This window comes from Oryx dammah, unplaced genomic scaffold, assembly GCF_014754425.2.
Source record: "Oryx dammah isolate SB20612 unplaced genomic scaffold, SCBI_Odam_1.1 HiC_scaffold_3, whole genome shotgun sequence".
NCBI classification, from domain to species: domain Eukaryota; kingdom Metazoa; phylum Chordata; class Mammalia; order Artiodactyla; family Bovidae; genus Oryx; species Oryx dammah.
In genome coordinates, this window is record NW_024070187.1 from 61820259 (window position 1) to 61892347 (window position 72089).

Genomic DNA, 72089 nt, shown 5'->3' on the forward strand with positions numbered 1-72089 from the left:
TGTCTGGTCTCAGATACTTCTTTTATTTTAATTATGAATTATTGCTGGGCAAGTTCAGTATTTGGGCTGGATAGATATCATCATGTATATTATGGCCAGCTTACTTTGTATAGTTACTTGGTGTCCCTGGTCCAGAGATCTGGCTCTGTCTATGCTTAATTTATAGCCAAGAGCCATTTCTCAAAAGAAAATAGTTGCTTATGAAACATTATTTTGCTCCAAGAGCCCAGTGTCCTCTGATGTCATTCCTATGGTCTCTTACAATACAAGATCAGCTACAGATTTTTGGATCAAGATTTTCTGAGTTGAATCATAAGGATGCAAAAAGGTAAAGCTGCTTTTACTGCAATCTGAATGTGGAAATTCTTCCCTTTTTCCAAGCCCTATTATAAACTGGAAGTATATCACATGATCACCAAAGTTTAGAAAAACCAAGAGTATGGTTTTTTTTGTTCTTTATTAGTGATGAGTATGCAAAGTGTGCTGGATATTCTGACAAGTTCCAGACCACTGGGCCCCCAGAGGCTAAACTGAATAATAGTCTCCTTTATATTCATATGATTTATCTACCACCTTTTGATATGCAGATGTCTCAGGTAACATGCTATTTCTTTTACTCTCAATTCTGTTAGGATGATGTCGATAATTTAAAGGTATGAGTAACAGTCATTGTTTCTCTGGACTAATTATAGCACAGATCAAGACGATGTAACCTTGGTATTGAAGGATGAAGTCTAGTTTTCTTTAATAAAAAAAGATGAAACAAAGACTTTTTCTCAGAAGCCAAAGAAGAGAATTCATTACCAGCAGCTGAACTATAAGAAATAATAAAGTTTATCAGATAGAAGAAATATACCTGAAAGAAACTTGTATAGGCATGCAAAACAAAGATGACAGACTATAAACATGCTTAAAATGAAGGTAAATGTCAAAGACTTCGAAATTATTTTTAATCAATTAGAAAAATAATTGTCTAAAGCAAAAATAATAGCAAGTCATTATGAGTATATATACTATATAACTATAAAACACATGACAGCTATGGAACAGGAGACAGGAAGAAGCAATAATTTGTTAAGTGCAGCATAATCAGAGAATTCAATATAAAACTACATTTTTTTCTTCTTGTTCATGTACTTTCAGAATTTTTATTCCTGATAGAATGCACAAATTATATCTTTTAATAACAAATCTGTGAAATTGTTTTACTGTAAATATCTCTTTCTGGATTTACTTTGTTGTGCTGGCATTTGGCTTACATTTTTATTCTAGGAAGTTTTCACAGTAACTCTTTCAGGTGAAGAAGCCTCTGCCTGCCCTGAAAAGTGAGACTAGGTTGCTTTGGCAACCAAAAGAGACTCAATGAGTTTTGTGCTTCTTGTACTTGGAGTCTCCAAATCTTCCTTTAAATATCTATTCTAGTTCTCAAAATTCTCTTGCCTGACAGAGTACTAAATTTTACATAAAAAGCTTGGTAACTCTGATATCAATTAAAAGTGTAAATCCATAGAATAAAAAAATTACATGAATCCTTGAGGCTGTAACTGGTAGGTTTTTTTTTTTTTTTTTTTTTTTTTTTAGCACAATTTAAGGATCCTTGGCTTTCCACTAACATTCTATTCCACTTATGTATTATTTCCTAAAAGACAGCCTTCTGAATGGGAGAAAATAATAGCAAATGAAGCAACTGACAAACAACTAATCTCAAAAATATACAAGCAACTTATGCAGCTCAATTCAAGAAAAATAAATGACCCAATCAAAAAATGGGCCAAAGAACTAAATAGACATTTCTCCAAAGAAGACATATGGATGGCTGTCAAACACATGAAAAGATGCTCAACATCACTCATTATCAGAGAAATGCAAATCAAGACCACAATAAGGTACCATTTCACACCAGTCAGATTGGCTGCAATCCAAAAGGCTGCAAGCAATAAATGCTGGAGAGGATGTGGAGAAAAGGGAACCCTCTTACACTGTTGGTGGGAATGCAAACTAGTACAGCCACTATGGAGAACAGTGTGGAGATTCCTTAAAAAATTGCAAGTAGAACTGCCTTATGACACAGCAATCCCACTGCTGGGCATACACACTGAGGAAACCAGAATTGAAAGAGACACATGTACCCCAATGTTCATCGCAACACTGTTTATAATAGCCAGGACATGGAAGCAACCTAGATGTCCATTGGCAGATGAATGGATAAGAAAGCTGTGGTACATATACACAATGGAGTATTACTCAGCCATTAAAAAGAATACATTTGAATCAGTTCTAATGAGGTGGATGAAACTGGAGCCGATTATACAGAGCGAAGTAAGCCAGAAAGAAAAACACCAATACAGTATACTAACACATATATATGGAATTTAGAAAGATGGTAAGGATAACCCTGTATGTGAGACAGCAAAAGAGACACAGATATATAGAACGGACTTTTGGACTCTGAGGGAGAGGGAGAGGGTAGGATGATTTGGGAGAATGGCATTGAAACATGTATACTATCATGTAAGAAACAAATTGCCAGTCTATGTTCGATACAGGATACAGGATGCTTGGGGCTGGTGCATGGGGATGATCCAGAGAGATGATATGGGGTGGGAGGTGGGAGGGGGGTTCAGGATTGGGAACTCATGTATACCCGTGGTGGATTCATGTCAATGTATGGCAAAACCAATACAGTATTGTAAATTAAAATAAAGTAAAAATAAATAATAATAATAAAAAAAGAACAACTTCTAAGTTTAGTGGCATAACTACTCATTTATTGACTCTTTGCGACCCTAGGGACTGTAGCCTGTCAGCTCCTGCATCCATGGGATTTTCTAGGCAAGAATAATGGAATGGGTTGCCATTTCCTCTTGCAAGGGATCTTCCTGATCCAAGGATCAAGCTGACGTCTCTTGTGTCTCCTGCAATGAACATGTAGAGACTTTACCAGCTGCACCACCTGAGAAGCCCCATGATTTAGAGAGGGCTCAACAGGGATGTTGTATTAGTTGCCTTTCATTGCTGTAACAAATTACCAAACCTACATATCTTAAAGCAATGAAAATGTTCTTACAGTTTAACTTCCTTGAGCTAAAGTGCCAACTCAGCATGGCTGATTTCTTCTGGAGATTTTGCTGGGAGAATTTGTCTCTGCCTTTTTAAACTTTCAGTAGCCCCCTGCATTCATTGACTGGCTTATGACCCATTTCTCTTATCACACCAGCCTCCTGTTTCCACTGTGACATCTCTTAATACTATGTCTTTAACCGTTTTTGTCTCCCTCTTTAAAATTCTTGGATTGCATTTTGGGTCCAGCAGGTAATTCAGGATAATCTTTTACTCCCAAGGGCTTCCCTGATAGCTCAGTTGGTAAAGAATCTGCCTGCAATGCAGGAGACCCCAGTTGGATTCCTGGGTCGGGAAGATCCACTGGTGAAGGGATAGGCAACCCACTACAGTATTCTTGGGCTTTCCTTGTGACTCAGCTGGTAAAGAATCCACCTGCAATGAGGGAGACCTTGGTTTGATCCCTGGGTTGGGAAGATCCCCTGGAGAAGAGAAAGGCTACCCACTCCAGTATTCTATCTTGGAGAATTCCATGGACTGTACAGTCCATGGGCTCTCAAGGAGTCAGACATGACAAAGTGATTTTTACTTTCACTCCCAAGAAATGATTTGATTTAATCACATTTATAAAGTGTTTTTTTTTTTTAACCATGTAAAATGTTGTTCATAGGTTCCAGGGATTAGATTGTAGATATCTTTAGAGCATTGCTATTCAGCCTACCATTGATGATATGTCTCTTTCCTACCTGGTGTTGGCTGGAGCTGTAACTAGAGCTGAAGGATCCAAGATGGCTTCACTCATGCTTTTGGAGCCTCAATCGGAGTGGTTAGAATTGCTGGGGATTGGCTGAGCCTTTCTGTCTCTGTGAATTCTGTCTTCATTCAAAGGTCTGACTCATGCTATTTTTTCATAGAGCTGAATCTCAAAAGAGGAAGTTACTATGCCCTTCTAAGCCCAAACTTTATACTGCACACTTATATATATCACTTGCAGTTCATTCTGTTGGTCAAAGCTAGTTGACCAGCCTAGAGTAAAGGAGAATCAGCCTAGAGTAAAGGAGAAAAAATAAAAGAAATGACCTCACCTCTTCATGAGTGAATTGGCCTGAGCATACAAAGATGAGAGGAATCATTGGTGTCCATTATTGCAATCTACCACATTTTGAGCTAAGAATTTAGGAATTTATTCATAATATTTTTTTCATTTAATTTACTTTAATTTTTCAGTCCCATTACAAGCAGTCATCACACTATAGACTTGAATTCATGGTACCTGTTGTTCTGTCTTAAAAAACCTATGTCTCATTAGACCCAAAGCCTTCCTTGGCTTGGGTCAATGGCTACTTGATTCTCAGGGATTACAGGGTCTTTAATTAGCTAAATTATCACTGTACACCATGTGGTATCAAGTTCCTATCTTGGAATACTAATGGAGTTTTCATGGTCTTCAGACTCATCTAGGCTCAAATGAATCATATATTTCTGCCATTTCCCTAAGGATTTGCTCTCTGTCATATATTTCTGGGCCAAATTTCAATATTAGTTTAAGTTCTTTTGTCATAAACAACAGAAATTGATTCACATAAGCAGAGAAGCAATTTATTGGAATCATGACAAGCATTTTCAAGGTTTAGAAGGAAGCCTGGAAACAAAGAAACTTAGTTATAGAGAGCATAATCAATGATTCCTTTAGGAATTTAGTTGGTGATGTTGATAGCTCTGACATCACAGCCACTGCATTCCTACCACTGTCATTGGTGAACTCTAGATTCTGCTACCATTTTCCATGAAAAGCCCTTGCTGCTGCTAAGTCACTCAGTCGTGTCCAACTCTGTGCGACCCCATAGACGGTAGCCCACCAGGCTCCCCCGTCCTGGGATTCTCCAGGCAAGAACACTGAAGTGGGTTGCCATTTCCTTCTCCAATGCATGAAAGTGAAAAGTGAAAGTGAAGTCGCTCAGTCTTGTCCGACTCTGTGCGACCCCATGGACTGCAGCCTACCAGTCTTCTCCATCCATGGGATTTTCCAGGCAAGAGTACTGGAGTGGGTTGCCATTGCCTTCTCTAATGAGAAGCCCTTAGCTGTACTTACATTTTTGCTTCTCTCCCTTTAGATATAAGGAAGAATCTGATGAAGCCTAGGTTATGTTCTAAGATGCTGGTTTCCAAAAAGAGACAATGTCTAATTTTCTGGATATGTAGTGGGAAGTGTGGAATTGCCTTGTTGTAAGAATCATACTTTGTGTGTTAACCCACATGTAAGACTGGGCTTCCATCTCCGGATAGTTAAAGAACTAAATCTTGGCAATGCTTATTGTAAAATTAAATTTAAAAAAATCCAACATCAGGTAATTCCCAGCAGTCGAGTGGTTAGGACTCCGTGCTTCCGCTGCAGGAGCATGGTTTCATTCCTGGTCAGGAAATTGAGATTCCCACATGCTACGTGGGAAGGAAAAAAAAAAAAAAGCCTAAAAGTTCATTTGCTTTTTACTGCCTCACCCGAATAGGGAAACAACTGTTTTGACTTGTTATAATTATCACCATCTTTCTCTTCTAAATTATTCATCATCCTCTAACTTTGAAGCACACACACACACATGTATACACTTTACTCAAGGGTACCTCAGTATATGGGTTTTAAAATTTATTTCTTCTTGGTGCAAGTCTGTCTCTTTTTTATGAGTCCCACTACCAACTACTCTCTTGTAAGAATTCAAATCATGAATCAAAATGCGGAGGGTGGAAAGGAATCTGACTTATTATTCTATATGATATTGCAAAAACATCAGAACATTATAAACCTGTTTCTCTATTTAATTGTAAGCTGCCAGTCCACCATAAATAACCTTAGAATTCTAAAGGTAGGTTTCTTGGAAAATATCAGTGATTTATATATTTCTGTAAATCAAAGAAAAAAGATTAGTTACTAAGTATAAGCCATAATCAAACAAATATCATGTTTGATGCACTATTATAAACATTTTTAATTTAAGAAGACATTTCATAATTGACTCTTGATAAAAACCTGATATTAGAAATTGGTAGGAATTTGTTTTTTCCAAATTTCCTTTAGATGTCCCAAAGAAGTCTATTTTATGAATTTTTGGAATATGTTGAAAGTAAAATTCTATTAATATCTAGATGATTTTAGAATATAAAACTAAGTAATGCACACTACAAGTCTTTAAATAAATACAATTTGCTTCAGAAAAGAGCAGTGTAAATAATATGTAGTTCTAAACATGGAAAATAGTCATCAAAGTCTTTTAAGATACAATTGCAGGAGCATATAAAACACGTATTTCAAGAACCTCAGTGAATTTATCTTAAGCTGCTGAAGTATTTTTAGCAGATTTTCTAAAATGTATTAAATTACATTTGCATATGGATACAATTTAAGCATATACTTCAATCTCTTTATCCTTAGTGAATTACAAAATAACAAGAAATGCTAAAAGATGTTTTATCTTTCTGTAAAGCAGAATTTGATTATTGAAGTGTACTTTATTGAACTGATTTGTTTATAGAACATAATTCTGTAAAATGTGTGCATATATTTTTTAATTTAGATGCATGTTTAGCTGACCTAATACTTATATTTTAAAAGATATTATAGAAAATTTCAATTTAAAATCTATTGATTTGAAAATCATGATATCATAAATTCTTAGATTTAAAAGGGACTTTGAACTCTTTCAGTACCTACTAAGTTAATCAGTCACTGGAAAGCTCAAAGCTCGTGTTTTTAACTCATGCTTTGGTAAGTATTTAATTGGAATGGTGTCTAATTCTCTTGTGTTTCAAGCTACTCACTTTAGTTCTCTCAAATATAACTATTGTAAGGTATAATTAAAGTCATATCTTTTTCATTTTCTGGAGACTGCCTGCATTCCTTGGCTAGCAGTCCTTTCTTTACATCATTTCAATTTCTTCGTTCAGCATCACATCTCCACTTTAATCCTCCTGCCTCCCTTTTACAATAACTTTTGTGATTACACTGGATTTACCCAGATAATATAGGATACACTTCCATCCAAAATCCTTAAGATTTGCAAGTTTCTTTTTACAATATAACGTAACACTCAGAGGTTAAGGAGATTAGGATGTAGACATTTTCCAAGGGGATGGGAGGAGAGAGAGTGGCATTATTCAGTCTACCACAGGTGCCTAATATGAGCCTGCAATAGGCAGGAAGCTGATGATACAATACTAGAGAAACACTTGAGTATATGAGTCTTAAATTCTAGACAATAAATAACATTAGGTAAAGTCACAACACAATGACTAAATTTAGAACTCTGAAGTTCTATGTTTGATGTAGGAAGTTTCTAAGATGGCTCTCAAAGATCCCCACCTCCTGGTATTCAAGCCCTTGTATAATCCCCTCCAACTCTATGTGAGTCAGACTTGGAGTCTTACTTGCTAAAAACAGAGGGTATGGCAGTAGTGATAGAATACTATTTTCTTATAATGTTGCAAAAGGACTGTGCCTTCCAACTTGTTGCCATTTCACTCCCTCACTAGTTTGCTGTAAGGAATGCAAGCTGACATGTTGTGCGCTTCCCCACAAGGAGGCTGGTGTGGCAAGAAACTGAGGGAAACTTCAGGCCAACAGGTAAGGAGGAACAAAAACCTTAGTCCAACATCAGTTCAGTTCAGTTCAGTCGCTCAGTCGTGTCTGACTCTTTGCAACCCCATGAATCCCAGCACGCCAGGCCTCCCTGTCCATCACCAACTCCCGGAGTTCACTCAGACTCACGTCCATCCAGTCAGTGATGCCATCCAGCCATCTCATCCTCTATTGTCCCCGTCTCCTCCTGCCCTCAATCCCTCCCAGCATCAGAGGCTTTTCCAATGAGTCAACTCTTCGCATCAGGTGGCCAAAGTACTGCAGTTTCAGCTTTAGCATCATTCCTTCCAAAGAAATCCCAGGGCTGATCTCCTTCAGAATGGACTGGTTGGATCTCCTTGCAGTCCAAGGGACTCTCAAGAGTCTTCTCCAACACCACAGTTCAAAAGCATCAATTCTTCAGCGCTCAGCCTTCTTCACAGTCCAAATCTCACATCCATACATGACCACTGGAAAAACCATAGCCTTGACTAGACGGACCTTAGTCAGCAAAGTAATGTCTCTGCTTTTGAATATGCTATCTAGGTAGGAAAGATTAAATCTTGTTAATAACCACGTGAGTGAGTTTTTAAGGCTTCTCCCTCAGTTGCAGCTTTGCCAGCAACCAAGAACAAGAGACACCCAGCTAAGTTGCACCCAGATACCCAAGTCACAGAAATTGTGAGATAGTAAAATTTTGGTGTTTTAAGTCACCAAGTCCTGGGTCATTTGTTACATAACAGTTGTTGTTGCTATTTAGCTACTAAGTCATAGGTCTGACTCTTTTGTGACCTGCCAGTCTCCTCTGTCCATGGGATTTCCCAGGCAAAATTGCTAGATTGGGTTGCTATTTCGTTCTCCAAGGATCTTCCCTACATAACAGTAGATATGTAATTTTTATTTAAACTTGACTTTGAATGCTGTTGAGAATGGCAGGTACTCTATATCATACATAGTTTATACCCATCCTAGTATCTGACAATAGAACACATATAACAAAACCATTAAATAACAATTATCCAATTTTGTGTACTTTATTTTTTGTTTCAATTTTTACCTTTTTAAATTATTAAAATATAGTGGATTTAAAATGTATTAGTTTCATGTATACATCAAAGTGATTCAATTATACAAATATATATAAGTATATATATATATTTTACATTCTTTACTATAGGTTATTACAAGATACTTAGTTCCCTGTGCTATAACATAGATTACTTAAAAGTGTTTTAACAGCATTTAATTAAATGATTTAAATAGTGTTGCAATAAATACAATGAAGTAAAAGAAAAATGTCCTATGATAGCAAATAACTGGGAAACCTCAAGTACAAATATCAGAGAAAATCTATCTGTGGATACCCTTGTTAAGGACCTGCAAAAACAGAAAGAACAATGCCAGTAAAGAGCAGAAAGAGTGTTCCAGGTAGAATAAATAATCATGTGTAAAGGTGTATAAATGGTCTCAGATATTAAAGTCAAAATAAAGAAAAGCAAAAAATGTTTTCCATTTGGTTCTGGATATCAGTGGGTAATAATGAACAAGTCATAGACAATGAAAGTGAGGAAGGAACATTAATCTACATATATGGCTTGGAATATCATGATAGAAAATAAATTTTAAATTCAGAGCAATGGAACTTTCCATAGAATAATCACAGATAAATATTGGCTTCAAAATGATATAATGGATGACCAATTTTCTCTATCAACTTGAATGAGTCACTGGGTACCCAGATATTTCGGCTAAACATTAATCTCAGTGTGTCTGTGAGGATATGTCTGGATGAGATTAACGTTTGAATCAATAGACTGAGTAAAGCTGATTGCCCTCCCCAATGTGGATGGAGACCACATTCAATTCACTGATGACCTGAGGAGAAAAAGCAGGCTGAGGAAGGGAGAACTCGCTTTGTCTGTCTACCTTTGAGCTAGAGCATTGTTCTTCTCCTGGCTTCAGATTTGGGCTTGGACTAGAACATACGCCATCAGCGTTTTTATTTCTCAGGTCTTCAGACTTAGATTGGAACCACGCCGCTAGTTCTCCTGAGTCCCCAGCTTGCTTAGTGCTGAACTTGGACTTCTCATTCTCCACAATCTCGGGAGCTAATTCTTTGTAATCTCTTTATATATATCCTATTGATTTTGTTTCTATGGAGAACCGAACACAGTGGATGTTGTTGTATTTATCTAAAGCTTATGCGGGAGGAAATAAGTCCTAAAGCAGGGGGCATAGAATTCATAGTGCAGATTTGACTATACTATACTGGATTTGAAACATCCAGTTGTAGATGTCAATGAGAGATTTTGTTAACAGAGATCACATTTTTTTAAATTTTATTGATTATCTAATAAATAATCATCTTGTACCAACGATATGACAGCTCACATAGGTCTTAGAAATGTAGATCAGAAAGCCAACAGAATATAGCTGGCGTATCAGTTAGATATGCTATCTCAGTAAATAACAAAATGCCTAACAAATAGTAACTTAAATACTGGGAATTAATTTACTCATATAGCAGTAATTCTGAAGGTAAAGTCTTATTATTGGTAAGTGAAGGTAAAGGCATTAGTTCATGGCAAGGTAAAGGTAAAAAACAATGTTGAGAATGTGTGTGCGTATGTGTATGTTTAATATTCTCCTTGTGATTGCAAGTTCACTGTGGCAACTCTAACCATCATGTCATGCTCAAACATAGGAAAACAGGGAACAGCGTCGGTGAAGTCCTTTTGGCACACACCACCCTTTTATGAGAGATCCAAAATCATTCCCAAAAGCCCCTCAAAAAATTCCTTTTCTTTTCATTGGTGAAAATTAACCATAACCTCACCTCTAGACAAAGTGCTGGATCTACTTTCTTACAGATCTAGGGATTTTTTTAAAGTCTTTATTGCATTTGTTATAATATTGCTTCTATGTTTTTTGGCCACAAGGCATATGAGATCTTAGTTTCCCAACCAGGGATTAAACATCTCCTGCACTGTGCCGAACCTCGGTGCCTCCAGGGAAGTCCCTTAGAGCTAGGATCTTGATACATAAAAAGAAAAAAAAAATTCTATTTCTAAAAATCAAGAGGGAAATGACTTCAGGTTAGGCATCTAATAGAACTCCAAATGTATTCAGAAACTGTTTTAAGGCCCGGAAGTTGAAATAGTTTGATTTTAATCAAATGATGGCAACTATTTTCACATTAACAATTGGTTTTGAATGAACGTGACCCAATTCTGTTCAATAAAACACAAGAAATATTTCTGAAATCTTCTACTGTATTAACGTTATTTTTCCTGTTATACAGAGACATCAGGGAAAAAATTTTTCCAGGCTTCTTTCTTACTTTCAGCTCAGGATGCTATTGTATAAGAATAGAGTATTTCAAAATGTGGCAGCTACTTTGCAACCATGAGATAAAGATTGAAACAGTATCAGTTACAAGGTAGCTTCTTGACTTGATTAATTCACTCAACTAATCCTCTATTATTTAAACTAATACCACTTGGGGACTCTGTTATTTGTAGCTGAAAGGACCATATATAATACAGATTTTATTTAAATCCATAGAAATTAAGGTATTTAATGCAAAGGGAGAAGCTGCTAAGAGAAGAGAGGAAAAGACTCATTACTGAGGGTAGGGGACATTTAGGAGTAAATAGATGAAAAATGTGCAAAGGAGACAGAGAAGTGGTTAAAAAAAAAGAACCAAAGGAGTAGTGTGTTCTGAAAACAGGATATTTCACAAAGGAAGACATAGTGACTTTTGTGGAATGCTACTGAAAGTCTAAATATATTGAAAACAGTACTTTCAAAATAATTTTTTTCGATATGAAGGTCTTTGTAAACCTTGAAGAAGTTATCTTTGATTACTGGGAGAAAGAAGGTTTATTAGAGCACTGAAGCCTTGAGGAATTGTGACTGTAATGTTCAGAAGAAAATCCATCAGAATGCTTGGCCATAAAGTGATACTGATGAAAGGGAGCTTCCCAGGTGGCACAAGTGGTAAAGAGCCTGCCTCCCAATGCAGGAGACATAAGAGACATGGGTTCAATCCCTAAGTCCAGTAGATCCCCTGGAGAAAGTCATGGCAACCCACTCCGGTATTCTTGTCTGGAAAATCTCATACACAGAGGATCCTGGAGGGCTACAGCCCATAGTGTCGCAAAGAGTCAAACTTGACTCAAGCAACTTAGCACACAATACTGAGGAAAGAAGCAAATGAAGTGTGTTTAGTCATTATCTAGTGGATGTACTGAAGGAAAACGGCATAGTGATGAGGTTATAAGCACTAGGAGAAACTGATGATACTGGAGAAAGTAGAAAACACACGAAAAGAACTCTTAAGGAGATAGTCTATGGAGTGCAGAAGAATATATTAGCCTCTGATGGAGGAAGAGTCATTTTCTTTATTGAAACAAGGAGAAGATGCCATGAGGAGGCAACAAAGTTTCTTAGTTTGTGACAAGGTGAGACACCAATTAACAATTGGTCCATTATTCTCAGAGAAGGATCATACGTCTTCTACCAGTTCAAATGTTAGTCTAATTAGAAAAAGCCCTTGCAAACATACCCAGTGATAATGATTAACCAAATATTCTGGGCACCTCATGGTCCAGTCAAGTTGACACATAAAATTAAAGATCACAGTCATCGTGGAAGAGGGATGAAAGCCTGTTGAGAATGTGTGAGGAATCATCCTTGGCTTCAGGTCAGTTCAGTCACTCAGTCATGTCCAACTGTTTGCAACCCCATGAATTGCAGCCTGCCAGGCCTCCTTGTCCATCACCAGCTCCCAGAGTTCACCCAAACTATGTGCATCGAGTCATTGATGCCATCCAGCCATCTCATCCTCTGTCGTCCAATTCTCCTCCTGCCCCCAATCCCTCCCCATAAAGTCTTTTCCAATGAGTCAGCTCTTCGCATCAGAAGGCCAAAGTATTGGATTTTCGGCCTCAGCATCAGTCTTTCCAATGAACACCCAGGACTGATCTCCTTTAGGATGGACTAGTTGGATCTCCTTGCAGTCCAAGGGACTCTCAAGAGTCTTCTCCAACACCACAGCTCAAAAGCATCAATTCTTTGGCACTCAGCCTTCTCCACAGTCCAACTCTCACATCCATACATGACCACAGGAAAAACCATAGCCTTGACTAGATGGACCTTAGTCAGCAAAGTAATGTCTCTGCTTTTGAATATACTATCTAAGTTGGTCATAACTTTTCTTCAAGGAGTAAGCGTCTTAATTTCATGGCTGCAGTCACCATCTGCAGTGATTTTGGAGCTCAAAAACATAAAGTCTGACACTGTTTCTACTGTTTCCCCATCTATTTCCCACGAAGTGATGGGACTGGATGCCATGATCTTCGTTTTCTGAATGTTGAGCTTTAAGCCAACTTTTTCGCTCTCCTTTTTCATTTCATCAAGAGGCTTTTTGTTTCCTCTTCACTTTCTGCCATAAGGGTGGTGTCATCTGCATATCTGAGGTTATTGATATTTCTCCCGGCAATCTTGATTCAAGCTTGTGTTTCTTCCAGTCCAGCGTTTCTCATGATGTACTCTGCATAGAAGTTAAATAAGCAGGCTGACAATATACAGCCTTGACGTACTCCTTTTCCTATTTGGAACCAGTCTGTTGTTCCATGTCCAGTTCTAACTGTTGCCTCCTGACCTGCATACAGATTTCTCAAGAGGCAGGTCAGGTGGCCTGGTATTCCCATCTCTTTCAGAATTTTCCACAGTTTATTGTGATCCACACAGTCAAAGGCTTTGGCATAGTCAATAAAGCACAAATAGATGTTTTTCTGGAACTCTCTTGCTTTTTCCATGATCCAGCGGATGTTAGCAATTTGATCTCTGGTTCCTCTGCCTTTTCTAAAACCAGCTTGACCATCTGGAAGTTCACGGTTCACGTATTGCTGAAGCCTGGCTTGGAGAATTTTGAGCATTACTTTACTAGCATGTGAGATGAGTGCAATTGTGCGGTAGTTTGAGCATTCTTTAGCATTGCCTTTCTTTGGGATTGGAATAAAAACTGACCTTTTCCAGTCCTGTGGCCACCGCTGAGTTTTCCAAATTTGCTGGCATATTGAGTGCAACACTTTTACAGCAACATCTTTCAGGATTTGAAACAGCTCAACTGGAATTCCATCACCTCCACTAGCTTTATTCGTACTGATGCTTTCTAAGGCCCACTTGACCTCACATTCTAAGATGTCTGGCTCTAGATTAGTGATCACAGCATCATGATTTTCTGGGTCGTGAAGATCTTTTTTGTACAGTTCTTCCGTGTATTCTTGCCACTTCTTCTTAATATTTTCTGCTTCTCTTAGGTCCACACCATTTCTATCCTTTATCGAGCCCATCTTTGCATGAAATGTTCCCTTGAAGAGATCTCTAGTCTTTCCCATTCTGTTGTTTTCCTCTATTTCTTTGCATTGATCGCTGAAGAAGGCTTTCTTATCTCTTCTTGCTATTCTTTGGAACGCTGCATTCAGATGCTTATATCTTTCCTTTTCTCCTTTGCTTTTTGCTTCTCTTCTTTTCACAGCTATTTGTAAGGCCTCCCCAGACAGCCATTTGCTTTTTTGCATTTCTTTTCCATGGGGATGGTCTTGATCCCTGTCTCCTGTACAATGTCACGAACCTCATTCCATAGTTCATCAGGCACTCTATCTATCAGATATAAGCCCTTAAATCTATTTCTCAGTTCCACTGTATAATCATAAGGGATTTGATTTATGTCATACCTGAATGGTCTAGTGATTTTCCCTACTTTCTTCAATTTGAGTCTGAATTTGGTAATAAGGAGTTCATGATCTGAGCCACAGTCAGCTCCTGGTCTTGTTTTTGTTGACTGTATAGAGCTTCTCCATCTTTGGCTACAAAGAATATAATTAATCTGATTTCAGTGTTGACCAGCTGGTGATGTCCATGTGTGGAGTCTTCTCTTGTGTTGTTGGAAGAGGGTGTTTGCTATGACCAGTGCATTTTCTTGGCAAAACTCTATTAGTCTTTGCCCTGCTTCATTCCACATTCCAAGGCCAAATTTGCCTGTTACTCCAGGTGTTTCTTGACTTCCTACTTTTGTATTCCAGTCCCCTATAATGAAAAAGACATCTTTTTTGGGTGTTAGTTCTAAAAGTTCTTGTAGGTCTTCATAAAACCATTCAACTTCAGTGTCTTCAGCATTACTGGTTGGGGCACAGACTTGGATAACTGTGATATTGAATGGTTTGCCTTGGAGAGGAAAAGAGATCATTCTGTCGTTTTTGAGATTGCATCTAAGTACTGCATTTTGGACTCTCTTGTTGACCATGATGGCTACTCCATTTCTTCTGAGGGATTCCTGCCTGCAGTAGTAGATATAATGGTCATCTGAGTTAAATTCACCCATTCCAGTCCATTTTAGTTCCCCAATTCCTAGAATGTCGACGTTCACCCTTGCCATCTCTTGTTTGACCACTTCCAATTTGCCTTGATTCATGGACCTGACATTCCAGGTTCCTATGCAATATTGCTCTTCACAGCATCGGATCTTGCTTCTATCACCAGTCCCATCCACAACTGGGTATTGTTTTTGCTTTAGCTCCATCCCTTCATTCTTTCTGGAGTTGTTTCTCCACTGATCTCCAGTAGTATATTGGGCACCTAATGACCTGGGGAGTTCCTCTTTGGATCCTATCATTTAATGGCAAGCCACTTCAGTATTCTTGCCTTGAGAACCCCATGAACAGTATGAATGTGTTTTTAAAGTGCTTATATTCTCCCTTCTGGCACCTCTGATATGTAATTCTTGTGAACCTGTCTTTTCCATGGGCTTGGTATTCAACATGGGTCAGCACTGGGCCCACAGCAGAGGTCAGGGTATTCTATGGAATATCATTGATTCTTAGCAGTAGCAATAAATGGCAGATATTTTAAGAATTTAAAAAAATTAATTCTCACCGTAGATCTCAAAATTAAATCAGATTTATGATTTCAGGACAATCTAAATTTTCATAAATTTTTACCAAGACTAATTTTAAAGGTGGAAATTCCCTCGTGTATATTATATTTATAGCAATGTAAATATTGTGTATTATTTATAGCAATGTAAATCTGGTTTTGTTTTTAAATGACAATCTGCTCACATTCAGTGTTTGTTCAGTTTGTTCTGTTTCATAGCAGTCAAGTATGCTTTAGTCTAGTTTCAGGGGAAAATACATACATATTTTAAAATCAATTCATGTTTCTGATGCCTCTCTAAGAACTGACCAGGAAACCAAGAATGGGAACTCTGGAATGAATATATTTGGGTTTTAATTCTGGCTCTAATATTTGTTAACTATGTGATCTTTGAATAACATGTTGTTAGGGAAAGAGAAAAAAATGTTTTATTTTGAAGTAAAAGTGTGTAAAAAATTAAGGTACACATAAATGACTAAAAAAAAAAAAGAAAGAAAGAAAAACATGTTGTGTCCTCTCCATATGAAAGAGTTGTGTCTTAGTTCAGGCTGGTATAACAAAGTATAATAGAATGGATACCTTACAAACAGCAGGAAATTTCTTCTCACAGTTCCAAAGGCTGGGAGTTAGAGTGAAATCACCGTGCCAGGTGGTTGGGTTCTGGCAGGAACCCTCATCTCATTTGCAGATTGCTGTCTTCTTGTGTCCCTGATGCTGGGAAAGATGGAAGGCAGGAGGAGAACTGGACGACAGAGGATGAGATGGTTGGATGGAATCACTGACTCAATGGACATGAGTTTGAGTAAACTCTGGGCGTTGGTGATGGACAGGGAGGCCTGGCATGCTGCAGTCCATGGGGTCGCAAAGAGTCAGACACAACTGAGCGACTGACCTGAACTGAACTGTGTCCTATAACGGTGGAGAGAGAGTGAGGTGGCTCTCTGGCCTCTTCTTATGAAAGTGCATGCATGCTCAGTTGCTTCAGTCGTGTCCAACTCTTTGCGACCCTAGGGACCATAGCCCACCAAGCTGCTCTGTCAAGGGGATCCTTCAGGCAAGGAAACTGAAGTGGATTGTCATGCCCTCTTCCAGGGGATCTTCCTGACCCACGGACTGAACCTGTATTTCTAATGTCTCCTGCATTAGCAGGTGGTTGGAGGGGGGGTTCTTTACCACTAGCACCACCTGGGAAGCCCCTCTTACGAAAGTATTGATCCTATATGAGGAATTCACTTTCATGACCTAATACTGTCCAAAGGCCCCATCTCCCAGTACCATCACTAGGATTAGAATTCAGCATATTTATTTTGAGGGGACGTAAACATTAATTCCCTAACAGAGAAACATTATTCTGAATTTAGATAACAAAAATACCTATCACAAAGTGTTGTTAATAATAGATTAATTTTATTTAAGGATTATTCCCTACAAAATCTTGTTCTAAACATTTTAGGTATATCATCTCATGTTATCATCATAGCAACCCATGAAATAATACATTAGTATCTACATTTCATAGATGAGAAAAGTCTAAATAACTTTCCCCTGGTCACATAATTTATAAGTGGTATAATTGGGATTGAATCCAAACAAAATTCATAAAGTTTAGACAATTTCATTATACCCAGAAATCTAGTAGGCAACCAATCCATTTTTCTGTGATCTTTGTGAACTGAAGCAGGTTTTGAATAGCTACTAATAAAACAGTAATCAAACAACCAAATATAAAGCAAGTATGCTGAAAGATTTATTTTATAATTAATATCATATTACATTTAGTATATGACATTATAATATTATAAGATACATACAAATAATTAAATTGCCAGTTTATGAACCTCAAGGTTCATTTTGATCCTCATATGTTTTAATCAATACAAGAAAATGTTATTGAACAGATCTGAACCTTTTATATCTATGATATAGTTTTATGTGTCTGCAATCATCTCTCTCTGACCTTGTTTTTATGTCACTTGATCACATTTTAAGCAAGCCCATGGCTTTCTAGTCAGTTTCAGTCCAATAAACTGATTATTAAAAATAATCAGTAATCACAGATATGGGTCTGCAAGCTATCCCAGTCCTATTTCCTCTCATCACATCAGAATCTCTCTTCAAAACCTGCTCAAATTGACAAGAAAGGAAAGTCAAGAAATAGATTTCCAAACAGAAGATAAGATTCCTTCATTCATTTATTGAACAAATACTGATCACCAGTGCCATTAGCATGGGGCTTCCCCAGATGTCATTAGCAGAGAATCTGCCAGCAACAAAGGAAACTGAACAGGCTCAGGTTCGATCCCTAGGTCGAGAAGATCCCTGGAGTAGGAAATGACAAACCACTCTAGTATTCTTGCCTGGAGAATCCCATGGACAGAGGAGCCTGGTGGTTATGGTCCATGGGGTCGCAACAAGTCAGACACAACTGAAGCAACTTAGCACAGCATGATTAGCATATAGTACTGGGGATTCAACACTCAAGAAAACTAATTGATTCCTACCCCACCTTATTAGATCTTTTATTCTAATAGAAGGAGAGAGTGTCAGTTGCTGATAAATGCTTAGGAGACAAACTATTGCTGGGTAAGAGGTAGAAGTTAGTGGGAGTTATTTTTTAAAGCTTGTCAGAAAAAATCTCCATGAATAAATGACAACTGAGTGGAAGTTAGTGAAGTAAAGGAGCATTGGTCCAGGCAGAGACCAGTGATTTTATTGTCAGAAAGGCCCAGCAATAAAAGGATGTTTGGTGTACTGGGGAATGTGACCATCAAAGAGAAGGAAGGTATGGGATGAAGTTCAAAAGATAGTCCAGGATCAACTCAGATGGGTCTTTACAGGTTACGGTAGTGTGAAATGTGAAAGTCACTCAGTCATGTCCGAGTATTTGTGACCCCATGGACTATGTAATCCATGGAATTCTCCAGGCCAGAATACTGGAGTGGGTAGCCTTTCCCTCTCCAGGGGATCTTCTCAACCCAAGGATTAAACCCAGGGCTTCCCTGGTAGCTCAGAGGTTAAAGCGTCTGCCCGCAATGCGGGAGACCCGGGTTCGATCCCTGGGTCAGGAAGATGCCCTGGAGAAGGAAATGGCAACCCACTCCAGTATTCTTGCCTGGAGAATCCCATGGACGGAGAAGCCTAGTAGGTTACAGTCCACGGGGTCGCAAAGAGTTGGACACGACTGAGCGACTTCACGACCACCACCACCTCCTATATTGCAGGCGGATTCTTTACCAACTGAGCCACAAGGGAAGCCCAAGAATATTGGAGTGGGTAGCCTATCTCTTCTCCAGTGGATCTTCCCAACCCAGGAATCAAACTGGGGTCTCCTGCATTGCAGGCAGATTCTTTACCAACTGAGTTACCAGGGAAGGGTAGGGGCATTGTAATTTGTCTATCTTATGAGAATCCTTTGGAAGGTTTCAAGAAAGAAGGAATATGATATATTATAGGTTTTAAAAAGAATTATCAGCTGAAATGTGAATTATTATGCCAACTGGGGTCACGACTGGAAGGATGAGAATAAATAAGAGACTTATTGCAATAGTCTAGGTAAGAAAAATAGCTTGACTTTTATGCAGCCTGTTGAAGATGTAAGAAGCTATCAGGTGCAATATGTGGTGGTGGATTTATGTAAATGTGGGAGAAAGAGAGGAGTTAAGAATTATTGTGAGAATTATTTTGCTTGTTTTGTGGCTTAAGCAACAAGGTCAATGGTAGTGCTATTTTCTGAGATAAATAGATGATAGATGGAACAGCAATAGTTTTATTTAAGATATTTAAGCTTGAGATGTGTTTTAGTTATCCTGGTGGAGTTATAAAGATTCACACCATCCTAATGAATATAAATGACATTGAAAAATGAAAAAGACACTATATTAAAATATTAATCCTGCTATATTAAAATATAGCAGGAAAGTTATCTTACTGGTAAAACTTGTTTGATTTTTTTAAAAAAACAAGTATGGAGTCATTTAATAGAAAGGATGTGGGCAATAATTTAAGAGAAGATTTGCAATTATGTTAGTGTATTAAATGCAGTCACCCTTATAGTCATGTGCAATTGACCAATATAATGTTCCACTTGCTAGGTCATTCAATTTAAAAGGGTTATAGCAGCTAATCTTTTTTAGCAATCAAAAGCATCATGCATCAAATAAACATTAAGGAAAGAGGTAGATTTTATCTTGTGAAAGCAAGTGGAGATATTTTCTCAACTTGAGAACAGGGTCTACCTTCTGTATATATACCTTAAAATGTGGAATTTAAATTTAATGTTAATGATAACTCTCTATCTAGTCTATCATCTATCTATTTGTCTGTCCTTCTATCCATTACCTATCTATCTCTCTTTATCTCTCTATGTATTGTTATTCTATTTCAAGCAGTCTGGGGAAAAAGTAGTTTCTTTTTTTTTTAATGTTTATTTTTACTTTATTTTGCTTTACAATACTGTTTCTTTTCTCAAGTTCAAAGCAAATCCCTCGTTTTATTTTTTAAAAAAAGATTTCTTGCTTTTACTCCTTTACTCATAAAATAGGTCTCTATTCATCAGTTCTTACCTTTTCATATTTTTGATTCTTCTTGCTCTGTCCCTCCTCACTGCTTTTTCACATGCAATAAAAAGTCTTTGCAAACTTAAAAATAAAATTCCTTTGTCTATGCAACATTTTTTCCATTATTCCATTGCAAATTTGTTGCTAAGAGCATGCTTGGTATCTTTATGACAAAATGGGAGACCTCACATTTCATTCACTTCTTTCCCATCTGCCATCAAGCTTCTGCCTCTATTATTTTACTGAAATTACTCTCCAAAAGGTTATTTGCAAGCCAGCTAAATTCTAATAGAATATTTTTGTCTTTCATATTACTTGACTATTTAACATCTAACATTTTTTTAAAAATTGAAGTATAGTTGATCCACAACATTTAACATTTTTTGATCAATGTTCTTGGTTTTTCTTATTCCTTGGATTCTAAGATCTCAATTTCTAGCTTAAAATTCTAGTTCTCTTTTTTATGTTTTAAACATTTTTATTCAGTTTGGCATTTTTCTTCTTGTGATGCCCTTTAAAGATTAATATTGGCCAAGATTCCATTTTTGATTTTCCTCTGATCATCCATTTTGCCTTTCTTTTTATTTACCTGTTCCTATAGCTCTCTTTTTATTTTTTACAAAAATGATCATCCATCTCTATTAGAATGACTTCTTCTATTGATGATCATATTTCATCTGATGCAGCAGACCAAACATTCCTTGAGTGAAAGATCATTCAACAATGCATCCTCATAACACTATCTACTAAATAATGGTGCTCCATAAATATTTATTACACTAATCCATATTTACTGCACAAATTTGTGCTCTAAATTCTGGACCTGTATATACAAGAGCATTCAGTTCAGGTCAATTGCTCAGTCTTGTCTGACTCTTTGTGACCCTATGGACTGCAGCATACCAGGCTTCCCTGTCATTCACCATCTCCCGGAGCTTGCTCAAACTCATGTCCATTGAGTCAGTGATGCCATCCAACCATCTCGTTCTCTGTTGTCCCCTTCTCCTCCTGCCTTCTACCTTTCCCAGCATCAAGGTCTTTTCTAATGAGTTGGATCTTCACATCAAATAGCCAAAGTATTGGAGCTTCAGCTCTAGCATCAGTCTTTCCAAAGAATATTCAGGACTGATTTCCTTTGGGACTGACTGGTTTGATCTTTTTTGCAGTCCAAGGGACTCTCAAGGGTCTTCTCCAACACCACAGTTCAAAAGCATAAATTATTCAGTGCTCAGCCTTCGTTATGGTCTAACTCTCACATCCATACATGACTACTGGAAAAACCACAGCTTTAACTAGACAGAACTTTGTTGGCAAAGTAATGCCTCTGCTTTCTAATGTGCTGTCTAGGTTGCTTTCTAATGTGTTGTCTAGGTTGGCCATAGCTTTTCTTTCAAGGAGTAAGTGTCTTTTAATTTCATGGCTGCAATCACCAGCAGCAGTGATTTTGGAGCCCAAGAAAATAAAGTCTGTCACTGTTTCCATTGTTTCCCCATCTATTAGCCATGTAGTGATGGGACTGGATGTCATGATCTTGATGTTTTGAATGTTGAGTTTTAAGCCAGCTTTTTCACTCTCCTTTTTCACTTTTATCAAGAGGCTCTTTAGTTCCTCTTCACTTTCTGCCATAAGGGTAGTATCATCTGCATATCTGAAGTTATTGATATTTCTCCTGGCAGTCTTGATTCCAGCTTGTGCTTCATCCAGCTTGGCACTTCGCATGATGTACACTGCATATAAGTTAAATAAACAGGGTGATAATATACAGCCTTGATGTACTCCTTTTCCAATTGGGATCTGTAAATAGATGGCCTCAAAACACCTCCCACACAATATAAACAAAAGGATAACTTTATATTTCCCTAAATATTTGCTATTATTCACCCAAATTCTACTTCAGAATATAGTTTATGTAGCCACCTGTCTGTTAAATTCTCAGGCAATCAGTCACCAAGTGACTGATAATTTTACTTCCCTGACATCTTGTATCTAACTCCTCCTGTCTAATTTAATGACAGTTTTTGTAGATTATACACTCATCATGTCTCACTAGGAATGTAGGTGCAACTGGTCTTTCCATCAATAGGTTCCCCTCTTCCAATCTGTCCTCTTCACTGCAGACAAAAGCTCTCTCTGAAATAGGGATATAACAAGATCCTCTCTTGAATTAAAGACATCTGTAGCTCAGGACAAAATCCAAGCTCTTTAGTAGAGTAGATAGAACCCTCCAGGATTCTATGTCAACTCCTTAGAGCTAACTTCTTCAGCTTTTACAATCTTTTACTTTTCTGTTGCTCCTATAACGTTGGCTTAAGCCAAAGCAAACTAATTTCCTAAATCAATATATATATATATTTAAACTCAAGGTATATACTCTAGCTGTTTTTTTCTTCCCCTTACTACCAGTATTGTCAGCATAGGTTCTTCCTCTTCTTTTCATGACACAACTAAAGTGCCATCTTCTTTGGTAAGAATTTCTGAGGCCTTGTTTCACAGATACTTTCCTTATGTCAATTTTATTTTCTTCTGTTACATATGCAGTTGCTTATCACCTGATCATTGATTCCCTGAGAGTGCTCTTACTTCATTAGCAACTTTCACAGTGTCCAGCACAAAGACAGAGTCTTAATGTAGATCATGAGTTAGAGAAATTTCCAAATGGAACTTGGTTTTTAACATTCATCTAAGCTTTTTCTGTTCACACAAACAACTCAGAGGGGAAAAATCTTTATAGATCACACATATATTGTAGATAGAATTGTTTTCTTAGTTTAAACATAGACTCAAGTTGCAGTTTAATTGAAGAAGGCATTGTTTTCTCATTTATTTTATATTTAATCATTTAGAATATTTTAGAGATTACTCCTGCCTTTTCAAAGTTTATGTCCTAGCAATGCCTTTGTGATATGTGGGAAAGGAGAGATTCATTTTGTGAAAGAGGAAGAATCAAGAATGTTTTGAGAGTAAATGTTTATCTCATATACAGAAATAAGGAAAGGTAGACTGATTTTGGGAAAATAATGTTACTGTAGGGGCAGCATCCAAGGTGATTTGTGAAGCAAAAATTAAAGCATTCATACACACCACACACACACACACACACACACACACACACACACACACACCTCACCAAGTTCATAATCAATTGAAAATTTGGTCAAAGAGAAACTAAGAATATAAATTAAAATTACATTTTTTGAGAAACTCTAGGGAACACTTTTATGAGAAGTCAGATTAATTTTGTTATCCTTCTGGTGAGCCAAAATAAAATGAAATTATTTTTGAAGATTACTCTTAGTAGATACTACTATTTCATACTGTTCATGGGGTTCTCGAGGCAAGAATACTGGAGTGGTTTGTGAAAGCTTACCAATAAATGCTATTTTAATTCAGATAATTAAATTTAGGCACTATTAAAGAACTTTTTATTAGGACAGTTTTTGCAATTATCATCAAGGAATTGCCTAGAGATTCTTAGGGCTCAAAAAGTCACAGATGTTGGTGCAGATAATTTCAAAACATAATCTGCCTGTCATAAATATGCTTGTACTACAACTTATAAAGTTAGGATTGGTGGCAAAGGTAATTATCTCCTTTTTTCTGCAATATAGCTCAGTGTTTGTATTAAGGTATCATTTTAGAATCCTTTTAGATAAATGAATAGGTAGAAAAATAGATAACTACTATGAAAAGATCATTTGTTAATATTAAAGAACATATCTACCTAGTTAAATAATGTGTAATAGGATTATAAGCCACTAGAAATTAAGTATTATTAAAATTATTAGAAAATATAAGCATCAATTAACCATTGGTACTTCAGCAGAAACAGTATATCTTATGGGAACATTAATTTCCATTTCAAGTTAGAAAATACTGTTTCACTTTGTGTCTAATGCATGGTTTTCTATCCTTCAGAGCATATAGATACAATTCAAAGACCAAAGTAACTTTATAAAATTCAGAATATTTATGGGCTTTCTAGGGACATAAAATAGAAGAGGTTTTTTTGTTTGTTTGTTTGTTTATTTTTCTGAATACATAAGCTTTCAGATAGAAATCTTTAATTCAGAGGAATTTTTTTATTAGCATATTTGTGTTAGGTTTCTGATACTTCTAATTTTTCAAATCATTATTTTTTCATTTCTGAAGGGACTATTAATCTCTCAATGCCTGTTTAACTCTATTACTGAAATCGGTGAAGAAAAAGTCATTCTCAAGAACTACCCGTTTTCGTCGTCATACTTCAGTGCAACTCTCTCTCAGAGCTGATTTACCTGTACTCATGCTGGCTCGCTTGCCTTGCTCTGTCAGATCTCTTTCTTTCTCTCCAGAATTCATGTGTGCATTTTCCCCATCACTGATAAGTCTAAAGATGACCCTGAGGGAGATGTTTCCTCAAATTTGCAAATTTGTGAAGCCATTTCTCTGCTGTCATTTTCTTCCTCTGTAGGATCAGTTCTTTCTGTTACTTTTCCCTAAATGGTCCACAAATTTCTGTTCCTCACTAAATAAACCCAGTTTAGCAAGAAATGGGCTTCCCAGTTGGGACAGAGGTAAAGAACCCTCCAACCAATGCAGGTGACACCAGAGACATGGGTTCAATCCCTGAGTCAGAAAAACCCCCTGAAGGTGAAAACAGCAACCCACTCTAGTACTCTTGTCTGGGAAATCCGATGGACAGAGGGGCCTGGTGGGCTACAGTCCACAGGGTTGCAAATAGTCAGACACGACTGAGCACTTCATTGTGCTGTGAACTCTCACATCTGATGTAGTTCTTTCTGAGAAGGGTGAGCCATCAAATGTTATCACTGAGCAATCAACAGTTTCCTTTGCAGCTTTTACCATGGCACTAAGAGTCTCTCTCCTTTTTCTGAGTGACTATCACACAGTCTTAAGTTCTTGGTTACTCACTAAAGTTTCTAGAGCCTTAGTATTCCTTTTCCAGACTTTTGTACTGGCCAGGCATTCAACATTCACATTCCTGATGTGATTATTTTTATGCTGTTTCTTCTAGTCCCCCACTAAATTAAAACAACAACAATATTCTGAATATAAACCTCTAACATACACGTTTATTTGAAGAAATATAAATAGGTATAATTCACAATTCTTAGCTAATTCTTAGCTCTCTGATTTTAAATTTCAGTTGTTTATCATTAATCAGATTTTAGTTTCAGCAAGTGATGTACAATAAGAATTATCTGAAAATTAAATTCATCTGAATGATAGGTATTTCATTTCAGGCTCCAAAAATGGTACATTTCTTTTTTTATTTTGGATAAACTTCAAAACACCACTGTGTTAGCATCTATCACTTAATGCGGACTCAGTATTATAAATACAGGCTTGAATCTACCATATAAAAATATAGAAAAAGAAGTTCACAGGCAAGAGACTAATGCTCATAAATAAGTTAAAGAGAAAGAACAGGAGGTGTCGCCTGTTAGTGGCTGCAGTAGTCTGAATGGGAGACAGCCCTGTGATTCTGTTGTACATTTTCCCACCAGTGTGGAGAGAGAGAGTAATCAGATTTTAAACCACAGCCTAGATAACCCTCCTTCTCTCTTTTGAGACAGGTCATTCCATCATTTTTGAGATTTCCCCAAAGTACTGCAGTTTGCACTCTTTTGTTGACTATGAGGGATGTTCTATTTCTTCTATGGGATTCTTGCCTACTGTAGTAGATAAAACAGCCATTTGAATTTATTCACCCATGCCCATCCATTTTAGTTCACTGATTCCTAAGATCTCAATATTCAATCTTGCCATCTCCTGCTTGACCATGTTCAATTTACCTTGATTCATGGATCTAACATTCCAGATTCCTATGCAATATTGTTCTTTACAGCATCAGACTTTACTTTCACCACCAGACACATCCACAACTGAGCGTCATTTTGGCTTTGGCCCAGCCAATTCGTTCTTCTTGGAGCTATTAGTAATTGCCCACCATTCTTCCCCAGTAGCATATTGGACACCTTTCAGTCTGGGGGTCTCATCTTCTGGCATCATACCTTTTTGCCTTTTCATAGTGTTCATGGGGTTTTCATGGCAAGAATACTGGAGTGTGTTGCTATTTCCTCCTCCAGTGGACCACGTTTTATCAGAATGCTTCACTATGACCCATCTGTCTTGTGTGGCCCTACTCTGCATGTGCTGGAAAGTGATTTTAGGTCTGAGTACTAGACAGGATGTTAGAGGTACTGATGCAATATGTGGGAAGTCCTTGTTATGTGTTTTCACTGGTATGTCTATTGTAGGCCATTTAAAAAGCTAAATGTTAAAAAAATAGAGGTTAAAATATCAAAACATTTTATTAAGATCCCTTTATCAGGTCAAAGGGTCTAAGCAAAACTAATATTAAGTTATAGAAAAGACCTATTAAAATAGAAATTTAAAAGAAAAGATTGTAGGATAGACTGAGTTCACTTCTTGTCTTCACCACTTAAATTAACTACTTAAACTCTCCATGCTTAACTTTCCTCATCTGTTTAATGTAGTTATTCTTGTATAGGTTTGAAAATTAAATGAATTGATATATTAAAATAACCTTCTTTTGCATTTATTCTGCATTTACTCTTATGATTTAACACAAATATTTTAGTCATTTAAGACAATTCCAAACTTACAGATGCACCACAAAGAAAATCCACTTAAATATCACTAAGTGCAATGAAAACTGGGGTCAGGGCTTGCTGGGAAAAGAGAAGCTGAAGAGAAGAGATGGTATGGCTTGGAGTATGTGACTGTGGCAAAAGAGAAGGGTTTGATGGAGGAAAATACAGTGAAGTATTTAGACATGAAGCTGAGTGAAAACCCTTTTTATGATTTCATGTCATGCTGATATTCATGTTATGAGCTGCAGGCACTTTGCCAATAGGACCCAATCTCTAAATCATTCTATTACAATGGCTATAGTCACACAGCTTCTTCTGCTGAACCTACAAGTTTATGACAGCTTATCTCTGCCCTTTACAGCACATTGTTAATGGGGTCAATTCTTCATGCCAGCGAATACATTTAGGTCTTTTTAAAAGGATGTCAATCTATCCAAGTTTTATACCCATGGAAGTCTACTAAAATCTATAACACTCTTTTCCTCTCACAAACTACAACTTCATAGCAACCCTACAAAGAAATTAAATGAGAGAGAATTGAATTATTAAAAAATAAGTGGTTAAGGTACAGTCTTTGTAAAAATCACAGCCAGTGTTTATGTTACCAAACTGTTTGACATAACAAAATCTTTCCAGCATTACTTCAAAGAAATAACATTAGTTTTTGAAAATATATTTTTTGTAGAATTTAGTCCCATTGCCTAAAAAATGCTAAGCAACGTTGTTAAGACAAATACATACAAGAAACACAAAATGACATAGAAAAGATACTCATCATTTTTCGTCTTCTACTTGTCAATGATTTCAGCAATTGTAATTTTGTTAAAAGAGGGCAAGGTTAATTAAGTTCTCAATACATACTTATTTAATAAATGACTAATGAGCAAATGCAAGGATAGATGGAATGAGTATCTGAAAGAATCATAGAGAATTCAAAACAATGGTTAATTTTGGGGGAAGGTTCAGTTCAGTTCATTTCAGTTGCTCAGTCATGTTTAACCCTTTGCAACCCCATGGCCTGCAGCACGCCAGGCCTCTCTGTTTATCACCAACTCCTGGAGTTTACCCAAACTCATGTCCATTGAGTCGGTGATGCCATCCAACCATTTCATCCTCTGTCATCCCCTCTCCTCCTGCCCTCAATCTTTCCCAGCATCAGGGTCTTTACAAATGAATCAGTTCTTCACATCTGGTGGCCAAAATATTAGAGTTTCAGCTTCAACATCAGTCCTTCCAATGAAGACTCAGGACTGATCTCCTTTAGTATGGACTGGTTGGATGTCCTTGCAGTCCAAGGGACTCTCAAGAGGCTTCTCCAACACCACAGTTCAAAAGCATCAATTCTTCAGCACTCAGCCTTCTTCACAGTCCAACTCTCACATCCATACATGACCACTGGAAAAACCATAGCCTTGACTAGATGGACCTTTGTTGGAAAAGCAATGTCTCTGCTTTTTAATATGCTGTCTAGGTTGGCCATAACCTTCCTTCCAAGGAGCAAGTGTCTTAATTTCATGGCTGCAATCACCATCTGCAGTGATTTTGGAGCCCAGAAAAAAAGTCAGTCACTGTTTCCACTGTTTCCCCATCTTTTTGCCATGAAGTGATGGGCCTAGATGTCACGATCTCAGTTTTCTGAATGTTGAGCTTTAAGCCAACTTTTTCACTCACCTCTTTCACTTTCATCAAGAGGCTCTTTAGTTCTTCTTCACTTTCTTCCATAAGGGTGGTGTCATCTGCATATCTGAGGTTATTGATATTTCTCCCAGCAATCTTGATTCCATTTTGTGCTTCTTCCAGCCAAGCATCTCTCATGATGTATTCTGCATATAAGTTAAATAAGGACGGTGACAATATATAGCCTTGACATACTCCTTTTCCTATTTGGAACCAGTCTTTTTTCCATGTCCAGTCCTAGCTGTTGCTTCTTGACCTGCATACAGGTTTCTCAAGAAGCAGGTCCGATGGTCTGATATTCTCATCTCTTTCAGAATTTTCTACAGTTTGTGGTGATCCACACAGTCAAAGGCTTTAGCATAGTCAATAAAGCAGAAATGGATGTTTTTCTGGAACTCTCTCACTTTTTTGATGTTGGCAATTTGATCTCTGGTTCCTCTGCTTTTTCTAAAACCAGCTTGAACATCTGGAAGTTCACAGTTCACGTATTGCTGTAGACTGGCTTGGAGAATTTTGAGCATTACTTTACTAGTGTGTGAGATGAGGACAATTGTGTGGTAATTTGAGTATTCTTTGGCATTGCCTTTCTTTGGAATTGGAAGAAAACTGACCTTTCCAGTCCTGTTGGATAGATTAAATGGAAAAGGAAACTCACTATTCCTCTATAAAATTTTGTGCAATTGCCTATAGACATCTTTATTTTCAGTTAGCCAGCATTACCATTTATAACTACTTTGTTTCAATTTTGTAAGGTGTATGCAAATAAAAAATTATATTTCTGCTATTGTATATTAAAATTGTAGATATTAAACTAAAATGTTGAACCTTGAACCCATTTACAAAGTTAAATAAACTGTCCAGTATTCACCTGTCTTTCATTGATTCTGATTTTGGCATATTATTTCCCTAAGACATCTGTTAAAGAAAATAAGAGATTAAAAATAAAAAAACTAACCTGAAAAATTCCCTGTTATAATCTCTTGGAAGCAAGGTATAAAATGAGACAATACTGCTACTACTAATGATAGTAATAGCTAACATTTGTAGAGTACGTGCTATGTACCTATATAATCTTAAATGATTTAAGTGTGAAAGTTACTCGGTCGTGTCTGACTCTTTGCAACCCCATGGATTTATAGTCCATGGAATTCTCCAGGCCAGAATACTGGAATGGGTAGCTTTTCCCTTCTCCAGGGAATCTTCCCAACCCAGGGATTGAACCCAGGTCTCTCTCATTGCAGCCAGATTCTTTATCAGCTGAGCCACAAGGGAAGCCCAACAATACCAGAGTGGGTAGCCTATTCCTTCTCTGGTGGATTTTCCCAATCCAGGAATCGAACTGGGGTCTCCTGCATTACAGGCGGATTTTTTACCAACTGAGCTATGAGGGAAGCCTGCTTTAAGTATAGTAGTTTATTTAACCACTATGACAATCTACTTAGTTAAGTATTGATATTAATGTCATTTTTCAGATAAGGGAACCAAAGCACCAAGAGGTTAAATAACTTACCTGAGGAAACCTAGATAATTAGTAGCAGAGCCAGAATTCAAACCCCCTCTTGAGCCCTAAAATCCTTTCTTTCAGCCACCACATTTTGCCTCCAGAAAATATTCCCTCATTCAGTGAGCCTGCCACACGCACCTCGTAGATGTTCTGTTGGGGCAGTGCCCAAGCGGCATTTTTAAGTATCTTCCTAGTGAGTTGATCGAGGACTGGATCCAGCTGTTCCACCTGTGCTTCCATTATCTCTCAGAAACCTGACATAAAATAAGGCATCGACTCAAGCTTGTAGGATATATAACCTGATTGATGTTCCTTCCATGTAGGATAGCCTTCCCTTAAATTTCGCAGCACTCATTTTATTCAGGTATCTGCTAACATGTCGCCTCCTCATGTGTTTCTGAAGTTAACTTGCTGTTGTTGCTTGGTCACTGTCATGTCTGACTTCACAACCCCATGAACTGCAGCGCACCAGGCTTCCCTGTTCCTTCTCCACCTCCTGGAGTTGGCTTAAACTCATGTTCATTGAATCGGTGATGCCATCCAACCCTCTCATCAACTGTTGCCCCCTTCCCTTCCTGCCTTCTATCTTTCCCAGCATCAGTGTCTTTTCCAATTAATCATCTCTTTGCATCAGGTGGCCAAAGTATTGGAGCTTCAACTTGAGTATCGGTCCTTCCAATAAATATTCAGGGTTGATTTCCTGTAGGATTGACTGGTTTGATCTTGTTGTCCAAGAGACTCTTAAGTCTTATCCAACAGAAAACTTTAGAACTATTTTGATTCTCTTATATATTTTTTCCTACAGTATTTTTTGTGATGTTCATTTTTTATTTCTTTATTTTTTCATTTTATTTTTATTTATTTATTTATTTGTGTGTGTGTGTGTGCTCTTTATTTTATTTTATTTTTTTACTTTACAATACTGTATTGGTTTTGCCATACATTGACATGAATCTGCCACGAGTGTACATGAGTTCCCAGTCTTGAACCCCCCTCCCACCACCCTCCCCATATCATCTCTCTGGGTCATCCCAGTGCACCAGCCCCAAGCATCCTGTATCCTGTATCAAACCTAGACTGGTGATTCGTTTCTTACATGATAGTACCACAGCTTTCTTATCCATTCATCTGCTAATTTTTTTAATTTGTTTGCTATCTGCCTCATAATCTATACTATAAACTTATGATATATTTGGTTTTGTTCACTCCTGCATGCCCAGTAGCTAGAAAAGCATCTAGTACATAGTAAGTGTTCAATGCATATTTATTTAATGAATGAGTAATAGATGAGTGCAAGGATGGATTGAATGAATACCTGGAAGAATCATAAGGAAACTCATAACAATGGCTAATTCTAAAAGGGCAGGTAAGTTTTTACCTTGCTACTTTGTCTGCAAACAGTTCTTCTATTTCATTACCTTCTATCCCCTGGTAACCATCATCTTACTCTCTGTTTTTAAAGTCATGTACACCCGTGGTGGATTCATGTCAATATATGGCAAAACCAATACAGAATCGTAAAGTAAAATAAAAAATAAATAAATAAATTTCTAAAAAAAAAAATAAAGTCTAGCTATTTTAGATTGAATGTGTAAATGATGTCACATAGCATTTGTCTTTTTCTCTCAGATTTATCTCACTTAGCTTAATGTCCTCATGGTCTATCCATGTTGTCAAACCTGGCAGAATATTCTTTAATTTAGTGGTAAGGTAATATCAATATTGCTGGGAGAAATATAAATAACCTCAGATATGGAGATGACACCACCCTATGGCAGAAAGTGAAGAGGAACTAAAAAGCCTTTTGATGAAAGTGAAAGAGGAGAGTGAAAAAGTTGACTTAAAGCTCAACATTCAGAAAACGAAGATCATGGCATCTGGTCCCATCACTTCATGGGAAATAGATGGGGAAACAGTGGACACAGTGTCAGACTTTATTTTTCTGGGCTCCAAAATCACTGCAGATGGTGATTGCAGCCATGAAATTAAAAGACGCTTGCTCCTTGGAAGGAAAGTTATGACCAACCTAGACAGCATCTTCAAAAGCAGAGACATTACTTTGCCAACAAAGGGCCGTCTAGCCAAAGCTATGGTTTTTCCAGTGGTCATGTATGGATGTGAGAGTTGGACTGTGAAGAAAGCTGAGTGCCAAAGAATTGATGCTTTTGAACTGTGGTGTTGGAGAAGCCTCTTGAGAGTCCCTTGGACTGCAAGGTGATCCAACCAGTCCACACTAAAGGAGATCAGTCCGGGGTGCTCATTGGAAGGACTGATGTTGAAGCTGAAACTCCAGTACTTTGGCCACCTCATGCAAAGAGCTGACTCATTGGAAAAGACCTTGATGCTGGGAAGGATTGGGAACAGGAGAAGGGGACGACAGAGGATGAGATGGCTGGATGGCATTACCAACTCTATAGACATAATTTTGGGTGAACTCTGGGAGTTGGTGATTGACAGGGAGGCCTGGAGTGCTGTGGTTCATGGGGTCGTGGAAAGTCAGACGCTACTGAGCGACTGAACTGAACTGAATATCAATTATGGGGTTCCCTTGTGGCTCAGCTGGTAAAGAATCTGCCTGCAATGTGGGAGACCTGGGTTCTATCCTTGGGTTGGGAAAATCCCCTGGAGAAGGAAAAGGTTACCCACTCCAGTATTCTGGCCTGGAGAAGTCCATGGATGATATAGTCCATGGGGTTGCAAAGAGTTGGACACGACTGAATGACTTTCATTTCATTTCAATATAAATTATAAGAAAATGTATGTTTTAGTGACATAGTTGGAACTATTTTAATTGAAAAAATATTTTAAATATCATTAAAATATATTATTTTCCTGAATTTAACTTCGTTATCCAAAATAAAAGCACTATTTTATCTCAAACCTCAGTGATATAGTGAACATTCACAAAGACTGAATTTGTTCATAAGCAGCATATTTCAACCTTTATTTTCATAAGGAAAATGAGTAAATGCAATTCACTAACTTTAGTTATATTTACTAAACAAATAAAACTTGGAAAAGACTTTAAAATAAAAATAGCAGTAGTGAGTCCTATTTATAAGCATGCTATCAATACACATTTTAGAAATTCATCAGTCTCCAATAAAACTTTTAATTAACATTGATTATTTATTTTAAGAAAATGTTAAAGCACTTTCTATGTATGTAAGTAGATGACAAAAAAGCAATCTCATATTTCTAGAGGGATAGTTTGTATGTAGTACAAATTGTGTTGTACTAATTCTAATCAGCTTTTGAACTATGGTGTTGGAGAAGACTCTTGAGAGTCCTTTGGACTGCAAGGAGATCCAACCAGTCCATCCTAAAGGAAATCAGTCCTGAGCATTCATTGGAAGGACTGATGCTGAAGCTGAAACTCCTATACTTTGGCCACCTGATGCGAAGAACTGACTCATTTGAAAAGACCCTGATGCTGGGAAAGATTGAAGGCAGGAGGAGAAGGGGACAACAGAGGATGAGATGGTTGGATGGCATCACCGACTCAATGGACATGAGTTTGGGTAAACTCCAGGAGTTGGTGATGGACAGGCAGGCCTGTGTGTTACAGTCCATGGGATTGCAAAGAGTCAGATACAACTGAGTGACTGAACTGAACTGAATTCTAATTAGGTCATCTTAAGGAACTTCAAAAATCAAATATGTGTAGGATCATTAAAATCATCATTAAAGATTTTAAGCTTTTGTTGTTGTTCAGTTGCTCAGTGCTGTCTGACTTTTTGAGACCCCATGGAGTGCATCATGCCAGGCCTCCCTGTTCTTCACTATCTCTTGGAGTTTGCTCAAACTCATGTCCTTCAACTCAGAGATGCCATCCAACCATCTCATCCTCTGTCGTTCCCTTCTCCTCCTGCCTTCTATCATTCCCTGCATCAGGGTCTTTTTCAGTGAGTCAGCTGTTCACATCAGGTGGCCAAAGTATTGGAGATTCAGCATCAATCCTTTCAACAAATAGTTAGAGATTATTTCCTTTAGGATTGACTGGCTTCATCTCCTTGCTGTCTAAGGGACTCTCAAAAGTTCTCCAGCACCAAAGATCAAAAGCATCAGTTCTTTGGTGCTCAGCCTTCTTTATGGTCAAACTCTCACATCCATACATAACTACTGGAAAAAAAAAAAAGCTTTGACTAGAAAGACCTTTTTTTGCACAGTGATGACTTTCTAGGTTTTTCATAGCTTTTCTTCCAAGGAGCAAGCGTCTTTTAATTTCTTGGGTGTAGTCACCATCTCCAGTGATTTTCGAGTCAAAGAAAACAAAGTCTGTCACTGTTTTCATTGTTTCCCCATCTATTTCCCATGAAATGACAGGACTGGATGCTATAATCTTAGTTTTCTGAATACTGAGTTTTAAGCCATCTTATTACTCTCTTCTTTTACCTTCCTCAAGAGGCTATTTAGTTCATCTTTACTTTCTGCCATTAGGGTGGTGTCATCTGCATATCTGAGGTTACTGATATTTTTGGCAATTTTGATACCAGCTTGAGCTTCATCCATCCCAGCATTTCACATGATGTACACTGCATACAAGTTCAATAAGCAGGAAGACAACATGTAGCCTTGACATACTCTTCCCAATTTTGAACCAGTCCATTGTTCTATGACCAAATTTAACTTTTACTTCTTGATCTGCATGCAGGTTTCTCAGGAGGCAGATAACGTAGTCTGGTATTCCCATCTCTTTCAGAACTTTTAACAGTTTGTTATGATTTACAAAGTCAAAGGCTTTAGCATAGTCAATGAAGCAGAAGTAGATGGTTTTCTTGAATTCCTTTGTCTTCTCTATGATCTAACAGATGTTGGCAATTCGACCTCTAGTCACTTTTCCTTTACTGAATCCAGCTTGTACACCTGAAAATTCTTGGTTTACATACCTATGAAGCTTAACTTGAAGGATTTTGAGCATTACCTTACTATCATGTGAAATGAGTGCAACTATGTGGTAGTTTGAGCATTCTTTGGCATTGCCTTTCTTTGGGATTGGAATAAAAACTGACCTTTCGTGTCCCCAAATTTGCTGGCATATGGAGTGCAGCGCTTTAACAGCATCATCTTGTAGGAGTTGAAATAACTCAGCTGGAATTCCATCACCTCCACTAGCTTTGTTTGTTGTAATGCTCCCTAACGTCCACTTGACTTCACATTCCAGGATCTCTGGCTCTAGGTGAATGATCACACAACCGTGGTTATCTGAAACATTAAGAATTTTTGTGCTGTTCTTCTGTGTATTCTTACCATCTCATCTTAATATCTTCTGCTTCTCTTAGGTCCATACAGTTTCTGTCCTTCATTGTGCCTATCTTTGCATTAAATATTCCCTTGGTATCTCTAATTTTCCTGAAGAGAACTCTGGTCTTTCCTAGCCTATTGTTTTCCTCCATTTCTTTGCATTGATCACTTAGGAAGGCTCTCTTATTTCTCATTGCTATTCTTTGGAATTCTACATTCAGAAGGGTATCTTTCCTTATCTCCTTTGCTTTTGCTCTCTATGCCTTATTCTGTTTTATATTTTGAAGATTTTCAAAAAGCAGTTTATGATATAATGTTCATTAAGATAACTTAAAACACCAATTTCCAACCAAAGTATATGTATATGTGTACATAGTTATTTACTCTACACTATTGCACTTAGAACTATTGCACCCTAAGAGCTATTATTTTAATCACAAATTTCAACTAAAATCCTTCATATTCTTTATAGTCAAAGTTTCATTCCTATGCTTTAATTTTCTTCACTGATTGTTTTCTTACTTCAATGACAAATCCGTCTTCCAGTTGCCTCAGGCTGTGCTATTCATTCAGTTTTACTTTCACATGAAAAAGCTGGCATTATATGTCTACACAGATTTAATAATGTCAGTGTATTAATACCAACGAGCTTTATTTGCATAAGCCAACTTCATCACCAGGACAGAAATGCCTTCTTTCATTCACTCATATATCCACTCAATCATTCTTTATCTTTTTCATACACACATTTGTTCATTCATCCATTCATTCAACACATACTTAGTGAGCTTTCTCTGAGTAGGTGACTTATAAAGAAGAGGATCATTGAAATATCCTGGGATAATTGCATTCCAGATAGAAGGTTTTGCAGGTGTACAAGCATTGATTGAGGCATTGAGGCATGATTGAGGAGATGCATTTGAAGAAGAGTGAGAAGTTCAGCTTGCCAGAATGAAGCATACAAATGGGGACATGATGGATGATGGAGACTGACGGACCGAGAACCACATTACCTAGGATCTTACAGGCCTTGGAGTAGGGTATGGATACAGTACAGAGTTAAATGGAAGACTATCAAGACATTTTTCTCAGAAGAGAATTATGATCTGACCTATATTTTTAAAGGATAATTCTGAGTGCTGTGTGGAGAATAAAGAATGCAGGAATAATAGTGAGAACAGGTAGAGACCAGACTAACCATATCAAGTCATCTAAGTTCAGGAGGCCAAAGCTTCACAGAAAACAGGAAGAAAGGAAATGGTTTTAACACAGAAGCAAATTCAAGTGAAAACCATTTTTATTTTTTATTTTTATTTTTTGCTAAGCAAAAAGAGGATATGAATTTGAAAATAATAATACAGGCAACAATAAAATAATGGTAATAGCTAATGGTGGGGCTTTCTAGGTGGCTCAGTTGTGAAAAATCTGCCTGCCAATGCAGGAGCTGTGGATTTGATCCCTGGGTTGGGAAGATCCCTTGGAAAAGGAAATAGCAATCTACACCAATATTTTTACTTGGTAAATCTGATGGATAAAGGAGCCTGGTGGGCTACAGTCCATGGGGCTGCAAAAGATTCAGATATGACTGAGCGACTAAGCAACAACAAATAGCTAATAGTAACAGCAACAACATGTATTTCTACAGAGTTAGCCAAATTCAAGGTTAAGGGCACAGCCTTTTATGTTAAATCTACCTAAAACTTTAGACATCAGTCACAAGTTAGAGGTCCCATGGACCATCTTCACTTCTGATCAGCTGACTACAAAGTTAGGAGTTCCCCAAATCACCTTTAATTTCCATAATTCTCAGAACAAGTCACAGAACTCTGGAAAACACTGATCTTATAATTCCACTTAATTGTAGCCAAAGGATACAAATCAAAACCAAATGAAGGAAGAGATCCTTGGGGGAAAACTGAAACTGGAAGATTTACAAACTGAAAAATTTCCATGTCCTGGGGGCTGTGTTACCCTTCTGGCATTAAAGTTGGCAACACACAAATGGAGTGTTTCCAACCTTGGAAGCTCACTCAAGCTTCATTCTTCAGAGATTTTATTGAGGCTTCATTACACAGATGTGACTCATGGTCTACGTAGTTGAATCTAATCTCCAGTCCCCTTCCATCCCCAGATGTCAGGCTGATATCATATGCCTCAGCATCTCATCTTCATAATCACGTGGTTGGTCTCTCTGAGTGATCAGCTTTAGTGTAAGATCCTCAGATATGGTTGGTCTCAGCTTGTGTCATGGAGTTAGCATAAACTATCAGATGTGGTTTGATAGGCCCATTACAAATAACAAGGATACATCTATAATTAGAGAAGTACCAACGGTGTAAAGGATACTTACCAGAGCTGAAACAAAGGCCAGATCTCTATTTGAGTAATATTAATTCTCCTCTGTCCATGGGATTCTCCAGGCAAGAATACTGGAGTGGGTTGCCATTACCTTCTTCAGGGGATCTTCCTGACCCAGAGATTGAACCCAGTTTTCCCACATTGCAGGCAGATTCTTCACCCTCTGGGCCACCAGGGAAACTCTAAAAATAATACAGGCAACAAAGAAATCAAGAGTAATAGAAAATTATTAAAAAGTGCTTATAACATACTAAGAAAGATTTTAAGTAATAAGCTGTTTCTCATAATAATCCATGAGGCTATTATCTTCGCATTAAAGATGAAGAGACTAAGGCACAGATCAATTAACTTGCCTACAATCAAAGATCAAGAAAGATATGGACACGAGTGTGGAACCCTGGGAAATGGTCTCAAAATCTGTGCTTTTCTCAACAGCACTGTGCTGCTGGCTCAATGGATATGAATTTGAGCAATATCCAGGAGAGAGTGAAGGACAGAGGAGCCTGGCATGCTGCTGTCTACGGGGTCATAAAGAGTCGGACATGACTGAGTGACTGAGCGCACACACACACAAACACACACACACACAGAAAATGAGGGCTCACGGTGCTAACCTTCTAGAATCCTGCACTTCTGAGCCCTAAGTATCAATCACACAATCATTAAGAATATTTAAAATACTGAATGTGTTGAAGACACTCAGTTTTAAAAACTATCCATCTGTCTCTATGTTTGTGACTTGTCACTCTTGGGCATGCATGATTACTTCAAGAAACATTTCAAAAAGAAAAAAAATAAGATTAGAATATGATAAGTATAATAGAATATTTTCCAGTCTCATTGCCGCAAGAAGAGAATGATAATACTTCATATTATTAGCATCATTTACTTCACAAAACATTTCACACTCAGAGACTCTCAATAGTTTTGTGAAGAAGATCATGGCAAGTTGTGGCCCAGTTTTAAAGATACGGAGGCCCAGGGAAGAGAAACCTACATTTAGGGCACCAAGTGATGGAGCCAAGACAAAAATGAAATGCTTTCTCATTGCTAGTTCACTGAATCTTTTCTGAAAGGTCCTGCTAACTAACTAGCAGTGTTTTGAATACATGTTATTTTCCACGATGTAAAAACTCAGCTATCTAATCAACCAAAAAATCAGTGCCAATAGTCTAATCTACCATCTTTTTCTGCTTTAAGGAAATGAATAGATTGTTTTTCATCTTTTCACACAAGGTGCTGCAAATTAAACCTCAGAGACTAAGAATAGAGATGTTTCTTATTCTTAAGCTCCTAGGGGTGTGTTGGAACAAGTCTTAATAACTGGGTCAGCAGTTCCAGAAATTTGCTGCTTTTCAAAGTAACATGCAGAGTTTTAAAAAACCCCAATGCCCTGGTGGCATTCTATGCCAATTAAATCAAACTATCTGGGATGAGAGGAATCGGTATTTTTTTTTTTTTTAAAGATTCACAATGATGCCAAATTTGGGAACTACTGATCTGTCTTAAGGAAGTGGTTAGTCAGATTTGGAGCCCAGATCACACTCTTGCCCCTCAGTGTCTTTCAAGTTTTCTTGACAATAAAAATTGCCTGGAACATTATTGAATAACTCTCCTACTCTGTTGGAGATTCTGATTTAGGGTCTGGTGGAATGCTTAAGAATGTGTATTTTTAGCAAGTACCTTGCAGTGATTCTTAGCTCTGTGAAATCTGGGAAGCAAAATGGCAAGCCACTCCAGTACTCTTGCCTAGAAAATCCAATGGACGTAGGAGCCTGGTGTCCATGGGGTCACAAAGAGTCGGACACGACTGAATGGCTTCACTTCACTTTCACTTTCAAGATGTGATAAATCATAGAGAATTTATTGGAAACCAATGCCTCTTCTAATCAGAAATCCCAGGTCATTTAAAAAATTGTTCTACCAGGAAGGAGACTGATGTGAAAAGAAAATCTTGGCATCAACTGATTTTCAAACTAGAAATGTACTGGTTTTCAAAGAATACACAAATTAATAGTATCTAATTCCTTTGCTCTTACACAGATAAAGAATACCCTTTATTGTGAAAATACTAATGACTTCAGAATTATGAAAAGGAAACAAAGAAGTCAAAATACTACTGTTAATTTGCACATTCGGTATTTTTGTATATTTAAAATAAGTAATTGCTCTTATTTTTCAACATTTAGATATAACATTCTTGGGGAGATTTGACTCTAATTCACTATGTAGAAAAGTGATTGGGAAATGACATACTCACAATTTTAGATAACATTCCTTGTATAATAGTCATATGACTTCCCAGATCTTTTATGAAGAGTGTTGTGATGTGATGGGTGATACTTATATGGAGAAGTTTTTGAAGGACTATTAGAAAGCTGGACAATAAATGGTTCATTTAAGACAGTAATTCTCCAAACTTAATTCTAGTATCAGCACCATCATTATCACTTGGGAGCTTGTTATAAGTTCTCGGATTTCACCCTAACTCACTGAATCAGAAATTCTGGAGCCCAGCAATCTGTGTTTTAACAAGCTATCCAGATGATTATAATAGAGTCATAAAATTGAGAACCAGCTATTTAGAATAAATCTTTGTGATTTTAGACCATAATGGATATTGAGTATAATTTTCTAAGAGGTAAAATCGTGAAAAAAGAATATATATGCAAAATGAAATTGTCTCAAAGCTTTTATTAAATACATTATTTAATAAAGGAAATAATAAGAGGTAAAAACTCACCTAAAGAACATTTGTGAAACTAGCTATTATATAAGCTAGTTAACGTAAAATTGCTGGGTTACATAAAAAAATTAATGTCTAGCAGAAATAAACTGAATTCTGTCAAGAGAATGCATTGGTCATAGCAAATAACCATTTTCAACAACAGAAGAGACAACTTTACAGGTGGACATTACCAAATGGCCAATACCAAAATCAAATTGATCCCATGCTTTGCAGCCAAAGATGGAGAAGACGTATGCAGTCAGCAAAAGCAAGACCTGGAGCTGACTATGGCTCAGATCATCAGTTTCGTGTAGCAAACTTCAGGCTTAAACTAAAGAAAGTGGGAAAAACCACTAGTTTAGCAAGGTATAACTTAAATCAAATCCCCTATGAATATGCAGTGGAGGTAACAAATAGATTCAGGGGATTAGATCTGGTAGACAAAGTGCCTGAACAACTATGGGTAGAGGTCCATAATATTGTACAGGAGGCAATGAACAAAACCATCCCATAAATGGTAGAGACCTAGAGAGTTAAATGGGTGAAATAAGAAATATTATATAGAAGTCAGTAGAAGAAATCTTCTTAGATTAAGTCACTTTTGTTAGAGAAGGCTCAATTGGGTAAAAATGGTAGAGTTAGGAAAACATGGCAGGGGAGAGTTAGGTCCTAAGCCATGATTCAGCTCTCGGAGTTAAACATGCATTTAAGTGTCTGTATTTCCCAACTCATATCCCCAGGAGAGGAAACTGAAAATGTAGGAATATGGGACATTGTCAGAAATGAGTAGTGTGTATGGTGTCTTCAGGATTGTATTTCCTCAGCAACTTGAGACATAGAACATATTTCCAAATAATAATTTAGGATTCAACAATTTGAGATCTGTTTTCATCACAACTAACACAAAGTATTTGGATATTTAATTTTTCATCAACCAGCATTATATCAAATTTTCAACCTATATTTTTCTCTTTTGAACTTTTGAATATAATTGATCATGTTGGGTTTTAATTCCAACTAATCTGCCATTTCAGTTCTTTTCCCTCAATAATTCACATTTGGAGCTTTGAGGACACTATATTTCCTTTTCCACAAAAGAAAGATACTATCTTGTATTCTACTTATTTTCACTGAACTTGAGGTGGCAGATGCTTATAGGAGATGTTTTTGTATAAAACTTTTAAAATATCACCGTGATTATAAATAAGAAATAGCTAAAATGGCTTTCAACTAAAAAAAAGAATTCATATGCTTTTGTTTTTCTTTCAAAAGAGCTTTTATAAGAATCACAAGATTCATGTTGGAAGAAATATGGAGCTTAGCTACATCAGAAATTAGATATATATCAATAAGGATATCTATTTTCACAAATGTGGTATTACAAAAAAAAGTTTTTGGCACAGAAAGCTTGCTGTCTTCATGAAAAATGATATTTTTACTATCTGTATTTTAGGGGCCAATCTCACCTATAAATTGCTGCTTTATCTATAATAAGTAAACTTACATATTCTTCTATTGCCTTCATGAATATTATAACTTTTGAAGTATTCATCTTGTTATACTTAGATTTCTGATTCAGTATCCATTTCTAATTAAGATTAGTAGGAAATATTAGATATATTGAATACCTATAGTTATAAAAAATGTTTTATACAAAGTGACTATGACTATAACATTTTTTTGAGCACAAGAAAATAAAATTTGTCATGGTTTCTGCTTTTTTCCCCATCTATTTGTCATGAAGTGATGGGACTGGATGCCATGATCTTCGGTTTTTGAATATTAAGTTTTAAGCCAGTTTTTTCACTCTCATCCTTTATCCTCATCAAGAGCCTCTTGAGTTCCTTTTCACTTTATGCCATTAGAGTGGTTTCATCTGCATGCCTGAGGTTGTTGATATCTCTCTGGGAAATCTGGATCCAGCTTGTGATTCACCCAGCCCAGCATTTCGCTTGGTGAACTCTGTATATAAGTTAAATAAGCAGCGTGACAATATACAGTCCTGATGTACTCCTTCCCCAATTTTGAACCAGTCAGTTCTTCCATGTCTGTTTCTAACTGCTGCTTCTTGACTTGCATACACATTTCTCAGGAGTCAGGTAAAGTGGTCTGATATTCCCATTTCTTTAAGAAGTTTCCATAGTTTGTTGTGATCCACAGAGTCAAAGCATTAGTGTAGTCAGTGAAGCAGTGGTAGATGTTTTTCTGCAGTTCCCTTGCTTTTTCTATGATGCAATACGTGTGCTAAGTCACTTCAGTCATGTCCAACTCTGTGCGACCCTATGGACTATAGCTCTCCAGGATCCTCTGTTCACAGGCTTCTCCAGGCAAGAATATTGGAGTGGGATCCCATGACCTCCTCCAAGGTAACTTCCTGACCCAGGGATCAAATTCACATCTCTTATGTCTCCTGCATTAGCAGGCTAGTTGTATGATCCAATGGATGTTTGCAATTTGATCTCTGGTTCCTCTGCCTTTTCTAAATCCAGCTTGTACATCTGGAAGTTCTCAGTTCACATATTGCTGAAGCCTAGCTTGAAGAATTTTGAGCCTAACCTTGCTAGCAAGGGACATGAGCACAATTGTATGGAGGTTTGAACATTCTTTGGCATTGCCTTTCTTTGGGATTGGAATGAAATCTTATCTTTTCCATTCCTGTGGCCGCTTTTGAGTTTTCCAAATTTTTTGGCATATTGAGTGTAGCACTTTAACAGCATCGTTTTTTAATATTTGAAATAGCTCAACTGAATGCTCCATTAACTTTGTTCTTAGTAATTTTTCTTAAGGAACACTTGATTTCACACTCCAGGATGTCTGACTCTAGATGAATGACCACACCACCGTGGTTATCCAGGTCATCATTTTTTGTATAGTTCTGTGTATTCTTGCCACCTCTTCTTAATCTCTTCTGCTTCTATTGGGTCCTTGCCAGTTCAGGCCTTTATTGTGCCCATCTTTGCAGGAAGTATCCCTTGGTACCTTCAATTTTCTTGAAGAGATCTCTAGTCTTTCCTATTCTATTGTTTTCCTCTGTTTCTTTGCGTTGTGCACTTTAGAAGGCTTTCTTATCTTTCCTTGCTAGTCTCTGGAAGTCTGCATTCAGATTGGTATACATTTCCCTTTATTCTTTGCCTTTCCCTTCTTTTCTCAGCTATTTTGCTTTCTTGTATTTCTTTTGAGGTGGGGATGGTTTTGATTATCACCTCCTGTACAATGTTAGGAATTTCTCTCCATATATTCCTGGGCTCCAAAATCTACAAACAGTGACTGCAGCCATGAAATTAAAAGATGCTTCCTCCTGGGAAGAAAAGCTATGAAAAACCTGTATTAAAAAACAGGGACATCACTTTGAAAGCAAAGGTCCCTATAGTCAAAGCTATGGTTTTTCCAGTTGTCATGTATGGAAGCAAGAGTTGGACAATAAGGAAGGCTGAGCACCAAAGGATCTATGCTTTTATTTTTATTTGTTTATTTTAATTGGAGGCTAATTCCAGCAGTGGCCACAGGACTGGAAAAGGTCAGTTTTCATTCCAATCCCAAAGAAAGGCAATGCCAAAGAATGAGAAAACTACCACACAATTGCACTCATCTCACACGTTAGTAAAGTGATGCTTAAACTTCAAGCCAGGCTTCAGCAATATGTGAACCATGAACTTCCAGATGTCCAAGCTGGTTTTAGAAAAGGCAGAGGAACCAGAGATCAAATTGGCAACATCTGCTGGATCATGGAAAAAGCAAGAGAGTTCCAGGAAAACATCTATTTCTGCTTTATTGACTATGCCAAAGCCTTTGACTGTGCGGATCACAAGAAACTGTGGAAAATTCTGAAAGAGATGGGAATACCAGACCACCTGACCTGCCTCTTGAGACATCTGTATGCAGGTCAGGAAGCAACAGTTAGAACTGGACATGGAACAACAGACTGGTTTGAAATAGGAAAAGGAGTACGTCAAGGCTGTATATTGTCACCCTGCTTATTTAACTTCTATGCAGAGTACATCATGAGAAACGCTGGGCTGGAGGAAACACAAGCTGGAATCAAGATTGCTGGGAGAAATATCAATCACCTCAGATATGCAGATGACACCACCCTTATGGCAGAAAGTGAAGAAGAACTAAAGAGCCTTTTGATGAAAGTGAAAGAGGAGAGTAAAAAAGTTGGCTTAAAGCTCACCATTCAGAAAACTAAGATCATGGCATCCAGTCCTGTCACTTCATGGCAAATAGATGGGAAAACAGTGCAAACAGTGGCTGACTTTATTTTTCTGGGCTCAAAAATCTCTGCAAATGGTGATTGTAGCCATGAAATTAAAAGGCACTTACTCCTTGGAAGGAAAGTTATGACCAACTTAGACAGGATATTCAAAAGCAGAGACATTACTTTTACAACAAAGGTCCGTCTAGTCAAAGCTATGGTTTTTCTAGTGGTCATATATGGATGTGAGAGTTGGACTGTGAAGAAAGCTGAGCACCAAAGAATTGATGCTTTTGAACTGTGGTGTTGGAGAAGCCTCTTGAGAGTCCCATGGATTGCAAGGTGATCCAACTGGTCCACCCTAAAGGAGATCAGTCCTAGGTGTTCATTGGAAGGACTGATGTTGAAGCTGAAACTCCAATACTTTAGCCACCTGATGTGAAGAGCTGATTCATTTGTAAAGACCCTGATGCAGGGAAAGATTGAGGGCAGGAGGAGAAGGGGACGACAGAGGATGAGATGGTTGGATGGCATCAATGACTCAATGGACTTGGGTTTGGGTAGACTCCAGGAGCTGGTGATGGACAGGGAGGCCTGGCGTGCTGTGATTCATGGGGCCACAAAGAGTCAGACGCTACTGAGCAACTGAATTGAACTGAATTACTTTACAATATTGTTTAGTTTTTGCCATACATTCACATGAGTCAGCCATGGGTGTACATGTTTTCACCATCCTGACTCTCCCTTCCTCCTCCCTCCCCATCCCATCCCTCAGGGTCATCCCAGTGCACCAGCCCTGAGCACCGTGCCTCACGCATCGAACCTGGACTGGTGATCTATTTCACATATGATAATATACCTGTTTCAGTGCTATTCTCTCAAATCATCCCACTCTCGCCTTCTCCCATAGAGTCCAAAAGTCTGTTCTTTACAACTGTGTCTCTTTTGCTGCCTCACATATAGGGTTGTCGTTACCATCTTTCTAAATTCCATATATATGTGTTGATACACTGTATTGGTGTTTTTATTTCTGACATACTTCACTCTGTATAAAAGGCTCCAGTTTCATCCACCTCATTAGAACTGATTCAAATGCATTATTTTCAATTGCTGAGTAGTATTCCATTGTGTATATGTATCACAGGTTTCTTATCCATTCATCTGCCAATGGACATCTAGGTTGCTTCCATGTCCTGGCTATTGTAAACAGTGCTGCGATGAACATTGGGGTACACGTGTCTCTTTAAAATCTGGTTTCCTCAGCAGTGGGATTGCTGGGTCAAATGGCAGTTCTATTTCCAGTTTTTTAAGGAATCTCTACACTGTTCTCCATAGTGGCTGTACTAGTTTGCATTCCCACCAACAGTGTAAGAGGGTTCCCTTTTCCCCACACCCTCTCCAGGATTTATTGTTTATAGACTTTTTGATAGCAGCCATTCTGACTGGCATGAGATGGTACCTTATTGTGGTTTTGATTTGCACTTCTCTGATGATGAGTTATGTTGAGCATCTTTTCATGTGTTTGTTAGCCATCTGTATGTCTCCTTTGGAGAAATGTCTGCTTAGTTCTTTGGCCCATTTTTTGATTGGGTTGCTTATGTTTCTGGAATTGAGCTGCAGGAGTTGCTTGTATATTTTTGAGATTAATTCTTTGTCAGTTGCCTCATTTGCTATTATTTTCTCCCATTCTGAAGGCTGTCTTTTCACCTTGCTAATAGTTTCCTTCATTGTGCAAAAGCTTTTAAGTTTAATTAGGTCCCATTTGTTTATTTTTGCTTTTATATCCATTACTCTGAGAGGCGGGTCATAGAGAATCCTGCTATGATTTATGTTAGAGAGTGTTTTGCCTATGTTTTCCTCTAGGAGTTTTGTAGTTTCTGGTCTTACATTTAGATCTTTTTAATCCATTTTGAGTTTATTTTTGTGTATGGTGTTAGAAAGTGTTCTAGTTTCTTTCTTGATGCTTTTAAATTGTGATGCTGGAGAAGATTCTAGAGAGTCCCTTGGACAGCAAGGAAAACAAGGAGATCAAATCAGTCAATCCTAAAGGGAATCAAACCTGAATATCCATTGTAAAGACTGTGCTGAAACTAAGCTCTACTACTTTGGTCACCTGATGTGAAGAGCTGACTCATCGGAAAAGACCCTGATGATGGGAAAGATTGATGACAAAAGGAAAAAGAGGTAGCAGAAGTTAGATAGCATCATCAACTACATGGACATGGATTTGAGCAAACTCCATGGGATAGTGAAGGACCAAGAAGCCTGGCATGCTGCAGTTCATGAGGTACAAGGAGTCAGATATGACTTAGTGTCTGAAGAGCAGTGACAAATAGATATAACATACATTGGAGGAGAATAGAAATTCTTTTGAGTAGCTGAGGGGTTTAAAAGGATGGCTTTGAAAGAATAAGAGAAATCAGATTATTTAATACTGAGGCAATTAACAAATATCTGGCTGATGACAATAAAGGAGGGTGGCAAAGATAAGAGGGGAGTAATTAAGGAAAGAGGAAAAGAAAATGAATTTAATGCCCTGTTCAATATTCCTTCCCATAATCCCTAAACAGGTATTGTACTTTACTTCCAAAGTATTCCATAGCTATTCAAGATATTCTATACATGACTCTACCTTCAAGCAGAGCTTGAGAATTTGAGATGGAATTCATAAAAATGGAATGAGAACCTATATTTCATGACATTCCCAATGTAGTCTCCCACCAGATCACTATGCAATATAAGCACCTGTACAACTATCAATAGCACATGGCTTAAGAAGATAGAACTAGCTGTCATCTGGATCAATGACCAGTAGAGAAGATTTCTAGCATACCTTGAGCTTTCACACATTTTGCAAACCTTGAGCTCCTGTCCTGGAATCCTATTATATGCACATATTTTCTACAGAAAATAATATTTCCTATGTGGACTCTAAGACGGCTAAGTTTTCCACCACACCCTGGAGCAGTAGGAGGCATGCTTGATATATGGGGCATCATTTCCAGTCCACTGTGGCAAAGCTGTGCAGAAGAACCTAATTATTTGGGAAACTTGGTCATTACAGAGTTAATAGTAAGTGCTAATATTCATGATTTTAAAAAGTTAATACCTTAGGTGTTTCACTTAGTAAGGTAATATTCTAAAAAAATGACCATGTATAAATGATTTAATTTTAACAATATTTTGAGTCATACACTGTTTCCTCTGCCATGGGGACTGAGAAGCTAAGTAAATTTGTTCTGAAGTCCCCAAGCTAAGAAGAGGCAGAGTCTAGATCTTAACCAAGGGAGTTTGGATAGAATTTATACTCTTAACTATACTCTACTACCTGTCACTGGATGTTTTATAAACAATGTTGAGCAGTGAACATAATTAAGGTCTTCAAACACCAGGAAGTATAGCAAGAAAATTTCAAATAGAATATGCTGTAATAGTATAAAATTATGTCTGTTCAGAATAAAAATGATGTATAAATGAGACCAAACACCTCATCAATAGCAAAGAGACTTCTGTAATCATTAATGTTAGGAAATGGTAGCAATGAACTCTCCAGATTAAAAATACATATTTATAACATTCATGCTGCTATAAATTTATGGATATGAAGGATGTAGAACATAAGATTCAAAAATAATACTAATATGCAATCATTTGTATTATAATTTATGGCCAATTGATTCTCACAAAATGTTGTATTGATTTTGCTGAATTCATAGGCAAACCTCTGTCTGCAGTTTAATCATGATTTGAGAAATAAAATTGCTTTTCAACCCAGTAACCCCTCTTGATAATTTTTATTGTCTTTAATTATGGTATTCTATAAGCAGTAAGATCTTCAATTAAATCCTGTACCAGAAAATTGGTGAAATTAAAATAAAATCTGTAGATTACTCAATACACTAAATCCCCTACATATGAATGAGTTCCATTTCAAATGCACATTACACACATATATATGGAATTTAGAAAGATGGGAACAATAACCCTGTATGTGAGACAGCAAAAGAGACACAGATGTATAGAACAGTCTTTTGGACTCTGTGGGAGAGGAAGAAGGTGGGATGATTTGGGAGAATGGCACTGAAAATGTATAATATCATATAAGAAATGAATCACCAGTCTAGGTTCGATGCAGGATACAGGATGCTTGGGGCTGGTGCACTGGGATGACCCAGAGGGATGGTATGGGGAGGGAGCTGCGAGGGGGCTTCAGGATGGGGAACACGTGTACACCTGTGGCGGATTCATGTTGATGTATGGCAAAACCAATACAATATTGTAAAGTAATTAGCCTCCAATTAAAATAAATAAACTTAAATTTTAAAAATGATGGTAATAAAATAAAATAAAATGTAAAAAAAATTTTTTTAATTTAATCTTAATATAGTACCTTGAAAAGCACAGTAGTACTGAACAACAGCTGGTATACAGGGGCTATCTCTGAGTGAACAGGGAAAAAGAGTTACTGACTGGAGGAGGAGAGGAGGTGGGAGATGATAGAGCTGAAGGACTGTCAGCGATAGGAGCAGGGGTAGGGGATGCACCTGTTGACAAACTGCAGTTCCACTCATGCCTGACCTTGATGGAACACACGTTCCTATCTTTGAAAGTTCACAAACTGAAGGTCGGTATGTAGGGGACTTGCTGTAGTCATATATCAATGTTCATTTTCCGGTATTGTTAATTATACTGCGATTATGTCAATTGTTATCATTAAGAGAAGCTGAGTGAAGGGCAAATCAGAACTCTGTAATTCTTTGTAATTTGTCTTTAAGTCTAAAATTACTTTAAAGTGAAAAGTTAATGAAAGTATATCTCAGGAATAAATACATAAATATGATATGTAATCTACTGCTAAGCTATTCCTGACCTTCCTACAAGTTATATTCACTGAAACTACTTCATTCTTAAGGCTATTTACCAAGTTTACTTATTTTTCAATGTGAACAAATGCGGAATCACATGGTACTTTAAAAATATTGGAATATTTTTTCTGAAATTTTCGTGTTTTTACAATGGAATAGCTAGACAAACAACAAACTTTTAAATAAAATATGTATTATTAATATTTTTCCTTCACTTAGGTAAAAAATCCACAACAAAAACAATCAAACCCTAATTGGTAGCTTTGTTTGGTTTCCACTGGGCAACTATTCTTCCACAATGGCCAATTTTAAGCTACTAATGTTATATCACTGAACACAGAGTTGGAAAGAGATAGGCAGTAGTTCCCTATTACAGGGTAATCTCACACAGCCAGAATAGATGTAAATCATCTCAAGAGTACAAACAATAGTAAAATGTAGTGAAATAACTGGGAAATGAGTGTTGGACAATTATTGCCTTTGTTTTTAATATCACTTATTTAATTGTAAGTTTATAAAATTCATTTCTTAATCACAACACTATTTAAAAACTGGCTCACAACAATTTCTATAAGTTTAACAATTGCATATTGCAAGTCAGTTTGAGTTGGCCATAGCACCTCACTACTGAGGCTTGGCTGATAAGGAAAAAAGATAAGATGAATATAAGAAACATCAATCAAATACGAGGAAGAGGAGAAACCAAGGTTAAATATTACAGTTATACTTAAGCTAGTTTCAGTTGCCCCTAGAAGAATGTGGTGAGGATGCTGCTGCTGCTAAGTCGCTTCAGTCGTGTCTGACTCTGTGCGACCCCATAGACGGCAGCTCACCAGGCTCCCCCGTCCCTGGGATTCTCCAGGCAAGAACACTGGAGTGGGTTGCCATTTCCTTCTCCAATGCATGAAAGTGAAGTTGCTCAGTCGTGTCTGACCCTCAGCGACCCCATGGACTGCAGCCAACCAGGCTCCTCCGTCCATGTGGTGAGAATGACTGAAGTTCAGAGACTAGATCTTCAGTATTTGAGTGGCTAACTCATCCACAGGCATTCTCCTCTGAATTATTTTACTACCAGGGCAATGTTTTGGATCCCTGTGTTGCTAAGAACCAAAAACACAATTCTCATGCATTTCATCTGCATTAGAATGTTGAAAATTTGTCACAGATGTGCTGTCCTAAGGGATCAGCAGTAGTGGAAATTATGTAACAGAATGGTTAACATGATAAAGCAGAGGAGAGAATTGTCATTGGGTTGATCAGCTCAATTTCTGGCAACATATGGTTTATGTTTAACGAAATTAACATATTCTCCCACCCCTAAATGAGGATTATTAGGGCAAGTATTTGATTTTTTTTGTTCCTAGAGCCTAAAAAGTAAAAAGATATTGAAATAAATGCATGCAAAGATAGGAAAACTCCACCTCGGAGGCTCCACCTGGATTTTTCTCACCATCTGTGACATTTCTCAGTGATGGCCTTCATCCTTTTATAATATCACACAACGACTGACCTTTACACATCTGCATGGTTGGCCTCTCTTTTGTAAAGCAGTAAAGCGGAGAAGGCTGTAGGCCTGAGTTAGACCTGATTTTGATTTCTAGTTCTGTCACTTACCCATATGACGTTAAACATGGTATTTCACCACTTTAAGCCTCATAGTCTTCACCTTCCATCTGTAGGATAAATATGATTCTTATGTCTATAGTTTCAAAATTATATATATGGATAGATAGGTACATATAGATATCTTAGCAAGTTTCCTAGTAGATAACAACTGAATAAATGACAACAGCCAACAGAATGTGTCATTGTGTGTGTGTGTGTGTGTGTTGGTATTGGTATGTATGGTGTTGTTGATATTTTGCCTTTTTTTTTTTTTTTAATGGCTACTGTTTTATTGCTAAAGCTCCTGTAATTAAGGAGTGGGTTGCCATTTCCTTCTCCAAGAGATCTTCCTGACCCACGGTCTCCTGAATTTCAGGCAGATTCTTTATGGAACTACCAGATTTTAAATAGGAGAGTTGTATTGGAGGAATCAATACATTCTTGTTTGAGGGTTAGCATCAGTGTTTGCAGTTGACCAGTGATGGATCTCTCCTTAACCTTGAAGCTTAATCCAAGTGCTCTTCTCTTCTTATTCTACATCCTGTCTCTGTCTCTCAGTGTGTTATCATTCACTACCATGACTTTAGTAACCATCTGTTGACCCTGACAGTCCAAGTATATCTTATAATCTATTAATCTAACCCACATAGGTAACAAATAGCTATCATTTACTGAGTTCTCCCTGCTAAGCATCATGCCAAAAACTTCATATACCATATTTAATTTTATAATTACAAATACTTTTCACTACTTCCAGTCTATGATGATTTTTGCAGCCTTGGCCATTTCCAATGTATCACACCATATCCATGTTGTCCCAACCATGGTAGAAATTAAACAAATATTTGAATGATGAATAAATAAGAATTGCACCATAGACAATGGCAATATTGTTTTTCTTTTTATCTGTGATGTTATCCAAAATTATAGCATATTGTTCAAATCTGCTCTAAACTCTGCAATAGACCAAACTACTACTAACTCCCATTATAGTCTATTTCCTTCAAGAAAAAAATCTCAAGAAAGCACATAAAATCTCAAGAATAGGAAACTCTTTTTCAAGGGAAGAAAACTAAAGCATTTTTTCAAGTGTTGAATGAACTTTGTTATTTGCTTTATAATCAATGAAAAATTTTGCTATACTTTTTGTTGTCATCTTTTAAGCATGTGGTTTCACATTTGAAAAGCTGAAGTCATGCTTCTATCAAAGCTGTAGCAGCAGCAACTCACTGTGCCCAGTAATTCTTAAATAAGTACAATTTGAATGTCATGATTTCTCTGAGTACAAAAACCTTAATTTTCTGTTATTTTCTAGTTTGATTTCATTAAATTCAAAATTGAGTTTTAGTATACACTATGAATGTGCTAAAAATTCCCAACCACTTAGCAAACTTGAAGTATAATATTTGAAATAAGGTGTTACAGAATTGAAAATATTTTATCTCCTTTCCTGTAATCTCCAGCCTTATAGCTCACCAGGAAATATATTTTTAAAATGTATTCATTCTGAATTGCTCTTTTTCTTTCTAGTTATATCATGTAATGCATTACCTATAAGAGCCAAAATGTTTAATAAAATATTTCTAGAGACACTTATTCTGTTGACTTTTGATGAAGAATGTAGAGAATTCTTGTTGTTGGAACATAGAGAATTCTTGTTGTTGTTGTTCAGTCCCTAAATCGTATCCAACTCTTAACGACCCCATAGACTGCAGCATGCCAGGCTTCCCTGTCCTTCACTATCTCCCGGAGTTTGCTCAAACTCATGTCCATTGATTCAATGATGCCATCCAATCATCTCATTCTCTGTTGCCCTCTTCTCCTGCCCTCAGTCTTTCCCACTATCAGGGTCTTTCCAATTAGTCAGCTCTTTGCATCAGATGGCCAAAGGATTAGAGCTTCAGCTTCAGCATCAGTCCTTCCAATGTATATTCAGTGTTGATTTCCTTTAGGATTGAGTGATTTGGTCACTTTGCTGTTCAAAGGACTCTCAAAAGTCTTCTCCAGCACCACAGTTTAAAGCATCAATTCTTTAGCACTCAGCCTTCTTTGTGATCTAACTCTCAATACCATATATGACTACTAGAAAAAAATTATATCTTTAACTATATGAACCTAAAGTGATGTCTCTGCTTTTTAATGCACTGTTTAGATTTATCATAACTTTTCTTCCAAGGAGAAAGGACCTTGATGCTGGAAAAGATGGCAAAGGACAGGGAAGCCTGGTGTGCTGCAGTCCATGTGGTCACAAAGAGTCAGACATGACTGAGCAACTGAACAACAGCCTCAGAGAACATGATACCAACTTCCTATCATTCCAGTCAAGCCAGGAGAGCGTTCTGCTGCTCCATCATACGGTCATATTTTATTATCCTCATTTGTTATACCCTTCAGATTCAGTTCCATATTTTATAATTTTTTGTTTAACAAAATAAGTGTCCTTTCCTCATTTGAGCCACTCTTATTTCCTTAAATAGCTGATTCAAAGGCAAAATAGGAAGGAAATCAAATAATTACTGCCTAAGAAGCTCTTTTATTTCAGTTAATGACATCATTTTGTAGTAATAAAATCTCTTCTTCATGATTAAACTTGAGTACAAATGGTGATTACCTGCAAGAGTGTGATTCCCAAGCAAATAGCACGTGACACTCACTTTTGGTTCATTATCAAAAAAACCAAAAAGCTCAAGGCATAAACTAAACATTTTGGAAAATATTTTAGTAGGGTTAAGGTAAATCTTTCTACAGATTATTGCTTGGAATAGTTATGAAAGAGATTGTAGAAGTAATGAACAAAAGAACCATGAATACAAGAGTAGAATAATTACTACTTTATTTTCAATCATATAAAATTTCAGGCACCTTCTCTCCATCTTTCTCTTACTGTTATCAGGTACCATACATAGAGTAATATGTAAGGAAGCTATAGTGGGACTGGCAGGTCCTTGCTTACTATCTGTGTGATACTGAGCAGGTTACTTAACCTTTTTCTCCTGTCTTCATCTTTAAAATAGTGAAACTAAAATCTACCCCCTGAGGTTATATGAGAATTAAATTAGGTAAATATATATTTGGTAGTTATCAGAAATGTTTACTGTCGAGTCTGGCTCGACAAACAGGGTTTCCGAAAGCACAATATGGCAAGAGAAGGAGAAACAGGACGTGAGAATTCAGAGAAAAGTGAGGATCGGGGACCAACACTGCTCCAAGGTGAAGGTGCTGAAACTGAATCCAAGCCAGCTTTATTATACTTTCAGCTTTGAATGAAAGAATATGTGAGGAGTTAAACTCTAACTCATGCAGCCTTCAGGGCCAAAGAACAAAATGATCATTAACCATTGAGTAATTAGGAAACAGTAATCAATAACAAATCAGTAACTAAGACTAATATTTTTATCTATAGATTTTCCACCAGATACATAAAACACGTGACCCTGAGATGCCAGCTGAGAAACAGTTTGGGGTCGATTTTCCAACCCCAGGATCATATCTTGTTTTCAAGATTATGAACTGTTCTCTCTGGACTTGTTCCAAGAGTCTCATGCCTTATAGCATCTAGTTTTTCAATAATTATAAATTTCTTTTGTGGCCTTTGCCAGGGCCCATTTTTCTTTTATTCTTCCTGTCTCTTACAGTTTACCAAATATTTCTGGTTCTCTCTCATTTAGGAACATGATAGAACCGACTTTCATAGTCTCCTTGTGATGGTTCATGCATGCTGTGTGTGCTAAGCCACTTCAATTGTGTCCAACTCTTTGCAACCCTATGGACCATAGCCTGCCAGGTTCCTCTATCCATGGGATTCTCTAGGCAAGAACAATACTGCAGTGATTGCCATGCCCTCCTCCAGAGGATCTTCCTAACTCGGGGATCAAACTTGCTTCTCTTACATCTCTCGCATTGGCAGGCTTTATTTAGCTTTTGAAGTGGTGCATATTACCTCTAGGTAACAAAGCATATAATTGGTTATACAAGACCAAACAGAGCTATCATTCCCTCTGCTGTAGCAACTGACAGCATTTTAAATGGTTGCTGTTCTATTTTTCTGTGTCTTTGAGTGACATTAACAATTGGGACCCTAGGGGCAGGAGGAGAAGGGGACAACAGAGGATGAGATGGCTGGATAGCATCACTGACTTGATGGACGTGAGACTGAGTGAACTCCGGGAGTTGGTGATGGACAGGGAGGCCTGGCATGCTGCGATTCATGGGGTCACAAAGAGTTGGACACGACTGAACGACTGAACTGAACTGAACTGAGAACTCATAATAAACTTGTAGAATAGATGAATAACAAACTTGTGTTAAGTTCAGTTCAGTTCAGTGAAGATGCTAGAAAGATGGGGATCCCTCTGATGCATTGCAAAATTTCTTAAAAATTGGCTCTAGCAATAACATGAAAAGTAGACAATGTCCCTAATGAAAACATAGTTTTAGGAGAGGAAATTGAGAAATAAAAAGTTACTAGCATATTTTAGTTGCTATTGGGTATATGTGACAAGGTCTTACAAGAAAGAAATAAGCACAATTTGAAACAGAGATTAAAGAGAATAGAGGGAGAGCAGAAATGTGGAGACTTGCCGTGGTCACTGGAGAAGGCAATGGCACCCCACTCCAGTACTCTTGCCTGGCAAATCCCATGGACGGAGGAGCCTGTTAGGCTGCAGTCCATGGGGTCGCTAGGAGTTGGACACGACTAAGCGACTTCACTTTCAGTTTCTCTTTCATGCATTGGAGAAGGAAATGGCAACCCACTTCAGTATTCTTACCTGGAGAGTCCCAGGGATGGGGGAGCCTGGTGGGCTGCTGTCTATGGGGTCGCACAGAGTCAGACACGACTGAAGCGACTTAGCATCAGCAGCAGCAGCCATGGTCACAGAGCAAGATAGGCAACTCTCCTTATCTTCCATTTGTAACAATACACTAAGAATTTGTTTGAACAGCAGAGACTATATATCACCCATTCCGCAAGTATCAAATCAAGGTGTGACTAGTTTACTCATTTTTAAAACCTCTAAATAGATTAAAGCCCTCCACCAATATCTTTTTCAGTAGACAAAATGGCTGGGGAAGAGGATGATGGAAAACTCGAAAACTCAAAGTATTTGCAATTAAGTTGGAAATACTTTAAGTGTGGTTTCTGTCATGAGAACTAAAATAAGATATGCATCTCCTATTATGGTTTCAAGAAAATTGTGCTGTAAAAAAAATCATGGACCTGTGCTAAAAAATCATTTGATCAAGACATAAAACAGCCCTTGGATTCTGGAAGGAGGTTGAAGAAAATTACTTAGTGCCTAAGAATAGTATCTTCTCCAACAGTTCAGATTTAGTAATAGAGAAGAAAGACTCATATGGGAATCAGAATTTTCCCTGGGTTCATCATAAACAAAGTATTGTGGGGCAGATCCCCCAAATAATATCTAGTTAAAGAACAAGCCACACCCCAAGGGTAGAAAGTCTTTGAAATAGCTGTCCAGCTAGTTTTTTTTTAAATGTTCATGAACCATAACCTTCTCTATCTCCATTTTTATCCTTCCATATACTGTCACTTTAAGTTGTCCTTTCCTTCTGTGACTGTGGTGGGTGATTTTGAGCTACTTCTCAATGATCTGTGCTCTACTAGACATTCATGACCTTGTGAATTCCTCTCCCCTTAAATGTGAGTGGGGCCTGATTACTTGCTTCTAATAAATAGGAGACAGCAAAATATTTGGTATCACTTGCAACATTAGATTTTAAAAGAACTAGACTTCCATATCGCTTGCATTCTCTTTTGCTCTCTCACTTGCTAGCTTCTCTGAAATCAGATGCTATGTTTACAACTACCTGTGGAGAGGTCTACACAGTAAGAAACAAATGGAGGTCACCAGCCAACAGCTTGGAAAAAAATGGTGACCCCAAATCCTTCCAACATTTGCTGGGTAAATGTGGAAGTTGATCCTGCACCCAGTGAAATCTTGAGAACTGAGATCTTGGTTACCACCTTTTAGTATAATTTAAGGTTTTGGTAGATAATTTCTGCTTGGGTTTCACAACCTTCAGATGCCTGGTAACTCCAAACCAAGAGTCATGGCAAAGTTTTGATAGCTTCTTAAAAAAGGGGGCTCTTTTTCTCTCAGTACATTCTGGTCATTATTCCAAAAAAAAAAAAAAGGCAAAAACATTTGCAGAATTGCCATTTCTCCCACCATCAGATGAGGCAGGCCCTTTTCTTAGAGAATTTTAACCTTCCACACAATGCCACTTTTCCTGCCCCCATCCTCTTCTCAATCTGGAGCTGAACCTTCTGAAATGGATGAAATGAACCTGGAATCCTTTGCTTGTCTGGGATGGGAAAGTGGTAGACAGCCTCTCACATAATGACTCTTTCTTCAACATATCATAGCTTTATATAATTTCCTCCCCTTGAGTGTGGACTGGACTTAGTGACTGCATTCTACCAAATAAAATATAGAAGTTATGGGATGCCATTTCTGTGGTTAGGATATAAAAGGATCATGGCTTCCTCCATATGGACATCTAGCCAAACCCCAAAAGAAGAGGACATAGAATAGGTGAGATCCCCTCATGAGAGGTAGGAAAAAGAAAATCTCTGAAGAAGGAAGAAAAGATACAGGTGCAACACTGTTACTGAAGGGTAGGTTTAATTCTGAGCATCTGAATGTGGAAGATGAACAAATGAATGTATTGAGTTTACAGTTTGTAGACTTGCCTGTCCTCTAAAGATTTTTTGCCATTAAAAACTCATTATATTAATTTTTGTAAATGTTAGTTCACTCATCTGTAAAATGGGAGTTGTGTTGGTTAAATCCATTTTAAGATTTTTGTAAAAATCAAGTCAAGTAATGTGTAAGGGTGAGCATAGCATACCAAGATTGATAAAGAAATTCAGTTGCAAATCAGTAATACCCTATTCCAGCTTTGTCCATTATCATCATGTCTTGGTTAGTAAAGTTGAACTTAATGTCATTTGCTTCTGTGTTAGAAGTGCAATCTTATTAATATGTAATGCCTGGTAGTGCAAACCTCACAGCTATGTGAAAGCCTGGAAAACTTTAATTTTGTTCTGGACCTTGATGCTACAGCAACATCAGGCTGTATGCCAGCCAAGTGTGACAATTATTTCTGTTTAATTTTCTAATTTCAGTCAGGACTACTTAGCTTGCCAATGAAGTCCATCAGTGTCAGAAACCAAGCCAGCTACTTATAAGCAGTAATAGCTTGTAATAGTAGGTTTAATACCCTAGAGAAAGTAGAAGCCTCTATAAACTCTTCAATAATTAATACAGGTTTACTTATAAATTTATTCCAATGGAACACACTTGGGACATAGAACAGTGCTTGGCACAGGATCAATACTATAATATCTGTTGACAGTATCTAGAAATAAATAACTGAAAGTGAGAGCATCTATGTACATATTTTCCAAACTGGGTTACTTTTGACAATCAAAGGGAGAGCTATCAATGAAACTGGCAGAAGCAGGGTCTATCTCAGATTAAACAGGATGTAAATTCATGCTGCTGTTGCTGCTGCTGCTGCTAAGTTGCTTCAGTCGTGTCCGACTCTGTGCAACCTTATAGACGGCAGCCCACCGGGCTCCCCCATCCCTGGGATTCTCCAGGCAAGAATACTGGAGTGGGTTGCCATTTCCTTCTCCAAAATCCATGCTAATATATATGTTTGCTTTTTGTGATCCTTGTCTTTTGGTTATCAGACAATTATACTTCATAGAACCCAAATAATTAAATAACATGGAATATTTCCTTTAGAACTAGTGGTTACTTTGAGAACTCAAAAATTGACATGTAAGATTTTCAGATTTTCAAAGGTAGCACTTAATTTATTCATTTAGAATAACATGATGATCATTGTGACAGAGCATCACTGAAAATGTGTAAAATACAGCTTAAAAATCAATTTATAAAAATCTTGACTTCAAATCTTTGGACAATGTACATTCTTGAGATGAGTTAAACATAAATTTGAGAGCCAACAAAAGTTTTGTACATTTCTATGATTAGTTAAATCAATTTGATTATAGGTTTTCAGGGACTTTGAATCAAATTATTCAGAAAAACAGTTGTTCCAGATGAATAGAAATTTTAATCTTTGATAACAGATGTTAATTTTGGAGTCTTTATTGGTCAATAAATTTCCTTCTAGGAAAAATAAATGCTAGTCAATGTTGACCCTTCAGTTCAGTTCAGTTCAGTTCAGTCGCTCAGTCGTGTCTGACTCTTTGCGATCCCATGAATCGCAGCAAGCCAGGTCTCCCTGTCCATCACCATCTCCCAGAGTTCACTCAGACTCACGTCCATCGAGTCCGTGATGCCATCTAGCCATCTCATCCTTGGTTGTCCCCTTCTCCTCCTGCCCCCAATCCCTCCCAGCATCAGAGTCTTTTCCAATGAGTCAACTCTTCCAATGAGATGACCAAAGTACTGGAGCTTCAGCTTTAGCATCATTCCTTCCAAAGAAATCCCAGGGTTCATCTCCTTCAGAAGGGACTGGTTGGATCTCCTTGCAGTCCAAGGAACTCTCAAGAGTCTTCTCTAACATCACAGTTCAAAAGCATCAATTCTTCGGCACTCAGCCTTCTTCACAGTCCAACTCTCACATCCATACATGACCACAGGAAAAACCATAGCCTTGACTAGATGGACCTTAGTCAGCAAAGTAATGTCTCTGCTTTTGAATATACTATCTAGATGGGTCATAACTTTTCTTCCAAGGAGTAAGCGTCTTTTAATTTCATGGCTGCAGTCAACATCTGCAGTGATTTTGGAGCCCCCCAATATAAAGTCTGACACTGTTTCTACTGTTTCCCCATCTATTTCCCATGAAGTGATGGAACCAGATGCCATGATCTTCATTTTCTGAATGTTGAGCTTTAAGTCAACTTTTTCACTCTCCTCTTTCACTTTCATCAAGAGGCTTTTTAGTTCCTCTTCACTTTCTGCCATAAGGGTGGTGTCATCTGCATATCTGAGGTTATTGATATTTATCCTGGCAATCTTGATTCCAGCTTGTGTTTCTTCCAACCCAGCGTTTCTCAAGATGTACTCTGCATAGAAGTTAAATAAGCAGGGTGACAATATACAGCCTTGACACAATCCTTTTCCTATTTGGAACCAGTCTGTTGTTCCATGTCCAGTTCTAACTGTTGCTTCCTGACCTGCATACAGATTTCTCAAGAGGCAGGTTGGGTGGTCTGGAATTCCCATCTCTTTCAGAATTTTCCACAGTTTATTGTGATCCACACAGTCAAAGGCTTTGGCATAGTCAATAAAGCAGAAATAGATGTTTTTCTGGAACTCTCTTGCTTTTTCCATGATCCATATTTTCTCTTTAAATTATTGTTTTTGTTACACACCTGATATACTTGACGGATAAGTTTGCAACTGAAGCTTAGAAGATTGTGTTGCTTTGGGATTGAGTGATTTGAGAAATGGACAGTTATTTCATGACCATTTTGGTAAACTGCAGCCTAAATATTATCTAATTAAGCAACAGTCCATAACTCTACTTCCTGGAGGGAACATATGGCAGACTAGTCTTTTAAATATTGAGGCTTTACAATTAAAATATTACTAGTGCCACGGAAATACGAATTTGAATTTTCTTCACCTGCCACTTCATGGTTACAATTTCAAGTGGTTTCCATATTTTGATTATGAAAGCAGTACAAGTAGAATTACCAGTAACATTAAATGCTTATTTTGTGTAATCAACTGTGATCACAGTTTGATGACATTTTTCTCTCACAGCAAATATTGCTTTTAAAAAAAAAACTTAATTAAATTTCAATTCAGCTGATATTTCCACCATTGTCCACCTTACTCTTGCTCTTTAAACTTTTTCCTTTCATGCAAAGGTCCATTAAAAATCTTTGCAGAGCAAATTATCCTATTCATACCATTTAATTATGCATTTCTTCTGCTTTATAATCAGATTGTGCTGTATAGTCTTAGTTAATTTAAAGTATATCCACAGTAATGTACTCCTTATTGGAGTTATCTTGCACCAAAAGATTCAAAACTGAGTCATTTGCATGCCTTAAGTTTTTTCTGAATTATGAGTCAGTTGAATTACTAATATTGAAGATACACTGATGATTTTAAGTGCTCTGTTCAGACTTTTGGACTCGGTGGGATGATTTGGGAGAATGGCATTGAAACATGTATACTGTCATGTAAGAAATGAATCGCTAGTCTAGGTTTGATACAGGATACAGGATGCTTGGGGCTGGTGCATTGGGATGACCCAGAGAGATGATATGGGGTGAGAGGTGGGAGGGGGGTTCAGGTTGGGAACTCATGTACACCTGTGGTGGATTCATGTCAATGTATGGCAAAACCAATACAGTATTGTAAAGTAAAAAAATAAAATTTAAAAAAAATTAAGTGCTCTGTTCACTTTAAACTTACACCAACAACAAAAAACCACAGTGTAATCCATATAGTTAACATTTACTTATTCTGAATTAAGCACTATTTTCAGCATTTTATGTATCAATTCAGGAGTTGGAAAACTATATGTCATGGGATAAATCAAGCCCTTCTGCATATTTTTATAAAGTTTTATTGCCTCACAGGATTACACATTAACCTTCATATTACCTATTGTGGGTTTCAAAGGACAGTGACAAAGTTGATTGGGAGTTGCCATAGACATCTTACAACCTATGAACTCATGAAAATTTGAAAATTGTGGTTTTCATCCCCAAGAAAAAGAAATGCAAAAAAAAAAAAAAAGGCTGTCTGAGGAGGCCTTACAAATAGCTGTGCAAAGAAGGGAAGCAAAAAGCACAGGAGAAAAGGAAAGATATACCATTTGAGTGCAGAGTTCCAAAGAATATCAAGGAGAGATAAGAAAGCCTTCCTCAGTGACCAGGGCAAAGAAATAAGGAAAACAATAGAGTGAGAAAGACTAGAGATCTCTTCAAGAAGATTAGAGATACCGAGGGAACATTTTATGCAAACATGGGCTTGATAAAGGACAGAAATGGTATGGACCTAACAGAAGCAGAAGATAATAAGAAGAAGTGGCAACAACACACAGAACTATGCAAAAAACAAATCGTCATGACCCAGATAATCATGATGGTGTGATCACTCACCTAGAGCCAGATGTCCTAAATACAAAGGCAAGTGGGCTTTAGGAAGAATCAATACGAACAAAGCTGGAGGAGGTGATGAAATTCCACTTGAGCTATTTCAAATCATGAAAGTTGATGCTGTGAAAGTGTTGCACTCAATATGCCAGCAAATATGGAAAACTCAGCAGTGGCCACAGGACTGGAAAAGGTCAATTTTCATTCCAATCCCAAAGAAAGGTAATATCAAAGAATGTTCAAACTACCGCACAATTGCACTCCTCTCACACACTAGTAAGTTCAATTCAGTTTAGTTCAGATCAGTTGCTCAGTCGTGTCCAACTCTGCGATCCCAAGAATCACAGCACGCCAGGCCTCCCTGTACATTACCAACTCCTGGAGTTTACTCAAACTCATGTCCATTGAGTCTGTGATGCCATCCAGCCATCTCAAATTCTGTCATCCCCTTCTCCTCCTGCCACCAATCCCTCCCAGCATCAGGGTCTTTTCCAATGAGTCAACACTTCTCATGAGGTGGCCAAAGTATTGGAGTTTCAGCTTCAACATCAGTCTTTCCAGGGAACACCCAGGACTGATTTCCTAGAGGATGGACTGTTTGAATCTCCTTGCAGTCCAAGGGACTCTCAAGAGTCTTCTCCAACACCTCACTCAGATCAAAGGAATCAATTCTTAGGAGCTCAGCTTTCATTAAAGTCCAACTCTCACATCCATACATGACCAATGGAAAAACAATAGCCTTGACTAGACAGACCTTTATTGGCAAAGTAATGTCTCTGCTTTTGAATATGCTGTCTAGGTTGGTCATAACTTTCCTTCTGAGGAGTAAGCGTCTTTTAATCTGCAATGATTTTTGAGCCCGTAAATGTACTCCTTTTCCTATTTTGAACCAGTCTGTTGTTCCATTTCCATTTATAACTGTTGCTTACTGATCTGCATACAGGTTTCTCAAGAGGCAGGTCAGGTGGGCTGGTATTCCCATCTCTTTCAGAATTTTCCACAGCTTAGTGTGATCCACACAGTCAAAGGCTTTGGCATAGTCAATAAAGCAGAAATAGATGTTTTTCTGGAACTCTCCTGGTTTTTGACGATTCAGCAGATGTTGGCAATTTGATCTCTGGTTCCTCTGCCTTTTCTCAAACCAGCTTGAACATCTAGAAGTTCATGATTCACGTATTGCTGAAGCCTGGCTTGGAGAATTTTGAGCATTACTTTACTAGCGTGTGAGATGAGTGCAATTGTGCAGTAGTTTGAGCATTCTTTGGCATTGCCTTTCTTAGGGATTGGAATGAAAACTGACCTTTTCCAGTCCTGTGGCCACTGCTGAGTTTTCCAAACTTGCTGGCATATTGAGTACAGCACTTTCACAGCATGATCTTTTAGGATTTGAAATAGCTCAACTGTAATTCCATCACTTCCACTAGCTTTGTTCCTAGTGATGCTTTCTAAGGCCCACTTGCCTTCACATTCCTTATCTCTGGGTCTAGGTGAGTGATTACACCATCGTGATTATCTGGGTCATGAACATCTTTTTTGTACAGTTCTTCTGTGTATTCTTGCCACGTCTTCTTAATATCTTCTGCTTCTGTTAGGTCCATACCATTTCTGTCCTTTATTCAGCCCATGTTTACATGAAATGTTCCCTTGGTATCTCCAATTTTCATGAAGAGTTTTCTAGTTTTTCCCATTCTGTTGTTTTGCTCTACCTCTTTGCATCAATCGCTGAGGAAGGCTTTCTTATCTCTCCTTGCTATTCTTTGGAACTCTGCATTCAGATACTTATATCTTTGTTTTTCTCTTTTGCTTTTCACTTCTCTTATTTTCACAGCTGTTTGTAAGGCCTCCTCAGACAGCCATTTTGCTTTTTTGCATTTCTTTTCCTTGGGCATGGTCTTGATCCCTGTCTCCTGTACAATGTCATGAACCTCCATCCATAGTTCATCAGGCACTCTGTCTATCAAATCTAGTCTCCTAAATCTATTTTTCACTTCCAGTGTATAATCATTAAGGATTTGATTTAGGTAATACCTGAATGGTCTAGTGGTTTTCCCTACTTTCTTCAATGTAAGTCTGAATTTGCCAATAAGCAGTTCATGATCTGAGCCACAGTCAGCTCCTGGTCTTGTTTATGCTGACTGTATAGAACTTTTCCATCTTTGGCTGCAAGAATATAATCAGTCTGATTTCGGTGTTGACCATCTGGTGATGTCCATGTGTAGAGTCTTCTCTTGTGTTGTTGGAAGAGGGTGTTTGCTATGACCAGTGCGTTCTCTTGGCAAAATTCTATTATTAGCCTTTGCCCTGCTTCATTCGTTACTCCAAGGCCAAATTTGCCTGTTACTCCAGGTGTTTCTTGACTTCCTACTTTTGCATTCCAGTCCCCTGGAATGAAAAGGACATCTTTTTTGGGGTGTTAGTTCTAAAAGGTCTTGTAGGTCTTCATAGAACCATTCAACTTCAGCTTCGTCAATGTTACTAGTCGGGGCATAGACTTGGATTACTGTGATACTGAATGGTTAGCCTTGGAAATGAACAGAGATCATTCTTTCATTTTTGAGATTGCATCCAAGTACTGCATTTCGGACTCTTTTCTTGACCATGCTGGCTACTCCATTTCTTCTAAGAGATTCCTGCCCACAGTAGTAGATATAATGGTCATCTGAGTTAAATTCACCCATTCCAGTCCATTTTAGTTTGCTGATTCCTAGAATGTCAACATTCACTCTTGCCATCTCCTGTTTGACCACTTCCAATTTGCCTTGATTCATGGACTTAACATTCCAGGTTCCTATGCAATATTGCTCTTACAGCATCAGACCTGGCTTCCATCACCAGTCACATCCACAACTGGGTATTGTTTTTGCTTTGTCTCCATCCCTTCATTCTTTCTGGGGTTATCTCTCCACTGATCTCCAGTAGCATATTGGGCACTTACCGACCTGAGGAGTTCCTCTTTCAGTACCCTATCATTTTGCCTTTTCATACTGTTCATGGGGTTCTCAAGGCAAGAATACTGAAGTGGTTTGCCATTCCCTTCTCCAGCGGACCACATTCTGGCAGATCTCTCCACCATGACCCGCCCGTCTTGTGTGGCCCCACAGAGCATGGCTCAGTTTCACTGAGTTAGACAAGGCTGTGGTCCATGTGATCAGATTGGCTAGTTTTCGCTGATTATGGTTTCAGTGTGTCTGCCCTCTGATTCCTTCTTGCAACACCTACCTTCTTACTTGGGTTTCTCTTACCTTAGACGTGGGGTATCTCTTCACGTCTGCTCCAGCAAAATGCAGCCGCTGCTCCCTACCTTGGATGAGGGGTATATCCTCATTGTTGCCCCTCCTGACCGTGAACATGGAAGTAATGCTCAAAATTCTGCAAGCCAGGCTTCAGCAATATGTTAACCATGAACTTCTAGATGTTCAAGCTGCTTTGAGAAAAGGCAGAGGAATCAGAGATCAAATTGCCAACATCTGCTGGATCATCAAAAAAGCAAGAGAGTTCCAGAAAAACATCTATTTCTGCTTTATTGACTATGCCAAAGCCTTTGACTGTGTGGATCACCACAAATTGTGGAAAATTCTGAGAGGGATGGGAATACCAGGCCACCTGACCTGCCTCTTGAGAAATCTGTATGCAGGTCAGGAAGCAACGGTTGGAACTGGACATGGAACAACAGACTGGTTCCCAATAGGAAAAGGAGTATGTCAAGGCTGTATATTGTCACCCTGCTTATTTAACTTATATGCAGAGTACATCATGAATAATGCAGGGCTGGATGAAGCACAAGCTGGAATGAAGATTTCCGGGAGAAATATCAATAATCTCAGATATGCAGATGACACCACCTTTAAAGTGAAGAAGAATTAAAGAGGCTCTTGATGAAAAAGAAAGGAGAATGTAAAAGTTGGTTTAAAGCTCAACATTCAGAAAACTAAGATCTGGTTCCATCACTTCATGGCTAATAGATGGGAAAACAATGGAAAGAGTGATAGACTTTATTTTCTTGGTCTCCATAATCACTGCAGATGGTGACTGCCGACATAAAATTAAATGACCCTTGTTTTTTGGGAAAAAAGTTATGACCAACCTAGTCAGCATATTAACAAGCAGAGACATCATTTTGCCAACAGTGGTCTCTCTGGTCAAAGCTGTAGTTTTTCCAGTAGTCAAGTATGGATGTGAGAGTTGGACTACAAAGAAAGCTGAGTGCCGAAGAATTGATTCTTTTGAACTGTGGTGTTGGAGAAGACTCTTGAGAGTCCCTTGGACTGCAAGGAGATCCAACCAGTCCATTCTCTAGGAAGTCAGTCCTGAATTTATTCATTGGATGGACTGATGTTGAAGCTGAAACCAATACTTTGGCCACCTGATGTGAAGAACTGACTCATTTAAAAGACCCTAATACCAGGAAAGACTGAAGGCAGGAGGAGAAGGGGACAACATAGGATGAGATGGTTGGGTGGCATCACTCACTCAATGGACATGAGTTTAAGTAAACTCCGGGATTTGGTGATGGACAGGGAGGCCTGGTGTGCTGCAGTCTGTGGGGTCACAGAGTCAGACACGACTGAGTGACTGAACTGAACTGATGAAGACTCAGATACCTGCTATCAGAAAATATTTGCCAATTCCTGCATTAAAACATTTTTTAGCCTTTTATTTTGCATTGGGGTATAGCTGATGAACAATATTATGACAGCTTCAGGTGAACAGTGAAGGGATTCAGTCAGATATATACCTGGACTCATTCTTCCCCAATCTGTCCTTCCATCCAGGTGTCCACATAACATTGAGAAGTGTTCCTTGTTAAAACTTTTGATCTCCTTGATAGCCATATAATATTATCACTCTGATTTTAATGTCTGATTCAAAGATAAAGGATATGGGACAATGAGAGGTTAAATGACTTGCCCAAGGTCATATGCTGCTAATAAATGCAAGGGCAAGGATTAAACCCAGAAAACTGTCTCCATAGTTTTTATTGCAACTGTGCTAAACTGCATTCAAATAGAGAATTATGTTTACCACCTATGATTAAGCAATTATTTAAACATATTTCTATTAACAAAAATTGATTAGGTACTAATAGCTTTTCCCCAAAGCATAAAATACTTCACAATTGTTGACTAATGTGAATTTTAAGACTAAATCTCTGTCTGCTTTCTGTTATTCATGGTGGATTTCAGATGTGAAATTCACTCTGTCGTGTAAAGCAGAACTTTCAACCAGTCTCTATAAATTCTACTAGAGAGAGGAATTTTATATGAATGAAATATATGAATTTTAGTTAGCCTAAGACAAATAGCAGTGGATAAAAGGATTTTAAAATCTCTGTGTCCTCAAACATGTTCCCGTCCTTACAGCTGTTATAAGAAGTGTTTAGAAAATGATACTAATTAGAGAAGATAATGGGTAATGGTGTAATCAAGACTAAAATTTTAGATTATGACTATAGCCTTTGAGGGGAGCTCTTAACAGTATTTAAACCATTCATCCATACCCAATTCCTTTGGGAAATTAAAGTTTTGCACTAATCAGAGCAGGTTTTCTGCCACTACCAGCACATGATGGACTTCATAATAATAGGCGGGACAAATGTTCTTTTTCACACTTGTAACAGGGTTCCCATGGCAACACTCGTTGTATGCATTCAAATGAAACTTTTCTTTTTCCTTCAAGAATCTTTCCTTTTCCTTCATTCTATCTAACCTTTTTCATTAAAAATAATACCTTGATATTTAAGAGGCTAAAACTTATCAATGAGCCCTAGTTCTCCATTTTCCCTAGAAAATGTTTAGAAGAAAAATACACACACTGGACATTGTCTTTCTTTCTTATTATATCACAAGTAATAGTCAGAAATAGCTTTGTACAAGGAAGATGATTATGAGTGTTCAGACAATTCTGAATTACAGACCTGAGTTAGAAGCTTAGGGCATGTGATTTCTGCAAACATGCAGCAATATACTAGGAATTCTTATTCTAATGCCCAAAGATAAGGTAGTATAATATGGGGACTGTGCTGAGATCAGACTCTGTTGTGCATATTGGAAGCCATCTTGATTTATCATCCGGTGATCTGTATATTGATAAGGCACAGATTCTGCTGTTAGTAGCTGGCATTTTGGTAAGTGAAAGTGAAAGTCGTTCAGTCGTGTCTGACTCTTTGTGACCCCATGGACTATACAGTCCATGGAATTCTGTAGGCCAGAATACTGGAGTGGGTAGCCTTTCCCTTCTCCAGGGGATCTTCCCAACCCAGGGATCGAACCCAGGTCTCCTGCATTGCAGGAGGATTCTTTACCAGCTGAGCCACAAGGGAAGCCCAAGAATACTGGCGTGGTAGCCTATCCCTTCTACAGTGAATCTTCCTGACCCAGGAACCGTCCCAGGGTCTCCTGCATTGCAGGCATATTCTTTACCAACTGAGCCATCAGGGAAGCCCAGCATTTGGTAAAGACATAAACTATTTCTAGTAAATAACTCCATAGGAGAAATATGGTCTTGGGAGAATTTGCTGGGAGAGTTTTACTACAAAATAATTAATCCAGAGCAAAAATAGAATGAATAAAGACAGTAAGACACAGAAAGGGAGAAAGTTAGCTGAAGTGCACAGAAATTGATCCTTATAGATACACTCAGTGAAATACTCGATGCAGAATAAAATGCTGCAGTACAGTGCAATCTGATGTGTGAGTGATGGGGTAGTGCTGGTTTGCCAGCTGTTTGTTAGTGGTACTCAGCAGGATAAGTTCAGCCCATACATATTGCCAGTGCACACACTTTGTATGATTGTGTTTTTTTTTTTTTTTTTTACTATTTTCTTCTCTGTTGTGTTAATTATATTTATTGAAATGTAATGGTCTATGTAGGGGCTTTTGTGGCTCAGTGGTAAAGAATCTGCCTGCCAATGCAGGAGATGTGGGTTTGATCCTTGGGTTGAGAAGATCCCTTGAAGAGGACATGGCAACTGACTTCAGTATTGCCTGGGAAATTCCATGGACAGAGGAGCCTGGCATGCTACAGTCCCTTGAGTCATGAAGGGTCAGGCACGAAGTAGCCACTATTCAACAGCAATGGTATATGTATTGAATCTAATAATAAAAAAATGGGGCTTCTACTTTTCATGATTTTGGTTTCATTTTTTTTCCAATAATTCATGAATGCTTTATCCTATTGAAATATTATTGTAATAATACCATCATAATTCAGTTTAGTCACTTATCATGTCCAACTCTTTGCAACCCCATGGACTGTGGCATGCCAGGCTTCCCTGTTCACCACCAAACTCCTGGGGCTTGCTCAGACTCATGTCAATCGAGTCAGTGATTCCATCCAACCATCTCATCCTCTGTTGAACTCTTCTCCTGCTGTCAACCTTTCCCAGCATTGGAGTCTTTTCTCAGGAGTCAGTTCTTTGCATCAGGTGGCCAAAGTATTGGAGCCTCAGCTTCAGCATTGGTCCATCCAATGAATATTCTGGATTGATTTTCTTTGGGATTGACTGATTTATCTCCCTGCAGTTCAAGGGACTCTCAAGAGTCTTTTCCAACACCACAGTTGAAAAACATCAATTCTTTGGTGTTCAGCACTTTTTGTGGTCCAACTCTCACATCCATACATGACTACTGGAAAAACCATAGCTTTGACTAGACCTAACTTTGTTGGCAAAGTGATGTCTCTCCTTTTTAATATGCTATCTAGTTTGGTCATAGCTTCTCTTCCAAGGAACACATGTCTATTTTCTTGGCTGCAGTCACCATCTGCAGTGATTTTGGAGCACAAGAAATAAAGTCTGTCACTGTTTCCATTGTTTCCCCATCTATTTGCCATGAAGTGATGGGACTGGATGCCATAATCTTCATTTTTTGAATGTTGAGTTTTACGGCAGCTTTTTAACTCTCCTCTTTCACATTCATCAAGAGGCTCTTCAGTTCCTCTTCACTTTCTGCAATAAGAGTGATATCATCTGTATATCTGAGCTTATTGATATTTCTCCTGGCAATCTTGTTTTCAGCATAATAGTATATTCTTCTAAAATAGTACAGGAAATATTGTATAGTTGACATTAGGTCATACCGGATGATTGTGGTTCTCTGTCTCTGTGTGCTTGAATAAGTTAATTTCATTTTTCCTGAAAAAGTTCTTTGTGTGTATTGTTTTACATCATTATCATAATACATATATGAAACAGACTTTATTTTCTCCATTTTACAAATAAAGCAACTAATGCTTAAGAAAATTGTAATCCCTTGTCTGTCTCTGTCTTGGTCAAGATGACTGGAAGTAGTAGAACATAACTCAAATGATTTCAGGCATCTTAACAAGGGGACTCCTTACAGACTGGTGAGCAGAATCAAAAGAATCAAGAATGGATATTGAAGTATCCAGATGCTGGCAAAGGTAGAAAGTCATCATCACATGTAGATCTGAATGGGCAATGGAATCAAGCTGTTACTGGAGTGACAGCTATACCGACAAGCTGCCCTACTGGACCTGGGTCTTGAGGTGGAGGACCACAGCCACTACCAACCTGTAGCCTGAGTAATAAGTACCCAAGCTCTCTCTCCAGAGAAAACTGGAGATGTAAAAAGAGGGGCCATCCAACAAGAGTGATATGAGTGAAGGATACAGGCAGCACTGGAAGCCATCCCTCAGAGCAGAGAGGAATCAATAAAGAAATGTGCCAATCTCCCACATACACGTCTCTTGCCTAGAGACACAGGTGCTCAAACTATTTGTCAAGCTCTGTCTCAGATCTCTCTCTGGCATAAGTCTCTTCCATGGCTTTGGGAGGGAGCAATGTATTTAGAAATCATTTTCGGTAAAATTTGAAAAAGTAATTTTTTAAAAAAATCACTACTCATAAAGAATTCTTTATGAATTTCCTCTTCAATTCTTTATGAATTCTTTATGAATTTCCTCTCCAATTTTCCTTCACCTACTGACTGGTGTTTTGGAGAGGTCACTGATATTTTGGGGACTTGGTTAAGTGGAAATAGAGTTAGAGATAATTTCAGAGTTTTTTCATGGAGTATATTTTTATAGCTCATAATCCCTTTTGAACATAATTAAGTCATTTATAGTGTTGCAACTGTAGAAATGGCTTCCAGAAATGCCCCCTGCTACCTCTGTGTCAGTTCACCAGTCTTCAAAGCCAGGAGGTGCAGGATCAGAGGCTGTATTACATAGGAATGTGTCTAAGACATCTGGGGCAGGAAGTATAGAGGTACAGAAGAACCAACATTTAAAAGGAGCATCAAACTTGAAATTCTGAAATCTAGTTTTAGAAAACTGTTCCAAATCTTATACTTAATACATGAAACAAAAACCCTGATTTTTTTTTCATATCTGACAACAATTCTAAGTAGTTACACAGTATCAGTGAAAAGAATGTGTCAGGTTAAAATAACCTTTTTTAAACTTTGTATGTAGTAAAAGGCAAAATCAGATTTTATTTACCGTGTAAGAATAAATACATAATTCTCTTTCTAGACTCTCTACAGAGAATGTTATTATTAAAATCACTATCATATGAAAAGCATGCAGGAAGTAATAAGGCAAAAAGACTGAAGAGATAGTTAACTAAATTAGGCTTTTCTCCTGGATTTTGTGATATCTATGATATTGGAACATTTCTAATGTAAACTATGCATTCTTAAAATATATAATTTGTTATGATTCCCTTCCTCAATCTAAGTACATATTCGTTTTCCCACCTAATTTTGTGTTTGTATTCACTGTCAGTAGTCAACGTTTCAGGCCGCAGAGAGCGTGACCTGATTCTTCTGAAGCTTCCTACAACTGACCGAACTCAAACAGAAATCAGCCTCCAGGGTGAGTTTGTCTGAAGGAATCAGCGGGGATATAGATGGTGGTTAAGGCTAAGAAGAGGACACAGAGAGACAAGCCCATGGTCCAAGTTTACGTAGCTACGAACAGTAGGCTCAAGAGTCAAGCTCCAGATCTCTGATTCTAAAGCACGTGCTTTTTTTATTTGTATTTATCTGTTCA